The 55,284-nt window shown below is 39.6% G+C and overlaps 1 protein-coding gene, 1 long non-coding RNA gene and 1 pseudogene across 5 annotated transcripts; 2 read left to right on the plus strand and 1 right to left on the minus strand.

Moving 5' to 3' along the window:
• Positions 1–16,457: 16,457 nt before the first annotated feature.
• Positions 16,458–21,571, plus strand: LOC107815462 (transcriptional corepressor LEUNIG_HOMOLOG-like). Of its 4 annotated transcripts, none has more exons than XR_012705128.1 (5): positions 16,460–17,361; positions 19,144–19,263; positions 19,821–19,936; positions 20,068–20,250; positions 20,539–20,815. XR_012705128.1 is itself a non-coding variant. In XM_075244375.1 (5 exons), the coding sequence occupies exons 2-5, from the start codon at positions 19,229–19,231 to the stop codon at positions 21,431–21,433; spliced, it is 345 nt and encodes a 114-aa protein (XP_075100476.1). In that variant the 5' UTR covers positions 16,460–17,361; positions 19,144–19,228; the 3' UTR covers positions 21,434–21,571. The 4 variants fall into 4 exon arrangements, 1 of the variants encoding a protein (XP_075100476.1); XM_075244375.1 differs by lacking the exon at positions 20,539–20,815 and adding an exon at positions 21,416–21,571 and having other exon boundaries at positions 19,828–19,936; XR_012705129.1 differs by lacking the exon at positions 20,539–20,815 and having other exon boundaries at positions 16,458–17,361; positions 19,824–19,936; positions 20,068–20,457.
• Positions 21,133–24,036, minus strand: LOC107799027 (uncharacterized). The gene is made up of 3 exons (XR_001651050.2): positions 23,696–24,036; positions 22,364–22,427; positions 21,133–21,489 (listed from the first exon to the last, which is right to left on the minus strand). It is a non-coding gene; the product is annotated as an uncharacterized LOC107799027 (long non-coding RNA).
• Positions 24,037–27,568: 3,532 nt separating this feature from the next.
• On the plus strand, positions 27,569–29,129 carry LOC142176460 (myricetin 3-O-methyltransferase 3-like; annotated as a pseudogene).
• Positions 29,130–55,284: the final 26,155 nt, after the last annotated feature.

Genomic DNA, 55,284 nt, shown 5'->3' on the forward strand with positions numbered 1-55,284 from the left:
TCTGAAATCTAGCAATCGCATGTCTGAAAGCACCTGGAGCTGCACACGAGGTGCAGAGTGTAGTATGAGTACAACCAACTCAATAAGTAACAAGACTAACCTCTAGGCTGAAAGTAGTCTCGAGCTCCCCAGGTACAGTCCAGTATATAAATAACGGTATAGAAATCTAGGCATGCTTTCAAGTTTAACAGTTAAACTCAGTACAAGTAAGATAGATCAATACTGCATGATATGAGGGATATGACATCTCAGTAGAAAACCTCGTGTACTTCTGATCAATAATCGCTCGGTCACTCGGTACTTTTTATGGCCAATCTAGCCTAGGGATATTCCATCCCGTATATATATATATATATATATATATATATATATATATATATATATATATATATATATCTACACACACACATACACACACACACATACATTGACTGAGAGTCAGTCACTCAATATCGTATAAGGCCAATCCAGCCCTGGGTAATTTATCCCCAAATGTAAATATCTCGGACAAGATCCATGTCTAGGGAAATTCATCACAATTATAAATAAGTAAGGTAAGTCCATGCCCTGGGAAGTTCATCACATATATATAAATCATCTACACTTACTGTGGGGGGTGCAGACTCCGGATGGGCTTCTTCAGCCTATAAGGCCTGTTGTAGGCGAGCAGCCCCGATCCATATAATAATAAAGCCTATGAGGCCTACTGCATGTGGGCACTACCGTTTCATATAATAATAATATATATATAAAACCAATATGACCTACTGCAGGCGGGCAATCCTGATCCCATAACTATCCTCACAATGGATGAACATGACTGAATATGAAATATACATTTTTTTAAAACAATTAAATTCAATAGCAACACAACCCTAGGGGTCCCAAAATATCGACACGTAGCCTAAACATGATCTTTAATAAGAGTCTGAGATCAATTTCCTAACACGTGGAGAATATTAGGATAATAACATGATTCCTTAAATTTATAACTTCACAGAATTTATTTAAGTCACAATTTCTATGGTACACGCCCACACGCTCATCACCTAGAATGTGCGTCACCTTCTAACAATTTATATAACACCAAATTCGGGGATTCATACCCTCAGAACCAAGTTTAGAAATGTTACTTACCTCAAACCATGTAATTCTTTATTCCAATATGCCCTTGCCTTGCAAATCGGCCTCTGAACGCCTTTAATCTAGTCAAAATTAATTTGATTCAATCAACATAAATTATAGGATTTAATTCCATATAAAAATACTAATTTTTCCAACAAAATCTGAAATTGCACTCAAAATTTTTCCGTGGGCCCCACGTCTCGTAACCCGCAAAAAGTATAAACTATGAACGCCCATCCATCCACGAGTCCAACCAAATAAATTTCACCAAATTCCGACATCAACTCGACAATCAAATCTTCAATTAAAGTCTTGAATATTTCTACCATTTTCAACCCAATCTTCACCCATTTGAACTCAACAATCATTCCACAGGCCTTATTGGTACGTGTATGTATAAATAATAATCTCACACCCAAGAATCATACTCCCAATCACCCATCTTTATCCAAACTCAAAATTGAAGACTAGGGTTAGAAATTCTTACCTCTTTGAAGCCATATCAAGATCCTTGTGAAATCTTCAAACCTTGAACAAGAATTGATGGACAAATGACTAGGTCTTCACTTTCTCTCTCTAGGATGCTCTCACCTCTCTCTAAAATATCATATGAAACCCTTCAAAATGACCCCCAATGCCTTTTTATAAAAATGGGATCGGGTAAAACTTCCAAAACTTAAACTTGCCGAAACCGGGTCTGCATAATGGGTCGCAAAAAGGCCCTCCAGAACTGGGCAACACTGTTTCAATCTGCGGCCGTTATACGGTCTGCAGACCTATTCTGCTGTCGCATAATGCACCACAGAACTGGTCTGCAGTCACATAATGTGCAGCAAACCTTCCTCCAAACTTGCCCTACCTGTAATTCACTTTGCGGCCATTATGCGGTCTGTAAAGTGATTCTGTGACCGCATAGTGGGCCGCAGAAATGACTTTTTCCGGCAATAATTTTCTTTTACTCCCGGCTCATTGTTCAACCTAAAATGTCCAATCCGTGGCAAGCTTGCTCACCGTGAAGAATCTCTACAATTCTCAAACACGTAAGCCTAGTTCGGTACCACGAAACCTTAATTTCCTTACCAAAATTTTTCCGGGGTCGTTACACATAAGTCAACATCCGATCAGCCTTTTCAAATTTTGTTCTAAATCTTGGAACTAAGTGTTCCAAATCATTTCAAAACCTCATCGGACTCGAACCAATTACCTCGGCAAGTCAAATAACAACCATAAAGCACAATTTGAGAAGTAAATAAGGAGACGGGGTTGTAATACTCGAAACGACGGGCCCAGTCATTACACATTATTAAGGCCATTTTTCTTCTATAAATAACGAGGGTTTTGTTCATTTGTAAATATCTCTCACTTTCCTTCTTATCTCCTAAGGCATTTGAATCTTCTTTCTCTCATGTAGTATTTCACTTGTATTTTTGGAGTGAAATAAAGTTTGAGTTGATTGTGTCTCAAGACTAGGCAAAAATCAAATTTTGCTGAACCTCGTTAATTTCTGGTGTACTTTTTATTATTGTCTCATTTACTATGTATTAGCTACCTTTAGATATAGCAGTTGCGATTTAATCACTCTATCTATATTCGGCTTCTGCAATAATTGGTATCAGAGCCAAGGTTCTATCTGAGTATGCTCTGTGATTGCAGCATAGTCTGAACTTTCACATCAGAAAAGAATTACTTTTGTGTTCTGTACTGTCAGCAAATAAATAATATCTGTAACTAAAATAGGAGATAATAAAAGTGAAGAGTCTACATCGGGTGTCAGTAATACATTGTTGGTATCTTCACTTATGACAAGAATTATGTCAAATGCGAAATGTACAGTTGAAATTTTTGACGGATCAGGACATTTCGGGATATGGCATGCTGAGGTTCTTAATGTCCTTTTTCAACAAGGGCTAGATATTTCCATAGAAGAAAAGAAACCAGACAATATCGGAGAAGGAGATTGGAAGATCATCAGCCGCGTTGCTTGTGGTACCTTTCAATCTTACCTCGCAAGAGAATAGAAGTATCCATACACATAAGTAACTTCTTCAAGTAAATTGTGGAATTCATTGGAGGATAAATTCTTGAAGAAAAATAGTCAAAATAAACTTTACATAAAAAACTAGCGTGGTTACTATTGGAAGTCTTGAAACTAGCATGGATCTTCTACTTCTTGATATGGTAGATTTTGATGTCATCTTGGGTATGGATTGGCTGTCACCTTATCATACTATATTGGATTGTCGTTCCAAAACAACGACCTTAGCCATGCCGGGGTTACCTCGATTAGAGTGGAAAGGAACTTCTGGTCATTCTACCACCAGGGTTATTTCTTATATGAAGGCTCGGTGTATGGTCGAGAAGAGGTGTCTAGACTATTTGGCTCATATTTGCGATCCCAGTGCGGATGTTCCTTCTATGGACTCAGTACCAGTTGTTCGTGAATTTTCAGAAGTATTTCCTGCAGATTTACCGGGGATGCCACCCGACAGAGATATAGGCTTCTGTATTGATTTGGCTCCGGGTACTCAGCCTATTTCTATTCCACCATACCCTATGGCCCCACCGAAATTGAAAGAATTGAAGGAAAAATTATAAGATTTGCTTGATCAGGGATTCATTAGACCTAGTGTCTCACCCTGGAGTGCACCAGTTCTATTTGTTAAGAAGAAAGATGGCTCTATACGGATGTGTATAGATTATCGGCAGTTGAATAAGGCCGCTATCAAAAACAAATATCCGTTGCCAAAAATTGATGACTTATTCGATCAGCTTTAGGGTACCAAGGTATTTTCGAAGATCGATTTGAGGTCTCAGTTGAAGATTAGGGCATCTGATATCCCTAAGATAGCTTTTCGGACTCAGTATGGGCATTACGAATACCTAGTGATGTCATTTGGGCTGACAAATGCCCCAGCAGCATTTTTATGGATTTGATGAATCGGGTGTTCAAGCCTTATTTGGATTCCTTTATGGTTGTGTTCATTGATGATATCTTGATTTACTCCAGCAGTCGAGAGGAGCATGAGCAGCATCTTCGGATTGTGCTTCAGACTTTGAAGAATAATCAATTATATGCTAAATTTTTAAAATGTGAATTTTGGTTAGGCTCAGTTGCCTTTTTGGGGCATGTTATATCGGCTGAAGGCATAAAAGTGGATCCTAAGAAGATTGAGGCAGTTCAAAATCGGCCTAGACCTACTTCAGCTATAGAGATCCGGAGTTTCCTAGGATTGGCAGGATATTATCGCCGGTTTGTGGAGGGATTTTCGTCTGTAGCATCTCCATTGACCAAATTGACCCAGAAGGGTGTCCCATTCGGATGGTCAGACGAGTGTGAGTTGAGCTTTCAGAAGCTCAAGATTGCTTTGACTACGACAACAGTTTGGTACTGCCCACAGGTTCAGGATCTTATACGGTATATTCTGATGCATCTCACATTAGGCTTGTTGTAGTATTAATGCAAGATGGTAGAGTGATTGCATACGCGTCGCGACAATTGAAAGTTCACGATAAGAATTATCCTGTTCATGACTTAGAATTGGAAGCCATTGTTCATGCGCTAAAAATTTGGAGGCATTACCTTTACGGTGTCTCGTGTGAGGTATTTACTGATCATCGTAGCCTACAGTATATGTTCAAACAAAATGATCTCAATATGAGGCAGAGAAGATGGTTGGAGCTGTTGAAAGACTATGATATCACCATTTTGTATCACCCCGGAAAGGCCAATGTGGTGGCCGATGCTTTGAGTAGAAAGGCTGTGAGTATGGGCAGCCTTGTATATATTCCGGTTGGTGAGAGGCCATTAGCTACAGATGTTCAGACTTTGGCCAATCAATTTGTGAGGTTAGATGTTTCAAAACCCAGTCGGGTTCTAGCCTGCGCAGTCGCTCAGTCTTTTTTATATGAGCGCATCAGAGAGCGACAATATGATGATCCTCATCTACTTGTCCTTAAGGACACGGTGCGGCACGGTGGTGCCAAGCAGGTTGATGTGGGAGATGATGGAGTTTTGCGGATGCAGGGTCGTATTTGTGTTCCTAATATGGATGGGCTTCGTGAATTAATTCTTGAAGAGGCCCACAGTTCCCGGTATTCTTTTCATCCGAGTGCCGCCAAAATGTATCAGCATTTGCGGCAACATTATTGGTGGAGGAGAATGAAAAAGGATATAGTTGCATATATAGCTTGGTGTCTGAATTATCAGCAAGTTAAGTACGAGCATCAGAGACCTGGTGGTTTGCTTCAGAAGTTAGAAATTTCTGAGTGTAAGTGGGAGCGTATCACTATGGATTTTGTTGTTGGACTCCCACCAACTCATAGAAAGTTTGACGCAGTATGGGTCATTGGGGACAGGTTGACCAAGTCAGCGCATTTTATTCCAGTAGCAATTACCTATTCTTCAGAACGGTTAGCGGAGATTTACATCTGCGAGATTGTTCGCCTTCACGGTGTGCCTGTGTCTATCATTTCTGATCGAGGTACACAGTTCACCTCGCACTTCTTAAGGGTTATACAACGTGAGTTAGGCACGCGGGTTGAGTTGATTACAACATTTCATCCACAGATAGACGGACAGTCAGAACACGCTATTCAGATATTGGAAGATATGCTTCGCGCTTGTGTTACAGACTTTGGAGGTTCTTGGGATCAGTTCTTGCTACTTGCGGAGTTTGTCTATAATAACAGCTACCAGTCTAGCATTCGGATGGCTCCATATGAAGCATTATATGAGAGGCGTTATCGTTCCCTAGTTGGCTGGTTTGAATTGGGAGAGGCTCGGTTGTTGGGTACCGATTTGGTATAGGATGCCTTGGATAAGGTCAAGATTATTCAGGATCGACTTCACACAGCTCAGTCTAGGCAAAAGAGTTATGCCGACTATAAGGTTCATGATGTTGCATGCATGGCAGGAGAAAGAGTATTGCTCTGAGTTTCACATATGAAAGGTGTAATGAGATTCGGAAAGAAGGGCAAGTTGAGCCCTAGGTATATCAGATCCTTTGAAATTCTTGAAAGGGTGGGTGAAGTAGCCTAAAGGCTTGCACTACCACCTAGTTTATCAGCAGTTCATCCGGTATTCCATATATCCATGCTCCGGAAATATCATGGTGATCCGTCCCATGTGTTAGACTTCAGCTCAGTTCAATTGGACAAAGATTGGACTTATGAGTAGGAGACAGTAGCTATTCTAGCTCGACTTATCCTTCAGTTCGGGTATAATGGAGAGGTCAGCCGATTGAGGCAGCTACTTGAGATTCTGAGTCGGACATACAGAGCAAATATCCACATCTTTTCACCAGCTCAGGTACTTCTCTAATTCCGTTCAAGGACGAACGTTTGTTTTAGAGGTGGAGAATGTGATGACCCAAAAATGTCATCTTTAATTTAAACATTCATTTTTGTGTTTTACGAAGATATTGGGAGCTTACCTGCTATGAGTTACGTATCACCTGAATAGTTGATGTTAATGTCGTTCATTTCCTAGAAATATATTGCTTATGAGGCCACTATTAGTATTGTTTTCATGTTATGTTACGTTGATTGAATTATATATGTGTTGTTAGGATTGGTTTCTAGGATTCTCTGGCAGGTGGATATGCCCAGTTACAAAGGAAACTCTGGCGAAATATTTGGAAATTTTGGGAGTTAGTAAAATTCGGGAAATTGAAATGTGCGAAAGAAGAGATAAGTTATGTTATGTGATTGGGGGCATACTCTACTTCTCATTCGAGGACTATTAACATGATGGACACCTATTGGATATGATAATAAGTGTATGAGGCATATTATAAGTGATATGGGGTCTAAGAAAAGTCCTAAGTCTAAGCCAAGTTGGAAAATTTCATAATAGACTAAAGTTCCAAATGGGTACGCACAATACCAAATTTTTGGACGAGCATATGTACATATATATATAACGAGTAATGTGATGGACAACCTATCAAATGAACTATTTTCGAGTCTAGTTTCTAACGCTTCAAATTGTTCGTCATTTGGACACTCCTACAAGAAGTTATGACCAAATTACCAAACGCTGGCAAAATTTGTACCACCGCGCCGCCCCACATGGCGTCCGGCGCGCCACGCCTGTGGAAAATTCTAGAATGCTCCGAAATTTCATTACCAGACACTTTTTGCATAGCCGCCGGATGCCCCGCGGCGCCCCACGTGCCGCGGCTGAACAAAAATAGGTTTTTATGACCTGAACCCCATTTTATTTAACTCGATTGGGGTTCATTTTTTGGGGCAATTTCTGGTGTTTTAAAGAGAAGGGAGAGCGATTCTAGAGAGAGGAAAGGGGAGAACTAAAGATTTCACTATTCTTCCTTGAATTAAATCTTGAAATCGCATCAAAAGGTTGCTAAGGCTTCAAAGAGGTAATAATTTCTTTTCCCAATTCTTCAATTTCGAAATCCAACTAGAAATGGGTAATTAGTAAGATGATTCTTGGATGTGAGAGTATTAATTATACATGCTTGTACCAATAAGGTTTGTGGGAAGATTGTTGAGTTCAAATGGGTAAAGATTGGGTAGAAAATGGTAGAAATCTTCAAAGACTTGAATTGAGGATTTGAAAGGCAATCCGATGTCGGAATTCGATAATTTTTATATGGTTGAACTCGTATCGGAACGGGTATTCGGATTTCGTGAGTTTTTCCGGGATTCGATACGTGGGTCCCACTATCAATTTTTAAAATAAATTTTGGATTTTAATCCGAAAAATTAGTAAATTCATATGGACTTAATTCCTACTATTTGTATTGAGTATATTGAATTATTTATGACTAGATTTGAGGATTTCGGACACGAATTCGCGAGGCAAAGGTTTATTGGAATCTTGAATTTGATTGCAAAGCGAGGTGAGTGTCGTGGTTAACCTTGACACTAGGGAATAGAATACTTAAATTATTTGTTATGTGAAATGCATGTGAACGACATATAGGCGAGGTGACGAGTGTCTATACGTCGTCAAATTAGTTGTTTGTATAATTACTTGAAAAATCATAAATCGTTTTAAATCATGAATTAATTATTATATTGATTGTTTCTCTCGTATTCTTTGCTCAATATCATGCCTTGAATCCATGCTATAATTGCTACATGATTATTTGATTTATGTGACTTAATTGCCACTTGACGTTTAGCATACTAATTATTAAAATGCTTATTACATCCTTAATTTCCACAATTAATTGCTACTTGTCATCACTTATTTCTAATAAATTATAATTATTGTATGCTTATTGTCTTATAATTTCATATTAATTATTGCATTTATTGGAGTAATTTCTTTTATAAGAATTGGTAAATGAATATATTGGAGGAGCGGGTTGCACGCCGCAACAGAATTGATTGAAATGAATAAATTGGAGGAGCGGATTCCACGCCGCAACAGAATTGAATATGAATATATTATGGGATCGGGTTGCACGCCACAACGGAAACTGATTGAAATAATAATTGGTTATGACCGTTAGTTGGCTTTAACTGTTGAAAAGAGACACCTGTTTTATTTCTATTATTGTTGTTATTATTGTTATTGCGTACAGGTTAATGTATGTGACCTGTCTTAGCCTCGTCACTACTTCGTCGAGGTTAGGCTCGGTACTTACTGGGTACATTGAGTCGGTTATACTCATACTATACTCTGCACTTCTTTTGCAGATACCAGAGTTGGTCCGAGCGGCGTATAGTAGATTTGCTCAGATTTAGCTATTCGGAGGAGACTTGAGGTATAGCTGCATGCAGTTATATCTCAAGTTTCCACTGGTAGCTGTATCCGGGCAAATCTACAGTACACCGCTGGGACCAACTCCGAAATCTGTACAAGAAGTGCAGAGTGTAGTATGAGTACAACCAACCCCATGTACTCTGTAAGTGCCGAGTCTAACCTCAACGAAGTAGTGACGAGGCTAAGGTAGGTCGCTTACATTAACCTGTAGGCAATCATAATAATAACAACAAAAATAGAAATAAAACAAGTAACTCATTTTAATAGTTGAAACCAATTCGGCAGTCATAACCAATTATTATTTCAATTAATTTCCGTTGCGGCGTGCAACCCGCTCCAACAACTCCAACAATATAAACTTAAAATATAATCCGTTGTGACGTGCAACCCGATCCAACCATATAACCTTTCAATTAAATTTCATTGCGGTGTGCAACCCGCTCTAACAATATAAACTTTAAATAAATCTGTTGCGGCGTGCAACCCAATCCCCCAATATATTCATTTTTATTTCCGCTGCGGCGTGCAACCCGATCCCCCAATATATTTTAACAACTCTTAAATATAATAAAAAAATACTTCAATAAATACCACGTTCAATGAGAAACTATTAAGCATCAAGTCATACAATAATTATAATTTATTTATGAAACAAATAATGACAAGTAGCAATTAATTGTGAAAATTAGGGAGAAAATAGACAGTTTAATATTTAATATGTTAAATGTCAAGTAGCCTTTAAGATACATAAATCAAATAAACATGTCACATTTATTGCAGCAATTCAAGAATTAATACTTGACAAGGAATATGAGAGAAATAATTATTATAATAATTAATTTGTGTCTTAAAATAATTTAAGATGTTTTAAATAATTAAGCAAACAATTAATTTGACAAAGTAGAGGCACTCGTCACCTTGCCTATACATCGTTACACATGAAATTCACGTACAAATAATTCAAAGGTTCTATTCCCTCAAGTCAAGGTTAACCACGACACTTATCTCGATTTGCAACCAAATTTAAAATTCCAATAAACCTTTGCCCCGCAAATTCGTGTCTGAAATCCTCAAATCTAGTCATAAACAATTAAATATACTTAATACAAATCGTAGGAATTAATTCCGTATGAAATTACTAAATTCTGTATTAAAAATTCAAAATTCATCTAAAAAATCAATAGTGGGACTCACGTCTCGAATCCCGGAAAAGCTCATAAAATTCGAACACCCGTTCCGATACGAGTTCAACCATATAAAAATTATCCAATTTCGACACCGGATTGACCTTCAAATCGTAATTTTACATTTTTGGATGTTTTTATGAAAATCTAATTTTTCTTACATAAATTCACAGATTCATAATGTAAATGAGTATGGAATCATGAAATATAATCAAATATAGGGTAAGGAACACTTACTCCAATGTTTCCCCGCGAAAATCGCCCAAAAATCGTCTTACCCGAGCTCAAAATCGAAAATGGTAGAAAATGGGTCGAAATCCCATTTACAAAACTTAGTTCTGTTTGCTCAGGTTTTTACCCCATGCGATCGCGAAGCACATTTTTTTAGGCTGCCCCGCTTTTTCTCTTCGCGAATGCAGATGTCACGACCCAAAATTCTAACCTGTCGTGATGGCGCCTATCTCAGTACTAGGTAAGCCGACAACATCAATAACCCATGATTTCGTTTCAATTTAAAAGCGTAACGTTTAATGCAATACCAAAATCTAGCAAAATATGATACAATACTCCCAAAACCTGGTGTCACTGAGTACATGAGCATCTAATATGGGTACAAGTCTGAAAAATACGGTCTATAATAGTCTAAGACCGAAATACAGTAATACAGAGATAGGGAAGGAGAGACAAGGTCTGCGAAACACGGCAGCTACCTCTGAATCTCTGGAAAATCAGTTGTACGGAAGAATCAACACCCGCTATGTCTGGGAACACCTGGATCTACACACGAAGTGCAGGGTGTAGTATGAGTACAACCAACTCAGCAAGTAACAATAATAACTAAGGAACTGAAGATAATGACGAGCTACACAGTCATAGTTCACTTTCAGTAGTTCCAGCAAAGAATAGACATGCTTTCAAATCCGGCAGTTTAAGTTAAATCAATTTTATACAATTCAATTTCAAGTAATCCGGATATAAATTCTTTCAGATATTTTACAATAATGACAGATAGCAACCAAGTGCAACAACAAATGCAAAGCATGTACAGCCTCTCAGGCAACAGTCGTTCAGCTCAACCACTCGGCTCTCAGCCCTCAGCACTCATACTCAATGGGTACCCGCGCTCACTGGGGGTGTGTACAGACTCCGGAGGGGCTCCTACAGCCCAAGCGCTATAATCTGCATGGACAACTCACGTGCCGTAATATAAATATCTGGATCTGTACGGCCAACTCACGTGCCGCACGGACAACTCACGTGCTATAGTATAATATAAGGATCCGCACAACCAACTCACGTGCTGCACGGCCAACTCACGTGCTATAGTATAATATAAGGATCTGTACGGCCAACTCACGTGCTGCACGAACAACTCACGTGCTATAGTATCAATGTCTCACAATCAGGCCCTCGGCCTCACTCAGTTATAAATCTCTCCAGTCTCTCGGGCTCTTAATAATCATGAAATCAGCCCAAACAATAATGATATGATGTATCAATAACAATAATAGAGACTGAGATACAATGTGCAAGTAAAAATTGAGACTGAGTAAATATAGCATTTAGCAGGCAATTCAACAAGTACACGACCTCTGTAGGTCCCAACAGTACTATCACATAGCCTAAGCATGATTTCTAACATGATTTACAGTCAAATTTTATGAACACATAGAGAGCATATAGCTAACAACAAATTATTCAACTTTACAGCTTCCCGGGACGGACCAAGTCACAATCCCCTCGGTGCACGCCCACACGCCCGTCACCTAGCATGTGCGTCACCTCCAAAATAATCACATGATACCAAAATCCGAGGTTTAATACCCTCAGGACCAGATTTAAAACTGTTACTTCCTTCAAGCCGTGAAATTCTTATTCTGCAATGTCCTTTCCTCGTGAATTGGTCTCCAAATGCCTCGAATCTGGTCATAATAATTCGTGTCAATCAATAAAATTCATTGGAATTAAGTCCATAAGAAAATAAAGATTTTCCATAAAAATTTGAAAATTAGCTCAAAAGTCGCACGTGGGGCCCACATCTCGGAACCCGACAAAAGTTACAAAATTCGAAAGCTCATTCCACCACGAGTCTAACCATACTAATTTTATAAAAATCCTACATCAACTCGACCTCCAAATCATCAAATCTTATTTCAAATCTCTAAGTTCAAAACCCCCGATTTACACCTCAAAAATATGTAATCTAGTCGGATTATTCGATGATAATTCAATATTATGGAGTAGAAATGATCACAAGGGACTTACCTCAAGTTTTCCCGTGAAAACCTTGCTCAAAATCGCCCAGCCCGAGCTTGAAATGCCCAAAAATGGCAAAAGCTCGGAACCCCTCTGTTTATGTACTGCCCAGAGGTTTTCGCACCTGCGGCAACTTGGCCGCTTCTGCGCCAACCGCATGTGCGGAAAAAGTCTCGCATCTGCGCCTTTGCCCGCATCTGCGTGCCTATTTGCGCTCCTGCGCAAGCCGCTTCTGCGCGCGTCCCTCTGCATCAGCGCTCACGCAGGTGCGGAATTTCCCTCGTGCCTGCGACCACTGCCCCACAGTCCATTTGCGCATCTGCGCTTGACAGGCTCACTTCTGCGAGCCCGCACCTGCGATGGAATTTCCGCAGGTGCGATTGCAACAGAGTGCAGAAACTTCAGCTATTTCTTCTAAGTCCGAATTTGATCTGTTAACCATCCGAGACTCACCCGAGGCCCCCGGGACCTCAACCAAATGTACCAACATGTCCTAAAACATCATACGAACTTAATCGAGCCCTTAAATCACATCTAACAACACTAAAACACGAATCACACATAGATTCAAGCCTAATGAACTTTGAAATTTTCAATTTCTACAAACGACTTCGGAACCAATCAAATCACGTGCGATTGACCTCAAATTTTGCACACAAGTCATAAATGACATAACAGAGGTATTCAAATTTTAGAATTGGATTTCGACCCTGATATCAAAAAGTCAATCCCCCAGTCAAACTTCCCAAAAATTCAACTTTCGGCATTTCAAGCCTAATTCCACTATGGACCTCCAAATAATATTCCGGACACGCTCCTAAGCCCAAAATCACCATACGGAGCTATTGGAATCATCAAAATTCAAATCCAAGGTCGTTTACATATAGGTCCATATCTGGTCCATTTTTCTAACTTAAATTTTCAATTATGAGACTAAGTGTCTTATTTCAATCCGAATTCTTTCCGGACCCGAACCAACTAACCTGATAAGTCATAAATCAATTGCAATACATAATTTGAGCAGTAAATGGGGGAACGAGGTTATAATATTCAAAACGACCGGCCGGGTCGTTACATTCCCCCCCTCTTAAACAAATGTTCATCCTCGAACGGGTTTAAAATAATACCTAGAGTCTCAAATAAGTGTGGATATTTGTTCCGCATCTCCTGCTCAGTCACCCAAGTAGCTTCTCTGACTGGCTGGCCTCTCCACTGCACCTTCACTGATGCTATGTTCTTTGACCTCAGCTTTCGAACTTGTCGGCCTAAAATAGCCACCGGCTCCACATCATAAGTCAAATTATCGTCCAGTTGTACTGTACTGAAATTGAGAATGTGAGACGGATCCACGACATACTTTAGGAGCATGGATACATGGAACACTGGATGAACACCTGATAGACTAGGTGGCAAAGCAAGTTCATAAACCACCTCCCCAATTTTCTTAAGTATCTCAAAAGGTCCAATATACCGAGGGCTCAACTTTCCCTTTTTCCCGAACGTCAACACACCCTTCATGGATGAAATCTTGAGCAGAACCTTTTCCCCAACCATGTGACGAACATCACGAACCTTCCTGTCGATATAACTCTTCTGTCTAGACTGTGCCGTGCGAAGCCATTCCTTAATTACTTTAACCTTCTCTAAAGCATCCTGAACTAAGTCAGTACCCAACAGTCTAACCTCACCCGGATCAAACCAACCCACTGGAGACCGACACCGTCTCCCATATAAAGCTTCATACGGAGCCATCTGAATGCTTGACTGGTAGCTATTATTGTAAGCAAACTCCGCGAGTGGCAAAAATTGATCCCAAGACCCCCCAAAATCAATGACACAAGCACGTAGCATATCCTCCAATATCTGAATAGTGCGCTCGGACTGTCCGTCCATCTGAGGGTGAAATATTGTACTCAACTGAACCTGTGTGCCCAATTCTCGCTGCACTACCCTCCAAAACTGTGAGGTAAACTACGTACCCCGATCTGAAATAATGGACACCGGCACGCCGTGTAGGCGAATAATCTCGCGAATATAAATCCCAGCCAACCGCTCCGAAGAATAATTAGTACCAACTGGAATAAAATGCGTAGATTTGGTTAGCCGATCTACAATCACCCAAACAGCATCAAAATTTCTCAAGGTCCGGGGGAGCCCAACTACAAAGTCCATGGTAATACGCTCCCATTTCTACTCCGGAATTTCAAGTCTCTGTAGCAATCCTCCCGGTCTCTGATGCTCGTACTTTACCTTTTGACAATTTAAACACCGAGCTACGAACCCAACTATATCTTTCTTCATTCGCCTCCACCAATAATGCTGCCTCAAATCCTGATACATCTTCGCGGCACCTGGATGAATAGAGTACTGCGAACTGTGAGCTTCTTGGAGAATCAACTCACGCAAACCATCTACATTAGGCACACATAGCCTACCCTACATCCGTAATACACTGTCATCTGCAATAGTGACTTCCTTGGTATCCCGTGCTGAACCGTGTCCTTAAGGACAAGCAGATGGGGATCATCGTATTGGCGCTCTCTGATGCGATCATATAAAGAAGATCGAGAAACCATACAAGCCAAAACTCGATTCGGCTCTGATACCAACTTGTCACGACCCAAAATCTTAACCTGTCGTGATGGCGCCTATCTCAGTACTAGGCAAGCCGACAACATCAATAACCCACGATTTCGTTTCAATTTAAAAACGTAATGTTTAATAAAATACCAAAATCTAGAAAACTCTAATACAATACTCCCAAAACCTGGTGTCACTGAGTACATGAGCATCTACTATGGGTACAAGTCTGGAAAATACGGTCTATAATAGTCTAAGACCGAAATACAGTAATATAGAGATAGGGAAGGAGAGACAAGGTCTGCGAAACACGGCAGCTACCTCTGAATCTCCGAAAAATCAGTTGTATAGAAGAATCAACACCCGGTATGTCCGGGAACACCTGGATCTACACATGAAGTGCAGGGTGTAGTATGAGTACAACCAACTCAGCAAGTAACAATAATAACTAAGGAACTGAAGATAATGACGAGCTACACAGTCATAGTTCGCTTTCAGTAGTTCCAGCAAAGAATAGACATACTTTCAAATCCGGCAGTTTAAGTCAAATCAATTTTATACAGTTCAATTTCAAGTAATTCGGATATAAATTCTTTTAGATATTTCACAACAATGACAGATAGCAACCAAGTGCAACAACAAACAGAGCTGAGGATGGAATCCTCGCATTTTAATATGATTTGATATATTTAAATCGGGCTACGTGCCACGGTGGAAGTTAAATCAGGATGAGATCCTTGTGATAAAAATTTATGTGTTTAAATTCTCTCTTGTGAAATTAAATTTGTACTATATTACTTATAGGGAGTCACGCGTGCTAGGCTTATTTGATCATTCTTATATGTGTTTCTCTGTGCATAATTTGCCATATTCATGTTGTAATTATTGAGTTTTACCCTACGAGGTTGGTGCCTAGGTGACGTTAAGTGTGACTCGTTAATTCAGGTAAATAATTATGAGGTCTTCATGCCCTATGTCTCGTTGTCAGTATTGTGAAGGTTTGAAATGAGGTTTTTGTTAACATGAAGTTAAATGACGATGCTATAATCGGTTATGAACAACTATTATGACCAGAGATGTGATTATGGGCATATGCACATTGCGGTAAGTTATGTTGTTGTACCGTGCGAGTGTAGGCACGAGTTGCTGCATCCAGTTGAGGCTAATACTGTGTGTCGATATGAAAATCAGACCTTTTGAAAATGTTTGGAGTGTAAGAAATTGGTTCCAAGGTCTATAAGGGTAGACATGAGAAATAATCTTAATGGAGATAGTAGTACCGGACTTATGATAATTGGGGAGACATGGGATCACCCGCGAGTATATGTGTAAGAGTAAAATCAGCAATTTGATAACCTCAGAATAATTCTTAGCACGTTCGAGGACGAACGTTTGTTTAAGAGGTGGAGAATGTAACGACCCGACATGTCATTTTGAGAATTAGCATTCCGTTCAGCGGCTTAAGATCTCGAACAACTTCGTAATGTGTATTATAACTTGCATGTGTGGTCGAGTTTGGTTTTCGAACGATTCAGGATCAAACTTGGAAAAACAAAACACAAAAGAGAAAGAGAATACGAAAAACAGTGAAGGGCAAAAAAAAAACCTTAGAGCTAGAGGTCCAAAAAGGCTGCCAGCAAAAGCCCAAAAATCCTTCTTCTTATCTTTAGTTCAGCCATGAGAGCCACCCTCTTCCTCCATGAAACCCACCTGAAAACCTTCATTAATACCACCTCTTGAAACTTCTAAAAATGATCAGAGATTCAGCCATAAAACCTCTATTACACAGTCACAAAACATCCTTAAATTCAAGTAAATATTACCCACAGAATCACTCAAAAAATGAGCTGAAAAATACCCCAAATCTAGCCCCAAACGGCCATGAAAGTTCAGCCATAAAACCTCCATTAAACCACCACCAAAGACCAGAAAATAGCTGCGAAAATCAGCTCCAAGACACCCCAAATTCCAGCCCAGAAACCTCCCCAAAACCTGCTGAAATTAGGCCCCAAAACCACCAATTTACAGCCTCAAAACCATCAAAATTACAGCCCCGAAAACCACCCAAAAACAGCCCTAAAACCAGCCACTATACCCGCTCTCTTCAACCTTAAAAACGCAGCATCTCCACCTCAAAAATAGCTGCAAAACCATCCAAAACAACAGTCTCGAAAATCAGATCTAAGACACCACAAAACAGCCTCAAGAACACAGTAAAACCAGCTCCAAAAAATTGAAAAACCAGAGCTTAATCTCAGCTATAAATTAGTCCAAGAACCATCGCCAATCAGACCTTAAACCACCACAAAGAGAGTTGAGGTCGAGTTCGTCGTCGCTAGTTTTCGGTCATGGTCGCTGGTGTTTGGCCGTTTGTTGAATTGCAAATCTTTAAAATTCAGATTCGGCAATAAAGATTGGAGCCGTTCGAAGGTCATTTTGTACAAGAAAGATATTTTGGAATATCGACCTAACTTCGTTAAGGTAAGTATCTTGTCTAACTTTGTATGGGAGAAATTACCCCTTAGGATTTGAGATGATTGTGTCATTCGTGTCATGTAAAGGCCGTGTACGCGAGGTGACGAGTGGGTACATGACCTATATGTGGTATTTGACAGGTTTAGACCGTTAGGCTCCTTTATACAATTGATTGTAAATATCGTTTCATGATTATATCTTTTGTTGTTAAAATTGTTTGTTCGTGCTTTACTTGAAATTGTTAGCACATGTTCCATCCTTGTTGTCAAGTTCAACCTTATATGCTAATTGTTAATTGTAATCACTCGTTGAATTCATGCTTTACCTGCTACATGCCTTAATTGTCAATTGATTCTCAAAAATTGTGCCTTGGCTTATGGATTGTCATTTCCTTTCTATTTGATTTCGTGAGCTATCGTGTAGCCTTTTTCATTAGTTGTGACTTCTTTGTGTAGCCTCGTTATTCCTTTTGATTTTGTGATATACCCTAGTTGGTTGTAAATTGGTTGCCTAATTTGTGTTGCTTGAGGATCGGGTTGCACGCCGCAACAAATATGATTTATTATTGTAAGGGATCGGGTTACACGTCGCAACAGATATAATTTATTATTGTAAGGAATCGGGTTGCACGCCGCAACAAATATGATTTATTATTGTGAGGAATCGCGTTGCATGCCGCAACAGATATGATTATTATTGTGTGAGATCGTGTTGCATGCCGCAACATATATGATTAATATTGTATGGGATGGGGTTGCACGCTGCACCAAATGTACAGATATGAAATTATTGTGATATTAAGGTTAATTCTGATTGTGATTCTCATGATATATTTCATGTTAGAACGGTTACTGTGGTTTCTTAAATCACTTCATTGTATTTTGATCATTTAACTGTCAATATATTAAAAATGGAACAATATTGACTCCTTATGCGAGTCGTGCAGCCTGTGTGATATGTTAAGTTGCTGAGAATATAGCAGAGGTAAATGAAAGAATTTTCAAGTTGTTCTCCTTGTGTGTCTTTCAAAAATAAAATTCATATCTTATTCGGAGATTTACTAAATTAAATGGTGATTATATTTTTACTCTAATTGATATCTCAACCTTCTCATTATCCTATTGTCGTGTAATTTGTGTGAAAAATTATTATTTCGTTTTACTTTAATAAATCTCATATTTATCTCGTTAAAACTTGGTTGAATGTCTTATTTTGTATAAATACAATATTTTCTCGGATCTCATATACTTCTAAACTAAACTCAATTAATTTTCTATTTGTACAACCTCTCCACTATTTTATCTTATTTAAATCCTAAATTGGCTTAATGACTCATGATGCTTCGCTGTATTTAATTTGAAAATTGTATTTAATTGTGTTTAAATTATTCATTGGTCGTCTTGGTTGATATTGATACGGAAATTATACACATGGTAGCACCAGGATTTTGCCGTGCAAAAGTGATTCGGAAGGTATGGGTACAAGATGCCACGTGTGTAAGAATTGGGAGTTGTGAATCATGAGTTGAGATTTCGAGGAGTGATAGCTCGGATAATTTATGTTGAAATACATGCATCATAAATAATTTAATTGATTGATTTGTCATATGATTCCTTACTTGAACTCATTCATATGTCATTTGTACTCTCACTATATTGTTGCTTAATTACTCGATTGTTTTCTCGTTGCTATCCGTGTTCTCATTGTTGATTTGAATTGTAAATTCTCCCGTTATTGGCCTTACATTGATATTCTTTCCTTATTAGTTTTATGTTGCCTTTTGTACAGGTTTACATGTCCGGTCGGTGTCTTGACCTCGCCTCGTCACTAGTCTACCGAGATTAAGCTTGATACTTACCGTTGTGGTGTACTCATGCTACTATTCTACACATTTTTGTGCAAATTCAGGTACCTCAGAGTTGTTGATAATCTTGCTAATTGATTAGGCATTGTTGTGGAGACTTAAGGTATACCTGCTGTCGCGTTAGCAGGCCTCAGAGTCACCTTCTGATATTTTCCTGCACTGTTGATTCTATTCTAGAACAGTTGTATTTAGAGATTTTTCTAGTAAACTCTGTAGAGCTTGTGACTTGTACTACCGGTTTTGGGATTGTAGGAAATTTCTATTTCATATTTAATACTTTTTGGTTGAGTCATCTCTAATTCAGTAAGGGTTAGGCTTACCTAGTCTTTAAAACTAGGTGTCATCATGACATCCTACGGAGGAAAATTTGGGTAGTGACAACCAGCCAACGACAACAAAAAAATATATGTAAATTTCTCCAAGTGTATGAACAAAGCACAAATGCATGAAGTTTATTTCTATTTCTCCAAATGTTCAACCAAGGATACGTTGCCTTAAAGTTAACAACGTCGACAAATGCCGCACCTCGTTCGATTATCTATAGGTGATAATTTTGCATTGAACTATCTTCAATTTGTCTCCTCTTTCTATTTGTTGCAAGGAGGCAGTGCACAAGTGAGATTCCAGCCCATAACTGGTCATCAGCTGGCTGCCGCATCAGATAAGATGGTTTCAATCTTTGACGTCGAAAATGACAGGCAACTACAGTCTTTCCAGGTTCATCGTTACCTTCCCTCTTTTGGTGGATTAAATTGACTGTTACTCGATCAATTTATGTTTCTGGCACTTTTGTATTTTCTGGATATTCCAGCCGCATGCCTCACATCCCAAAGTAAATGTGTTTACAGGGACATTCTGGAGTGGTGAACTACCTTTGTTGGGATCTCAATGGTGATCTACTGGCATCAGTAAGTGAGGAGTCCGTTAAAGTTTGGTCATTGACCACCGGTGATTGCATCCATGAGAATCAGTTCCACTCTTGTGTCTTTCATCCTAGCTGTTCAGCTCTATTGGTGATTGGAGGAATGAGGGTAATTATTGCTTTCTTTTGCCAATTCTACTTCTATCATTTCTGTAAAATGTCCATTTAGTTAGCCTATTTTCATCCAGTACATCTGTTGAAAGAATACCCAAACAAATCTCCTTTAAAATTGCTCATCTCCGCTTGTGGACGTAGGTCACACTGACCGAACCACATTAAATTGGTGTCTCTTTATATGCTTTAATTGTCGTTGTTATCAACTTGCATTGTCTTTATTATTGTCATTATACCGTTGTTTGGTTAAATTCCACACTACCCGGGTTTCCGATCTTAACAGAAATAAACAAGGAGTAGCCGCAACATTGCCATAAGAGCGGTGGACATTTACTTCTGCTCCAGGTGCTTAGGGAAAAAGTCCGCACTGATGTTGTAGTCTGTATTGCTCAAAGAAATATCCATTTTTCTGTTTGTTAGTCACATTCGAGTTATGGTTTGCTTAAAGCAAGTTGAGCACACTGAGCAAATGTTTCGGTAGTACTAGGGGAAGCATAACAACTTCTGCAGCTGTTCTGGTGATTAACAACAACTAATAACATGATATAAATTTCAGCTTATGCTGTGTGCTGAAACTAAGACGATTTAGAAAAGAATTCAAGAATTACCTTCTTTTAATTAGAATTTTACGAGGTCAGCCTTTTTTAAAAATCAATTAGAGGTGATGAATAAGATCATTAAAAAGATATTAATTTAAAAAAAAAAAAAAGGGAGGTGGGGATAGGGAGAATCACAACAATTAACAAAGACGTGCTTTTAATTCTTGGAGATGAAATCTTTTCTCAGTGATGCATTTTATATCTATTTCTATCTTCACCCTTGGTGAGGCAGCATCTAAGCAAGGAATTGCTAGTTAAGTAAATTCTCTAGAGATAAATTAATACATGGTTAGCTCATAATACCTTTATTTTAATGTAGAGTTACTACAAATAAGCAAATAAACGCACATATCATGCTCTAGTCTTATTAATAATAATGAAAAATGCTGGTATATCTTGAACATTTAGTCCAGGGTTGTTTTGCACCAATAGATTAAAGCAATGACGCAATTGCCTCAATTCTTACATTTCTTCTCTCATTTCTTGCATTTCTTCTTTCAAAGTAGAGACTTCATTGTTATGCTTTTATTGGAGCTTGCTGATTTTCTCATCTTTTTTCAGAGTACTTGTTGTCACTGATCTACCATACCATCGTATTCGACCAGGCTGCTCCTTTCCAAACACTGCACTAAATGCTTCATCCGATGTAAAGAAATGAAAGTCATATTTTTAACAAAGTGTCGAATAAACATTACCAATGCCACGCGCAAAAATTGCCGAAATATTATGCAGAAATATAGAAAATGCAGAAAAACTATGCAGAAACGCAAAAAATACTGTCCCAAAATGTAGAAATTTCTGAAATGCAGCACAGAAACTCAGAAATAATGTGCATAAAATACACTTTTCAGAAAATACAGAAATACTATGCAGAAATACCGAAATGCTGCATAGGAAATGCAGAAACACTGTGCAGAATCGCAGAAATTGCCGAAACGCTGTGCAGAAATGCAGTAAAACTGTGCAGAAATGCAAAAACACTGCAGAAATGCAAACATTGCTGAAACGCTGTGCAGAAATGCAGAAAATGCAGAAAAACTTCGAAGAAACGCAAAAAACACTGTCCAGATATACAGAAATTTCTGAAACGCTGTGTAGAAATACAGAAAATGAGGAAAAATTGTGCAAAAACGCAAAAATACTGTGCAAAAATGCAAAAATTACCGAAACGCTGTGCAGAAATGCAGAAAATGCAGAAATTCTGCATAAATGCAAAAATACTGTCCAGAAATGCAGAAATTTCAGAAACTGTGCAGAAACCCAAAAATAATGTGCAAAAATTGCAGAAATGTAGAAACATTGTGCAGAAATGCTGAAACACTGCAAAAATTCAGAAAATGCCGAAATGTTGTGAAAAAATGCAGAAAGCGCCGTGCAAAGAGCAGAAAATGCAGAAACGCAGTGCAGGAATGCCGAAACTGCAGAAACACAGAAACGATGTACTGAAATGCTGAAACACAGTGCAAAAATACAAAAAATGCAAATATGCTTTTCAGAAATCCGAAATACCTGCTCAATATCTGTATGCTTGCTCAATGTTTGCTAGTCCACAAGAAGATGAAATATAAGTGCACTGCATTTCGGTAATTAGACAATGATGAGACGCCATGGAAGACAAAAATCAAGGAAGTAAAGGAAAACATGGGCTAATAACTCCTCTTCATTACCAATTGACAATTTCAAAAATAGACATCTCCAAATTAGTATTGTGTACTATCTTTAGGTATTATTCATGTTTTTTGTCCAAGACTCCTTTTTTAAATCTGTTTATCAAATATGTTTAAATTTACTGTAAAATGTCAATGACAACCTTTCAATGCCCATATAAGAGCATCTTATTTACCTGACTCAGTGAATTAAAGACACTCAATTAGCAGATAACTAGTCGAACAATCTCAGAACACAACTCCTAGCCTAAAATTTGATACTCTTTGAAGAAGAAAACCTAAATAAACATACAACATAAGTTACAACTTTATTAAATAATTGTATTGTAGCACCATCCCTGCTCCTCCTATAGAGAGTGAAGAATAGTTGATCAAACAAGTTTATGCCCGATTTATTTTCTCAAAATCTCACCTATTTTTCCCTTGATAACTAACAAATAATCAATTGATGCAAATTTGGATCAAAATCTCAAAAAGGTACAAACTTTAAGAAACCCAATTGAGAAAAATTGTATAACCCACTTTCTGTAACTAATGGAAAAAAAGAAGATTGCATAAACAACGCAGCCATAAGTGAAACAAATGATCAATTGATACAAACTGCGAGTAATATTAAGAAACCCAATTGAGAAAAATACATAACAAGAGAAAGAAACTCACTTTCTGTATAAACAATGCAGCAATAAGCGAAGCAAATTATCATGGATGCAAATTTAGATAAAGAACATCAAAAGATAGAAACTTTAAGAAACCCAATTGAGAAAAAATGCAAAATAAGAGGAACCTACTAACCTTTATGAACCAAGTGACCTTTAACAATACAACCCAAGAACAAAATGCAAGAAATTAGAACAAAAGAGTTAGTGAGTAAATGGACTATGAATTAACTGAATTTTGATGGTTCCCTTTTGCTTCTTGAAGAAGCTTAAAATTACATGGAAGGGTAACGTACTTCAATCTTCTAGGTGATGTGAATTGGGCTTCAATTAGGGGAATGTGAATTAAAAACAAATCCCACTCATGGAATAATTAGTTGATTTACCACTTGAAAACCCTAATACAAAGAACAATCGAAGCCACAAAGCCTAATAAAGAGAAATTTTGGCAAAAACCTAGAAGAATCAAAGGGATTAACGTTGTAGAGGAACATGTAAAGAAATAAAATAATTTATACCTTTTGAATGCTGAAATTTTCTCTTTCTTAGACGCATATGTTGGGTCAATGAAGAAGAAAATTTCAGGGATGCTGGATTTGGTACAGGTGGAACCAAGCGGCTTAGTGGTGGAGATGGAGATTTTGACGGGTCTATAGAGAGGGTGAAGACTTCGATGGTTCTTTCTTTTGCCCTTTCAAAATAGGGAAAAAATTTACTGAAAGAAATAATTGAGGAAAATTTTTGATGAAATCTTTTTCTTTATTTTAGAGCACACTTGTTAAGTGTTGTTTTTGTGATTAAAAAGATAGCACACTTTAAAAGCGTTGTATATAGGTGAATAAGTGTTGCCAAATATTTTATGATTTGGCAACCCTTAAAACACGTTGCCTTTACGTTTAGAAAGTACACTTTAAAAACATAGCTTAAACTTCCGTGGCCAAAAGCTCAAAATAAAGGCTACACTTTTAAAGCGTTCCCATAGACACTATTGGCAACACTTTCCCAGCGTTGTCTAAAATTAGTGTGGTCTTAGGCCAAATTTGTTGTAGTGAAGGTACCTCTATTCTCTCTCATCTTGACACCTTTGATTCCATTCTTATGGATTTGAGTAATATAGATGCTGAAATTAAAGATGAGTATCAAGCCGTGTTACTGCTTTGTCCTCTACCCCCATCTTTTAAGCATATAAGAGATACTATGCTTTATACAAAGGATAATATCTCTCATAAGGATATTAAATATATCTTAAAATCAAAAGAACAGATAGATAGTGATATTACTGGGGAAGCTAATGGAACTCAAGTGGAAGTTGACTTGTTTGTTAGGGGCAAATCCGACTCCATATCTAGATACAATAATTTAGAGTGTCGTTATTGTGATAAGAAAGATCACATTATCTCTGAAAGCTATAAAATGAAAAATAAAGAAACGCATAAAGAAATAAAAAATAAGCACAAAAATACTGACACCGCCGAAGCTAGTGTAGTAACTGATGAGATTGAGGGAACTATATTTTTAGCAACTGAAACTAGTTTCAGATTAAACAATGAGTAGATTTTAGATTCTGGTTGTTCATATCACATGTGTCCTAGCAGAAACTTATTTTCTACATATGATTCAGTTGAAGGTGGAGTTGTCCAAATGGGTAACAATGTTACTTGTAACGTTATTGGCAAAGGTACAATTCGGATCAGAATGCACGATGGTGTGGTGAGAACTCTCACCGACGTTAGATATGTTCCTGAGTTGAAGAAAAATCTATCTCTTTGGGCACTTTAGAATCCCTTGGGTGCAAATTCACTGGTGAAGGTGGAGTTTTAAAAAATTTTCAAGGGGCTCTTGTGATCATGAAACCACACAGATCTGGTTCGTTGTATACTTTATTGGGATCCACTGTTATAGGCCCTACTACAGTTTCGGTATCAGATAACTTGTCTAATTTTGATGGCATTAAATTTTGACATATGCCCATTGGAACTTTTGCGGAGAAGGTGGAGCAAACTTACTATATCAGCCAAAATTAGGCCAAGGTGGAGATTTGTAATTATGGCTAATATTTTGACTAATGGAGCCCATCTCACATAAACATAAGCATCTTTGCAAAGTGTAGACTTTGTTGGCAATATTCTTTGTGACCCAAAAATATTGCATTGTGTGGTAGACATCATTTACACAAGTTGTATCTCTTCTTTTACGCGTAAGAGGCCAAGACTTTTTTGCCTATAAAAGGGAAGGTCATTAGTTCATTTTAAACACACCAACAAGACTTGAGTCTTCATTTCTTATATCTTCCTTTTCTCCTTTATTAAGAGTGTTTTGTATGAGAGTTAGTGTTGGGAATCACTTGTGTGAACTCTTTCTTTGGAGTGAACTTGTGAGATTATTGTCTTAGGGTATTTGGGATTAATTAGAGTGTTTACTCTAATTTTGTACTCTCTTTTGTACTCTTGTTAGTATAGTAAAATTGCTCCCCTCCGCTTGTGGACGTAGGTCACACTGACCGAACCACATTAAATTGGTGTCTCTTTATATGCTTTAATTGTCGTTGTTATCAACTTGCATTATCTTTATTATTGTCATTATACCGTTGTTTGGTTAAATTCCACATTACCCGGGTTCCCGATCTTAACAGAAATAAACAAGGAGTAGCCGCAACATTGCCATAAGAGCGGTGGACATTTACTTCTGCTCCAGGTGCTTAGGGAAAAAGTCCGCACTGATGTTGTAGTCTGTATTGCTCAAAGAAATATCCATTTTTCTGTTTGTTAGTCACATTAGAGTTATGGTTTGCTTAAAGCAAGTTGAGCACACTGAGCAAATGTTTCGGTAGTACTAGGGGAAGCATAACAACTTCTGCATCTGTTCTGGTGATTAACAACAACTAATAACATGATATAAATTTCAGCTTATGCTGTGTGCGGCAAATGTGTCGAGATGCCATCCCCCGCAACATGTCCTATGCCTGAGAAGACTGATTTCGAGCCCTTCATAGTCGAACTAATGAAAACTAAGACGATTTAGAAAAGAATTCAAGAATTACCTTCTTTTAATTAGAATTTTACGAGGTCAGCCTTTTTTAAAAATCAATTAGAGGTGATGAATAAGATCATTAAAAAGATATTAATTTTTTTTAAAAAAAAAGGGAGGTGGGGATAGGGAGAATCACAACAATTAACAAAGACGTACTTTTAATTCTTGGAGATGAAATCTTTTCTCAGTGATGCATTTTATATCTATTTCTATCTTCACCCTTGGTGAGGCAGCATCTAAGCAAGGAATTGCTAGTTAAGTAAGTTCTCTAGAGATAAATTAATACATGGTTAGCTCATAATACCTTTATTTTAATGTAGAGTTACTACAAATAAGCAAATAAACGCACATATCATGCTCTAGTCTTATTAATAATAATGAAAAATAAAGACGCTCATGGTCGTGTAATAAATAGAATATTTAAGCTTGTAAAGTTGTATCAGCGTGACTGAAAATTCACATGTCAACTAAAAGGAGTAAATGTTAGTAAAGATTGGGTTTTTTAATTAGGTTATAGCAAAATTGGAGGGAAGTTCACGGTAAAATATGGAAGGGAAGGTAAAACGTGTAGACCTGAGGGTTTGGCAAGAAAAATTGTAGGGTTAGGGGCAACAGGACGGTAATGACCTCGCCTAAAGATATGATATTAAGCAAAAATCTAATGTATTTTATAATCTTTGCATTGAATGAATCAATAAATGAATAACATATCTCTTCTATACAATAAATGTATATTCTCATCAGAATTTGTGATCGATGTTTCTTTTCGAATACGTCAAATCTCTCTATAACATCGTTATATAACAGTCATTTACTATAAAAGTTAAATTTTTTATGGAATCAATTTTTATGTTATATTATATTATATGTTCTTTATAACAGCATTTCGCTATAACAGCCAAAAAAATCTGAAACAATTGAGGTTGTTATAAAGAGGTTTGATTGTACAAGATATACAAGAAAAAACTTATTCAACCAAAAATACAAGAAATATCTCATCTTTAAAAGCTAATGCTATCATCTAATCTTAGCTATTCAAGATGAGTTTAGTGCGTCGTGTCAAATTAAAACTCAATAAAAAACGAGAATCGCCGGTGCTACTTTTACATCACTCCATGTTAGCAATTAGTAGCCTATAAAAAACAAGATAAAGTTACTTCTACCTAATCAGACCCCTCCCTATATACCTTCATTAATATTAGGCTTATTAGTCAAAAGATTAGGCAGATAATTCATTAAGGGAATGGAATTGATGAAACAGAAAAGGTTAGGAAGGGAACTGGTGAAACTGGAAAAGGTTACTTTCACTCCCTATATATATATTGGATGAAGAACATGTGTTAGTAAAATTCATATACTACTCCATTTTTTGCTTAAAAAACAGACCGAACGCCTTTGAATTATTAGCTTATTGTTATCAATATAAGTAAACATGGCTTCATCCATGGATAAGATTGTTATATCCAATGAAGAGGAAAATTCAATGATGAAGGCTATGCATCTTCCTACTGGTTTAATCCTTAACATGGTTTTGAAAGCTGTCATAGAACTTCGCTTGTTTGAGATCATAGCAAAAGCAAATAGTCAATTATCCTCCTATGATATTGCATCTCAACTTCCCACAAAAAACCCTAAAGCCCCACTTGTTCTTGAAAGGATTCTAAGGTTTCTTGCAAGCCAATCTTTTCTCACTTCCAACATTTCCAAGGATGATGATGGAAAAATTCACACATCTTACAATTTGACACCTTTGAGCAAGAGTTTAATATCCGATAAAGACGGATCATCTTTTGCTTCCTTTTTACTATTGGCGACTGATCGAGTAGCTGTTAATTCCTGATACAATTTAATATTTTCTCATATTTAGTTCATTGAGTTTAACTTCTATACACTAACGTATAAGAATTTTGTACTATCAAGTCACATACTTGCTACAAGAAGACAAAATACATTGATTGTGTAAAGCTTTTGTATATTGTTAGTCTATTTAAGTTAAATCCTTGTTTCATTTGTGATTCGAGATCTATGTTGATTGGATATATTTTGACTTCTTGTTAAGGATTCATTTGAAAGATGCAATTCTAGAGGGTGAAATACCATTCAACAAGGCTCATGGAATGCATGCATTTGAATACCATGGAAAAGATAGTAGATTCAATATGGTGTTCAATAAAGCTATGCAAAACATCTCTTCCATTGAAATGAAGAGAATTCTTGAGTCTTACACTGGCTTCCAAGGAGTAAAAGAGGTCATAGATGTGGGAGGTGGACTTGGGGTATCATTAGCTTCTATAATTTCCAAGTATCCTAATATCAAGGGTATTAATTTTGACCTACCCCATGTCATCAAAGATGCTCCTAACCATGCAGGTAATTTATTGAAGAATTGTTGGGGAGCTTTGCCAGAAAATGGTAAGGTTGTGGTAATAGAACAAATACAGCCAGAATATCCAGAGACTAATCTTCTCTCTAAGCATTCATTTGGTACTGATAAGTTAATGATTACTGTGTTTAATGGAGGGAAAGAAAGAACAAAGCAAGAATTTGAAGCTTTAGCAAAAGAAGCTGGATTTTCTGCACTCAAAATTGCATGTCGTGCATATTATTGTTGGGTCGTGGAATTGTACAAATGTTAAGTTATTATACTTAGTCGGAGGCAGAGCTAGGATTTGAAGTTACTGGAATTGGGATTCTAGCCTTTTTATGTTATTGGATTATAAAGTAAGAATTTATACCTATTTAATGAATTTCTTAAGAAAAATATACGATTTGCACTAAAGCTATAGGGTTCGGCCAAACCCGTTACCAATCTCTAGCTCCGCTCCTAACTTAGTAATGGCTTTAATATTTCTGCTGTAATAAGTCTTGATAGAACAAAAAGTTGGTCTATGTATTTGCTGTATTATTATATTATGATGTTAAAAGTATAACATGATGTCCTTGAAGTTCCTAATTGAATAAAGAGAATCCTAATATCTTGGATTTGTTTTTATTATTATCTTTTACTTGTTATAGTTCAAAAGAAAATATTTTTGTTGGTTGGAGTGTAAAAATATATATCTCTTTAAAAGGTACTCACTATTTATTAAAGATTGATAAACTTTTTTTTAATTCTGTTTATTAATCAGTAGGGGAAGAGAAATGAGGGAGGGAGTTATACGAACCGGAATCAAACCTCCCCAACAAGGTGAAAGTTTGACTTGCCAACCAACTATCGATACTAAGATTCCCCTTAAAAGATTTATAATAACGTCATCAAATTGGATAATTAATTTTTTCATGAAATTTTTGAGTGTTAAAGATTGATAATAATGTCTAGATGTTGACTAAAATAATGATATGGAGTTAGAAGTTTAAATAATTGAAAGAAAAATAACTTCCGTCCAAAAGTGAGGGACTTTAATATATTGGACAACTAAAGTTAAGGGTGTACATGGACTGGGTTGGTTTGGTTTTCAACTAACATCATCATTCCTCGACTTGCATGCGCAGTCCGTACCATTTTTCGAAAAAATTTTATGTGAAAAATAGATTAAAATGTGAAATAGAGCTTTAAAACTCAATTGGATTGACTTTGGTCAATATTTTGAACAAATAGACCCAGATCAATATTTTGATAGTTTTCTTAGGTCCGTATCGTGATTTGGGACTTGGTCGTATGCCCGGAATCGAATTCGGAGGTCCCTAACTCGAATTATCGCATATTGTCGAAATTTTGAAGTTTAAAGGCTTAATGACTTTAAAGAATTGACCAATATTTGACTTTGTTGATACCGGGTTTGTATTTTGATTTCGGAATGCGGTGTAGCTCCATTACTATATTTATGATTTGTCTGTCAAAATTGGGAAAAAACAGAGTTGGTTTGATGTGATTCGGACGTCCAGTTGTTAAAATAGAAACTTTAAAGTTTTCTTGAAAATCTCATTTCTCCTATTCGTAATTCTAGGTGTTAAATTGGTGTTTCGATCGCGCGAACGAGTTCGTATGAGGTTTTTGGACTTGTGTCCATGTTTAATTTGGAGCCCCGAGGGCTCGGGTGAATTTCAAATAGGCTACGGATGGTTTGGAACTTAGAAAATCTGGTTTTTACTTAGCTTCAGCTGTCATATGGTTTTCTTCTATGCGATCGCGTGGCTACATCGGCGATCACGAAGGCTTAGTGTCACTGATGAAAATTTAAACTATGCGATCGTATAGTAAGGTCCGCGATCGCACAGTGGTAGCAGGCAAAGCACTGTGAACGCGAGGGCCAAGACGCGTTCGCGTTAGAAGGAATGAAGGCAGAAGCTGGGCATGACATTTGTGCTATGCGATCGCATAAGGCAGTACGTGATCGCGTAAGGCTGAGAAAATGTTCTCCACGATCGCATAAGCCCTTCCGCTGTAACGACCCGGCCGGTCGTTTTGAATATTATAACCTCGTTCCCCCATTTACTGCTCAAATTATGTCTTACAATTAATTTATGACTTATCGGTTTAGTTGGTTTGGTGAGGTTTTGAAATGATTTAGAGCGCTTAGTTCCAAGGTTTAGAATTTAAGTTGAAAAGGTTGACCGGATGCTAACTTTTGTGTAACGACCTCGGAGAAATTTCGCTAAGGAAATTAAGTTTTGGTGGTGCCGAGGTAGATCAATTATTACAAATTAAGTAGGAAATTAAGTTTTGGTGGCTCAGACTTTTTGGGTTGAATAATGCACCGAAGTGTAAAGGAAAATTTTGTCAGAAAATGATCTTTTCTGCGACCACTATGTGATCGCAGAATCACTCTGCGGACCGCATAATGGTCGCAAAGTGGATCGGGAGGTTCATAGATGGCCTCACTTTTCAGCTGCGATTACTCATTACTAGAGAGAGAGTGTCTAGTGCTACTTTCGACGAGGTTGTTGACATTGCTCATCAGATTGAGATGGTTCGCAGCCAGGAACGGATTGAAAGGGAGGCTAAGAGGCCTCGTGGTTCCGGTGATTTTAGCGGTGTTCCTTCAGGGGGTCAGTTTTACCGTGGTAGGGGTCATTCTTACAGACACGCTAAGGCGGGTCGTCCGGTTCATCGTGGTGCATCAGCTAGCCACGGTTCTTACAGTGCTCACTTAGGCCAGTCTTCATTTAGTGCACTACCAGCTCAGAGTTCTCATCATGCCTCGTCTTCTCAGGCTTCTACAGGTAATTCTTCGGGTTATCAAGAGCAGCAGTTCCGACAGAGGAGGGGTTGTTTCGAGTGTGGAGAATTGGGTCATTTCAAGAGAGATTGTCCTAGGCTGTTGAGTGGGGCTCCACAGCAGAGTTCTCGACCAACGGCACCAGAACAAGCAATTACACCACCCGCCTAACCAACTCGAGGTGGGGGTCAGGCAGCTAGGGGTCGCCCAAGAGGGGGAGGCCGATCAGGTGGCGGTCAGGCCCAATTCTATGCTTTTCCTGCCGGGCCAGATGCTGTTGCTTCAGATGCAGTGATCACAGGTATTGTTTCAGTGTGCCACAGGGAGGCTTCTATATTATTTGACCCTGGTTCTACTTATTCATATGTATCATCGTATTTTGCTCATTATCTGGATATGCCCTGTGAGTCCTTAGTTTCACATATTAGTGTATCTACATCGGTGGGTGATATTATTACTGTGGACCGTGTGTATCGGTCGTGTGTGGTAACTATTGGGGAACTGGAGACTAGGGTTGATCTTTTATTACTCGGTATGATTGATTTTGATGTAATCCTGGGTATGGATTGGTTGTCTCCATGTCACGCTATTCTGGACTTTCACGCAAAAATCGTGACGTTGACCATGCCGGGGTTGCCAAAGGTTGAGTAGAGGTGTTCTCTAGATTTTGTTCCTAGAAAGATAATTTCTTATTTGAAAGCCCAATGTATGGTTGGGAAGGGGTGTTTGTCATACTTGGCTTTTGTGAGAGATGTTGATGTAGATACTCCTACTATTAATTCAGTACCGGTAGTGAGAGACTTTTCGGATGTATTTCCTATAGACCTGCCGGGTATGCCGCCCGACAGGGATATTGATTTCGGTATCGACTTGGCGCAGGGCACTCAACCCATTTCTATTCCTCCGTATCGTACGACACCAACTGAGTTAAAAGAATTGAAAGAGCAACTTCAGGAGCTCCTTGAAAAGGGGTTTATTAGGCCTAGTGTGTCACCTTGGGGTGCACCGATTCTGTTTGTGAAAACAAAAGATGGTACTATGCGGATGTGCATTGATTATAGGCAGTTGAACAAAGTTACAATCAAGAATAAATATCCATTGTCGCGTATTGATGATTTATTTGACCAGCTTCAGGGAGCGAGGGTGTTCTCCAAAATTGATTTGAGGTCTGGGTATCACCAATTAAACATTCGGGATTCGGATATTCTAAAGACGGCATTCAGGACACGTTATGGCCACTATGAATTTCTTGTGATGTCTTTTGGGCTAACCAATGCCCCAACAGTATTTATGCATTTGATGAATTGTGTATTTCAGCCTATATCTTGATTTATTTGTCGTAGTATTCATTTATGATATTATGGTGTACTCACGTAGCCAGGAGGAGCATGCACAATACTTGGGTATTGTATTACAGAGGATGAGAGAGGAGAAACTTTATGCCAAATTCTCTAAGTATGAGTTCTGGCTTAGTTCGATGGCATTCTTGGGACATATAGTGTCCAGTGAAAGTATTAAGGTGGATCCGAAGAAAATAGAGGCAGTTCAGAATTGGCCCAGACCATCCTCAGTTACTGAGATTCAGAGTTTTCTCGGCTTCGCCGGTTATTATCGTCGTTTCGTGGAGGATTTCTTGTCTGTTGCATTGCCTATGACTAAATTGACCCAGAAAGGTGCTCCGTTCAGGTGGTCGGATGAATGTGAAGAGATCTTTCAGAAGCTCAAGACAGCTTTGACTACAGCTCTAGTATTGGTGTTGCCTACAGGTTCAGAGTCTTATACTGTGTATTGTGACGCGTCGCGGATTGGTCTCGTCGCAGTACTTATGCAACACGGTAGGGTGATTGCCTATGCGTCCAGACAGTTAAAGGTACATGAGAAGAATTATCCAGTCCACGATCTTGAGTTAGCAACTATTGTTCATGCCTTGAAAATTTGGCGGCATTACTTGTACGGTGTCCAGTGTGAGGTATATACCGATCATCAGAGCCTACAATATTTATTTAAACAGAAGGATCTTAACTTGCGGCAGCGAAGGTGGTTTGAGGTCAATCGGACGTGATTTGATAGGTTCCGAAGTCGTTTGTAGAAATTGGACATTTCAAAGTTCATTAGGCTTGAATCTATGTGTGATTCGTGTTTTAGTATTGTTGGATGTGATCTGAAGGCTCGACTAAGTTCGTATGATGTTTTAGGACTTGTTAGTACATTTGGTTGAGGTCCCGGCAACCTTGGGTGAGTCTCGGATAGTTAACGGATCAAATTCAGACTTAGAAATAGCTGAAGTTTCTACCCTCTGTTGCAATCGCACCTGCGGAAATTCCATCGCAGGTGCGAGCTCGCAGAAGCGAGCCTTTCAAGCGCAGATGCGCAAATGGACTGTGGGGCAGTGGTTGCAGGTACAAGGGAAATTCCGCACCTGTGTGAGCGCTGATGCGGAGGGACATGCGCAGAAGCGGCTTGCGCAGGAGCGCAAATAGGCACGCAGATGCGGGCAAAGGCGCAGATGCGGGACTTTTTCTGCACATGCGGTTGGCGCAGAAGCGGCCAAGTTGCTGCAGGTGCGAAAACCTCTGGGCAGTACATAAACAGAGGGGTTCCGAGCTTTTGCCATTTTTGGGCATTTCAAGCTCAGGTTGGGCAATTTTGGGCAAGGTTTACACGGGAAAACTTGAGGTAAGTCCCTTGTGATCATTTCTACTCCATAATATTGAATTATCATCGAATAATCCGACTAGATTACATATTTTTGAGATGTAAATCGGGGGTTTTGAACTTAGGGATTTGAAATAATATTTGATGATTTGGAGGTCGAGTTGATGTCGGATTTTGGTAAAATTAGTATGGTTAGACTCGCGGTGAAATGAGCTTTCGGATTTTGTAACTTTTGTCAGGTTCCAAGATGTGGGCCCCACGGGCAATTTTTGAGCTAATTTTTGGATTTTTATGGTAAATCATTATTTTCTTATGGAATTAATTTAATGAATTTTATTGACTGAAATGAATTATTTATGACCAGATTCGAGGCGTTTGGAGACCAATTCACAAGGAAAGGACATTGCAGAATAAGAATTTCACGGCTTGAAGTAAGTAACATTTTTAAATCTGGTCCTGAGGGTATTAAACCCTAGATTTTGGTATCATGTCATTATTTTGGAGGTGACGCACATGCTAGGTGACGGGCGTGTGGGCGTGCACCGAGGGGATTGTGACTTGGTCTGTCCCGGGAAAGTGTAAAGTTGAATAATTTATTGTTAGCTATATGGTCTCTATGTGTTGATAAAATTTGACTATAAATCATGTTAGAAATCATACTTAGAGCTTTATGATAGTACTGTTGGGACCCACAGAGGTCGTGTACTTGTTGAATTGTCTGCTAAATGCTATATTTACTCCGTCTCAGTTTTTACTTGCACATTTTATCTCAGTCTCTGTTATTATTATTGATACATCATATCATTATTGTTTGGGCTAATTTCATGATTATTAAGAGCCCGAGAGACTGGAGAGAATTATGACTGAGTGAGGCCGAGGGCCTGATTGTGAGATATTGATACTATAGCACGTGAGTTGTCCGTGCAGCACGTGAGTTGGCCGTACAGATCCTTATATTATACTATAGCACGTGAGTTGGCCATGCGGCACGTGAGTTGGCCGTGCGGATCCAGATATTTATATTATGGCACGTGAGTTATCCGTGCAGCACGTGATTTGTCCGTGCAGATTATAGTGCTTGGGCTGTAGGAGCCCCTCCGGAGTGTGTACACGCCCCCAGTAAGCGCCGGTACCCATTGAGTGTGAGTGCTGAGGGCTGAGAGCCGAGTGGTTGAGCTGAGTGACTATTGCCTGAGAGACTGTACTTGCTTGGTCTCCTCAGTTTCCTTTTCCTTACCCCGAATAGGTTCTAACATCTTGGCAATTTCCACCACTTGCTGAAATGAAGTATCAGCTTGTAGCCCCCGAGTCATACAGAATCTAAGATCATAACTGAGCCCTTCAATAAATCTGTAAACTCACTCTCTTGCTGTAGGAATCAAAGTAGGAGTATGACGGGCTAACTCTTTGAATTTGATGGCATATTTTGACACCGTCATGGTGTCCTGACGCAACCATTCAAACTTTGTGCGCCACACATTCCGTAGAGTCTGGGGAACAAACTCCCTAAAAAATATTTCTAAAAATTGAGCCCAAGTAGGTGGTGTTGCATCGGCTGGTCTGTCCTCTTCATAGACTTGCCACAAACACCGGTGGAGAATTGTCCCTCCAAAGGCCAATTTCTTCCTTTGCTATGCTGACCCAACAATGCCGAGCTCACCCATTTCTTCACATATTCCTCGATTCTTCCTTGGGGTAATACTTTCCTCTATTTGTACACAACGATCCCAAAAGTAAATCTCCGTACAGACAAATCTTGGCACGAACCACGTAGCCCATAAACTCATCAACCACCGTACTTCCGCTGAGGCACCCTATACTGCCGCAACCGACATGCTCACGCTGAGTAGAACTTCTGCAAATTTGAAGTTGTTTCCCTAACTCCTTTGGTACTGAAGTATAGGATTGGTAAGGACGCAGGCATACCACAAGTCCCAACATTATCACCTGCAAAATCTCAAGCCTTAAACATGTGCAATATTTTTTTGGGGAACCTTTCAGTATCACATATATGCATCTTAGGATAGAACTGATATAACACATGACCCCGCAATATGTTCATCTACAGTGGACTCCCCCACTTGGCGTGATGCCATAGGACACAACGTCCAATGTTCCATAATACTAATCTTCACAGCTCATAGTCATTAACCAGATTCCAGAATCTGCCGCACTCCCACGTAAATCACTGAGTGATCTTTCAATACATATGCGTCTTCAATCGGGACCACATGTTAAGGCGATGTTTAAGCATCCCTGGCTCCCTTGTAGTCCATCTGCAGCATCACAAACCGTCAGCACACAGCTGATACCGAGTGCGCAATGTTATACACGGGTGGATGTAAATGAATATAAGATATATGCTTTAAGCATGAATCAGTATACGATAAGGAATAAAAGAAGTGAAATTTACTAATAGTTTCCGTAGCCTCTCGAAGATAAGTACAGACGTCTCCGTACCGATCCGTAAAACTCTACTAAACCTGCTTATGACTTGTAACACCCGTGAACCTAGAGCTCTGATACCAACTTGTCACGACCCAAATTTCCCTCCGTAGGATATCTTGATGGCACCTAGTTTTAGGGATTAGGTAAACCTAACACTTACTGAATTAGTGGTGACTCAACCAACAAGTATTAGATATGAAATAGAAATTTCTTATAATTCCAAAACCGGTAGTACAAGTCACAAGCTCTACAGAGTTTACTAGAAAAATCTCTAAATACAATTGTTCCAGAATAGAATCAACAGTGCAGGAAAATATCAGAAGGTGACTCTGAGGCCCGCGAATGCGATATCAGGTATATCTTAAGTCTCCACAACAATGTCCAAAAGAGAGTACAAAATTAGAGTAATTACTTTAATGAATTCACAAAAATATAGTCAATTTCAATACCAATCACACAAGAATTTAAAGGAGATTTGTTGGGTATTCTTTCAACAGTTGTACTGGATGAAAATGGGCTAACTAAATCTACATTTTACAGAAATGATAGAAGTAGAACTGGCAAAAGAAAGAAATAATTACCCTCATTCCTCCAATTACCAATAGAGCTCAATAGCTAGGATGAAAGACACAAGAGTGGAACTGATTCTCATTGGTACTTAGCTCATGGATGCAATCACCGGTGGTCAATGACCAAACGTTAACGGACTCCTCACTTACTGATGCCAGTAGATCACCATTGATATCCCAACAAAGGTAGTTCACCACTCCAGAATGTCCCTATAAACACATTTACTTTGGGATGACTGGAAGATCCAGAAAATACAAAAGTGCCAGAAACATAAATTGATCGAGTAACAGTCAATTTAATCCACCCAAAGTGGGAAGGTAACGATGAACCTGGAAAGACTGTAGTTGCCTGTCATTTTTGACGTCAAAGATTGAAACCACCTTATCTGATGCGGCAGCCAGCTGATGACCAGTTATGGGTTGGAATCTCACTTGTGCACTGCCTCCTTGCTTTAAATAGAAAGAGGAGACAAATTGAAGATAGTTCAATGCAAAATTATCACCTACACTTAATTCGAACGAGGTCGAATATAACCTATACTTAGTTATGGCTGAGGGCCAGTGTTACATCCCATGTTTTCGTACGTGAAAGTACGCCATAAGTAAATTGATGAAAGCTCGGAAATGAGATTATTTTGAAGTTACAAGTATTATGCTATTTCAAACAAGTGATAAGTAAATTCGTGAAGGTGAGAGGGTAAACGAATCGAAGAAAATGAGTTTCGTCGAAGGTTGTCATTTTGAGATAAAATACGGTCCGAGCAAAAATCCGAAATTCACTCATACCCGGCCCCCGGGCCCACGTCTCAAAATTTGACAAAATTTACAAAACTAGAAAGCCCATTCACTCACGAGTCCGTACATATGAAATTTATCAAAATCTGACATCATTTGGTCCCTCAAATCCCCAAATTACTCTCTCCAAAATCCTAAGCCATAGTCACTCATTTTCACTCCAAAATCCTACTAATTAATGATGAACAAGCCAAAGATTCACGAAATTAATACCATTATAGGTTAGAAATACTTACCCCAACGTTGTTCCTTGAAAACCTTCAAAATATTGCCTCTCCCGAGTTTCGCAGATGCAAAAATTGAAAAATGAAGACTAAACCACGAGTTGGGGCTTTTCTGCCCAACACGATCGCACCTGCGTCCCCTTCAACCGCTTCTGCGATGCCGCACCTGCGAAATTTCCAACTCAGGTATGGAACTCACTTAAGAGCCCAGGTTCCGCATCTGCCGCCAAAAACTTGTTGCGACCAAACACACTCACGCAAGTATACGCGGTCGTCAAGTAATAAAGTGACTCAAAGTCGGATGTCGAACCCACGAGGACTTATGATTAGCTATTAACTAAATTAGCCTATCTTAATTATCTAAATAAGAATTAAATCTAAAAATATTTTATTCTAACTAATTAAATAAGAAAAATATAAATAATAAACTTTGAACAGAGGAAGAGCAGATTTTAATGATATCAATGTAATGAAAACGATCTAGGGTTATGGTCTATCTAACAATCCTATTGTATTCTTCAATTGAATTGACCGACTAATTTATCTAGCTTATTGGTTGACAGGGTTAATATTGCTCATAAGAATCTGTCGAGTTCTTACTCGCCTATTCAAGCTAACCTAACGCCTATATGTCTATGGAGTTAGAATCAACAAGAACGCATTTATAATTCCTGTAAATCAACCAAGCAAGGTAATTAGGTATATGTCTATCCTAACCACGAATCCGTTCCCCGATGCCCGAGTTCAAGAACTTGCCCTACTCAATCCTATATGCAATATAGAATTCCCACTTTCGAGTTCAATTCTAGATTCGTAGATAATATTCAATTGGTGATCAAGCAATTAAATAATTAAGCGCAAGATTGAATAAATAAACTAATATGATAAATCAAGAAGTCAAAATCAATATCCGAATAACAATAGTCATGAAAGAACCACAACCCTAGAACGTGAAGTTTAGCTCCACATAGACATGGTAGCCAAACAACAAATCATATAAAGAAACATAAAAATTACTAAGTTTGGTGGGAGAAAGATGAAACTTGATGAATTCCGGCCTCCACAGCTTTGTCGTGGCTTTTCCCCCTTCCCAATATGTTAGATCACCTAAAAGAGGCGTTTTTAGCTTATATATTGCGTACAAAAGTCGTGGGCCAAAGCTCTCCCATTCCTAGTCCAATTCGGCTTCAGGGATTGATGCTAAGGTGGATGCGACGCATCCACCTTGTCCTCCATTTCAATTTTTGCCTGCGAAGGCGGATGCGACGCATCCACCTTGTCCTCTATTTCTCAGCTTCGCATGCGATGGTGGACGCGACGCATCCAGCTTCACTTCTACTTCCAAGTTTCGCACGCGATGGCGGACGCGATGGCACAACTTCACTGCTAAGGTTGCATGCAGGATGATGTTTTCCTAGGTTGGATGCGACGCATCCAACCCTTCTTCCTCTAGCTAAACCACCTTTTCTTCATATTTTGCACTCCGAACACCTTAAATTGTCACACATAACTTAATTAGTCATCAAACCAATAATTACACCATGTTGGGTGTTTTAAAGATTAAATAACATCAAAAAGTGGTTAAAGCATGGGTAAAGTAACATTAACACATATCGAAATATGCCAAACATCACTACCCCACACTTAAACCTTTGTTCGTCCTCGAACAAACCATCATATAGTAGACGAAACAAAATTAAACTCTTATCGTTCAAAGCACACTGCACCTATGACCGTGGTTATTTGCTACAATTAGGCTCTAGACTATGCATCAACACACTTCCCTTTTCTTATGCCCTTCTTTAAACATATTCGAACAAAGACAACATGCTCACAACAATCCTAACCTCAAAAACCGACTCAATGTCACAATGCACTCATGGCTTGAACAACCAACATCATAGAGAAGTCTAATAACGTTACCTATCCCTCGTGAAACCATGTGCCCTCACAACAAAAGCAAAGAGAGTAGAATCAATCCACACATTCGAATCTCATGCTCACAAAGAAAATCGCTCACTCTCACAAAAAGAAGTCGCATGCATGCAGTTGGTACCATAGGCTTGCCCTTAATGTAAATCTCTACTAATGTAGGCTCGCTCGATCTAAAATCAATTAGGACTTTTTTTTCATGGTTGTAATGTGGGCTAAGGGACGGGTAGGATATATTTTAGGAATAGTGACTCAACTTCCTAAGCACTTTAACACATCATCAAATAACTTAAGCGCAAATTCTTCAACACCACTTCAATTTCACAAATAATATCACCCCAACAATATTTCCTCTTTCTTTAAGCACTACTTTAATTCATACCCACTAGCAAGAATAAGACAACAATTTATTCCTCTATATTTTTCTTTCTTTTTCTTTTTTTTTTTCTCTTTTTTTTTTCGCTAGTGGCGTATTATTTTACAAAATAAGTGCACCCTTCTTTCTTTCATTGGTTCCACTCAAAAGTCACCCCACACTTAGTCCCTTCTTACTTCTTTTAGCGCTCATCTAACAATTAAAGTGCTTTAAGAGGTAAAAGGATCAAAACAATGTCAATTAAGAATAAAAAGGGTATAGGCTTGTAATGTGGGTACCAAATAAAAGGTCTACAGGCTCAAAAGGGTTAACTAGGGATAGATTTTATTTGTGATAAGCAATAAGCTCAAAAAGATCAAAGAAAGCCTAAAATCATTTTTCAAACCGAGCATCACCTAAAATTTCGCTTCAACTCACATACCGGGCAAGTTCTAGACACAAGTACATTACATGGACTACACAAAAACCTCACCACACATGGCACATGACTCGCTAAGGACGGTCACATTCCGACTCTCAAACAATGCAAGTATTCACGGAGCAACGAGATATTAAGCATTAAACGCAAAGTGAACACAAGTCAAGAAAAATGAGAAATAGGCTGCAACAAAACATGCTATCCGTTTTAACAAGGCATCATCAATAATTTCAGAGTGAGAAGGGAAGATATTACATATGTAAAAGCTTAAATATGCCAGTATCAACCAAGTCAAGGTCACCTAGGTTCATCATTCTTCCTCCTTTTATTCCCTACATTCCTACTCTACTCTAAAAAGAAAACAAAATTACCCGGTTCAAACTACATCCCATGGAAAAGAACCGAGGCACAAAGAAAAACCACAGGGGATTATTACTATCTACAAAGATACTTTTTTTTTTTTTTTTTTGAATAAATAAACTAATAGATAAACTGATAGTTACTCCATATAGATGAATTTACTGCTATTTTATGCCATTAATCCAGTGAATATATTAGTACATTCATCCATACATCAAACATAAATCACCCCCACCCCACACTTAGGATTGTGCGTTGTCCCCAACGCACACAAACAAGGTAAAGTAGGGTGAGAAGGACTCCCTGAAGTCAAGGTGGAGGAGCATCTGCATCCATAGCATTCCTATCATCAACAACTGGTGCTGATTCTGTATCAGGTGTTACAGCGACCTCAATAGGCCTGTTGAGTGGAGCCTCGGTGACTATGGGAGGAACAGGAGTGGATGGTCCGGCAGTGGATGATGCAATCAGCTGGGAGATGTCTGTACCTGCACATTGAACCAGAGCTCTGAGGAGTAATGATATCTCCTTCATCATCGTGGCCTGCTCGGTCTGAACTAGGCTTAGATCCGCACGAGTCTGTCTCAACTCATCCCTGGTGGCACTCAACTCGACACGAGTCGCTATCAGCTCAGCCCTGTTCTCTTGCATATCTGCTTGCATATGCTCAAATAATTGTTGGACGGTGAGCTTAGAAGACCTTCCCTTGTTCGGCTCTAGAACATGAGTGACATCATATGGTCCTGGAGCTTTAGCCTCAATGTCATCATTCTCCTTGTCCCATAGTACTCCCCTCTCTGTTAAAAAAACCGTTAGGGTATTAGCAAAGAACAGCCTCTACTTGTAATTCATCCTGGTTCGCTGCATTTGATCATGCATGATGGCTCCGAAGTTGAGTGGTATCCCCTCTAATAAAGCATATAATACGAGTGCGCGGTAACGAGGGACATCAGTTTTATGTTGGCATGGCAGCAGTCGGTTACAAATGAAATTTAGAGCCACACGTGCTAACGCACTCATGAATTCCTTTGCTATAGAGTGGTACTCCATACTCCCATGCTTCCATTCTGCATCCTTCCTGGTAGGGCATAGGACAGACTTAATGTGTGCATAATCTGGTATTTTGCATATGGCGTCAAACCTGTCAGTGAGTGTGTGTGGCACCCTTAAGAAGTTATTCAGAGCTTCAGCTGACACATTAATATCTATCCCTCTTACTCGCACAATGTTTCCCCGTGCGTGACGCCAATTGGCGTAGAGCTCTCTAACAATGGTGAGGTTGGCTTTGCCATGACCTTTCAGAATGGGTCCCCATTTTTGCACCTCTCGAATTGACTGGAGAAACTCTGAGTACTTTGTCTTAAGTGGTCCGATGTTTATCGGCTTTTCCGGAATGTACTTCTTTGAAACCAATATCTTCTTATAGGCTCGGAATGCCTTCTCATTAACAAAGTATTTCTCCCAATCAACTCGGTCTATGGGTTCACCTTCGTCTTCATCACTCATGTTGATCTGTAGGTGGTCATTGTCCGAATCGGAATCGGATTCAGATTCTGTAGTAATCTTCTCCTTCCCTTTATCAGTTGGAGCACTCATTCTCGAAGCTTTTCTTTGGTATGTCGCAGGCTCTCGTATCTCTATTCCTTTGCTTGGTGTAATACCCTTCTTCACTGTCCTCCGGACCAATGTTTCCTCCTCCTCTTGCTCTGAATCATCACTTAACTGCCTAGGCAGTAGTTCCATTTCCTTCTCCGTCCGCTTCCTCTTTTTCTGTGGATTTGGACCGCCCGCTGCCCTTCCGGTAGGCTTTTTGGGCGGTTGTTTGTTACCATCTTTGTCTTGTTGCTTGGATGGTTTACTCGCTGCTGTCATTTTATGAATCTAAGTACCTGCAATGCAAAGAATTCAACAATTAGCAGATGAAACAGCGAAGTTCAGCCTGAAAGCAATTGCGACAGCTTGCAGACTTCAATTTATTTGTAAAGTCATGCCATTCACTCTTCATGGAATTGTAGCTCATGACTTTCAGCAAGTATGTGATAACTTTCTTCAAAAACTCAATTTCACATAGCCCCTCACTCGACCCCACACTTATTCTCAAGCATACACCAATGTTGCTCGGTTACTCAGACTTCACCGACGCCTAAATTTTTCTCAGGGACAATTCGTCGAACATGTGGTATGCAACAAGTGTGCCTAGTTCATTCTATCAGTTGAGCAGTGCAACTACCCTCCCAAAGTTGGACGAGATGAAGGGAATTATAGTTTATCATCTCTCAACCATTACAACTACCAAGAACGACAGCCCTAAAAATCTTGAAATTGCAAAACCTACTTGTTGCTACCATTGAAGGAGGGAGGAGAGACGAATTTGGAGAGAAGCCAACGGAAGAACGAAGAGGATGATGCGTACCTGTCGCGTTTGATCTTATTGCGATACAATTTCGATGAGAGAATTCTGTTCTGCGTTCGTAGGCGTCGCCAAAACGAGACGAGTGGATGCGTCGCAAGAAACGTTTTTGTTCGAATAGGTTATCTTAAGATGTGTTAAAATATATATTACTTACCTGTGCGTGCGAGCTTTGACGCGACGCATCCCCTTGTCTTCCTTTAAAAATTTTCGGACGCGATACGGGCGCGATAGGCAGACTTCACTGCCTTGAGCAATTGGCCCGTCAATTTTTTTGCTGAGGGGGACGCGACGCATCCGCCTCGTTTTCCTTCAAAAAATTTTCGGACGCGATACGGGCGCGATAGGCAGACTTCACTGCCTTGAGCAATTGGCCCGTCAATTTTTTTTGCTGAGGGGGACGCGACGCATCCGCCTCGTTTTCTTGAATAAAATCTATGTCCTACGAAAAGAAGGGAGACAAAAAAAACTAACTAACTTGGGTGGCCTCCCAAGAAGCGCCTGATTTAACGTCGCGGCACGACGCAACATGTTCTTCATGCCTCCACTAAGTCCATTGTGGTCTTGTGACATGCAATGTCACCACCCCAATAGTGTTTTACTCTTTGGCCATTTACCAAGAATGTCGTATTGGACCCCTTTTCACACAATTCTATCGCACCATGAGGTTTCACACTAACCACTTCAAACGGACCCGACCATCGAGATTTAAGCTTTCCTGGAAAAAGCTTTAGCCTTGAATTAAACAGTAGAATTTGTTGACCTGGTTCAAACTCACGATGTTGGATATGCTTATCATGCCATCTTTTTGTCTTCTCTTTATACAATTTGGCATTTTCATACGCATGCAATCGAAACTCATCAAGCTCGTCGATTTGTAGCAATCTCTTTTCACCGGCCAAGTCCATCTCCATATTTAGCTTTTTAATCGCCCAATAAGCTTTGTGTTCAAGCTCGACGGGCAGATGGCAGGCCTTCCCATAAACCAACCTGTACGGAGAAGTGCCTATTGGGGTCTTGTACGCAGTGCGATATGCCCATAATGCGTCATCCAGCTTCCCGGCCCAGTCCTTTCTATTCATACTTACTGTCTTTTCCAAAATCTGCTTGACCTCTCTGTTGGAAACTTCTACTTGACCACTCGTTTGGGGATGATAGGCAGTAGAAACTTTGTGCTTGACTCCGTATTTTGCAAGAATATTATTCAGCAGTTTGTTACAAAAGTGAGTTCCCCCGTCGCTTATCAACACTCTTGGGGTCCCAAAACGTGTGAAGATGTGCTTCTTTACAAAGCCTACCACAACTTTTGCGTCGTTAGTAGGAAGAGCTATGGCCTCTACCCACTTAGAAACATAGTCGACCGCCACCAAGATGTATCTGTGTCCGTTAGAATATGGGAATGGTCCCATAAAATCAATCCCCCAAACATCAAAAAGTTCTACCGCCAGTATATTTTGCAAGGGCATCTCGTGCTTCCTCGTGATAGTTCCAGTTCTTTGGCATCTATCACAATTTTTAACGAAGGCATGTGCATCCTTAAACAATTTTGGCCAATAAAAACCTGATTGTAGCACTTTTTGGGCGGTTCTATCCCCGCCGTGATGACCTCCATATGGTGACGCATGGCAGTCATGTAGTATAGCCTTCATCTCTTCCTCAGGAACACACCTTCTCACCAACTGATCTGCACACTGCCTATATAGGAATGGCTCATCCCACACGTAGAACCTTACATCATGTAGGAATCTTCTTCTATTGTCAGCTGTCCACTCTAGTGGCGTTACCCCACTTGCGATAAAATTCACATAATCTGCATACCATGGGGCTTCACCTGAGGTGATTGCCAATATTTGCTCATCCGGAAATGTTTCTTTAATTGACCCTCCTTCAGCTACATGGTTCCGGCTCTCTAATCTGGATAAATGATCGGCCACTTGATTTTCTGTCCCTTTTCGATCTCGGATCTCTAAGTCAAATTCTTGCAAGAGGAGGACCCAACGAATCAGCCTCGGCTTGGCGTCTTTCTTTTCAAATAGGTATCTGATAGCTGAATGATCTGTGTAGACGATGACTTTGGTTCCCACTAGATAGGATCTGAACTTGTCAAACGCCCACACCACTGCAAGCAACTCCTTTTCAGTCACTATATAATTCATCTGAGCTGGATTCATAGTTTTGCTTGCATAATAAATGGAGTGAAAGATTTTATCCCTCCTTTGCCCCAACACCGCTCCAATTGCTATGTCACTTGCATCGCACATCAACTCAAATGGTTGTGCCCAATCGGGGCCAATGATAATTGGTGCAGTCACCAATCTTCCCTTCAGCTCCTCAAATGCTTTCAGACATGCATTATCAAACTTGAAGGTAACGTCTTTCTCTAGAAGCCTGCACAAAGGGGAAGAAATTTTCGAAAAATCTTTAATGAAACGACGATAAAAACCTGCATGACCCAAGAAACTGCGAATGCCTTTTATGGATGTCGGCGGGGGCAATTTTTCGATCGTCTCCACCTTTGCTTTATCCACCTGTAGACCATCTTTTGAAACCTTGTGCCCCAAAACTATACCTTCACGTACCATGAAATGGCACTTTTCCCAGTTTAGCACCAAGTTCGTCTCTTCACACCTAGCTAGCACTTTATCAAGGTTCATCAAACAACTATCAAAAGAACATCCAAACACAGAAAAATCGTCCATGAATACTTCTACATATCTTTCAACCATGTCAGTGAAAATAGCCATCATACACCTTTGAAAAGTCGCAGGTGCATTACAAAGACCGAAGGGCATTCTCTTGAACGCATACGTGCCATAAGGACATGTAAATGTAGTTTTCTCTTGGTCTTCTGGGGCTATAGCAATCTGATTATACCCCGAATAACCGTCCAGGAAACAGTAGTATTCCTGGTCAGCTAATCTATCAAGCATTTGGTCAATAAAAGGCAGGGGAAAGTGGTCTTTCCGGGTGGCATTGTTTAGTTTTCTGTAATCTATGCAAATTCTCCATCCAGTTACAGTTCTTGTCGGAATTAAGTCATTATTTTCATTAACTACTACGGTTATCCCCCCTTTCTTCGGCACACATTGAACGGGGCTTACCCATTTACTATCAGAGATTGGAAATACAATACCTGCATCAAGCCACTTAATCACTTCTTTCCTTACCACTTCTTTCATGATTGGATTTAGTCGGCGTTGGTGTTCTACACTCGGCTTGTGTCCGTCCTCCATGAGGATTTTGTGCATGCAGAAAGCTGGACTAATGCCTTTAATGTCAGACATTGTCCACCCAATTGCTCGCTTGTGCTCACGTAGCACCCTTAATAGCTTTTCTTCCTGTAATTTAGACAAGTGAGCAGAAATAATAACAGGTAAAGTGTCAGAACTTCCCAAATAAGCATATTGAAGGTGAGGGGGTAGGGGTTTAAGTTCCAAATTTGGAGCTTTTTCAATTGACGGCTTTGGTGGGGGGCCACTTGGCCTATTCAGGGGCTCAGACGGGATTATTCCTTGCATGTAACCACATGATGTATCTAGGATTCCCTTTATCTCCTCAACCTCATCATCCATCTCCAAGCTATCAAATAGCATGATTGCTTTTTCTAAACAGTCGCCTAGATATACACTCGTGTTAAGAAGTTTCTCATCCACCTCCACCACAGATATCATAGAGAGCTCCTCATAGTGGCGGGGGAGTTGGATTGCTTTGTAGACATTGAAGACTGCCTCCTCGTTGTCCACTCTCATAATCATTTTCCCTTCTCTCACTTTAATTATTGCATCGCCAGTAGCCAAGAGAGGTCGTCCCAATATGATTGGAACTTGTTCATCAGCCTCGAAGTCTAGAATAATGAAGTCGGCTGGGAAGATGAATTTTCCAATTTGCAGCAGCACATCTTCAATCACTCCTTCAGGGTAGGCTATGGACCTATCAGCTAATTGCAACATCACGGTGGTTGGTCTCGGAGCTCCCAGACCTAATTGCTTAAACAAGGATAACGGCATCAGATTTATGCTTGCACCCAAATCACACAGAGCACGTCCCACGTTAATATTACCGATTTGTACTGGAATAGTGAAGCTGCCAGGGTCCTTAAGCTTTTGGGGAAGCTTGTTTTGGACCCTTGATGTGCACTCCTCAGTAAGTGCAACCGTCTCGAACTCAGTCAATTTCCTCTTATGAGCCACTATGTCTTTTATGTACTTAGCGTACTTTGGAATTTCACGAAGTACATCCACTAATGGAATATTTAATTGAACCTGACTCAACATGGAGAGAAATTTATTGAACATGCGATCGTCATTCCTTTTCTGCAATCTTTGGGGGAAAGGTGGTGGTGGCCTTGTAACCTCCATTCGCTCTGAACTTGCATCATCTTCCTTTGACTCTTGTGTTGCCTTAGGTGTCAACTCCCCCCAGGTATAGGTTTTTCTTTTATCTTCCTTGGCGCTTCCTCTAGTTCCCTCCCGTTTCTAAGTGTAACTGCATTAATTTGAGGGTTCTTCTCTGTATCACTGGGAAGTGAGCCTGTAGGTCTAGTATTTTGGTTTGCTGCTAACTGCCCCATTTGCCTCTCAAGATTTCTGAAATCGGTCCTGAGCTGTTGATTGTCTAGTAACAACTTTTTCAGCAAGTCATTCGTATTTTCTTCCATTTGTTGGGGTGGCTTCTGAGGTTGAGTAAAATTCCCTTGAGGCCTATACTGATTCTGTTGACTCCCGCCCCATGAGAAGTTAGGATGATTCCTCCAGTTTGGGTTGTAAGTGTTCCCATATTGCGCATGTTGATTCATAGGACCTCTGTTTTGTTGTCCCACATAGTATATAGATTCAGGATTCGTGGGGCACATGTCAATCATATGACTGTCTCCGCATAGTTCGCAACAAATAGACATCTGCTGTACATGTTGCATTTGTTGTGTTGTCATTCTATTCATCTGATTTGCCAATTTTGCTATATCGGCTCTCATGGCGGAAAAGTCATCAAGCTCAATCAAACCGGCGGCCTTCTGTTTAATTACCCTTCGTGAATCCCCCTCTCCTTGCCAATTATGGTCATTAGCAGTGAAATTATTTAGCAGGAGTTGTATTTCACTATACGGTCTTGCCATGCAACTACCCCCACAAGCTGAGTCAAGATTCATCTTTGATGCTTCATCTAACCCATCAACAAAAGTGTGACCCAATACCTCATCAGTTTGACAATGATGCGGGCAGTCTCTGAGTAGTTTCTTGTATCTTTCCCAAGCTTGACGAAGTGTCTCGCCATCCCGTTGTTGGAACCCAAGAATTTGGCTCCTCAACGACTTTGTCTTCTTAGTTGGGAAAAACTTGATCAGGAATTTCCTTGCTAGATCATCCCAAGTGTGGATAGAGTTCGCGGGCTCCTTTTGCAACCATTCTTTAGCTTCCCCCAACAGTGAAAAAGGGAATAGTGTCAGCCTGACATAGTCCTTGGAGACGTTCGGATAATTGTAAGTGTCCGTGATTTCCAAGAAGTTCTGAATATGCCTCTGCGGGTCCTCATGAGATAGACCCACATATTGTCCTGTGGACTGAATCAGCTGTACCATGTACTGTTTGAGTTCAAAATGCCCAGTGATATCAGGCTTCACAATAGCCTGAGTCATATTCGCAAGATTGGGCCTTGCGGCTTCGATTACCGGACGCTCTTCATTGCCTGCCATATCTATTGGCTGTGGTTGGATTGCGATGTCCAAATCTCTTTCTATTCTCGTTCTAGCTTCGTGTTCCCTTCTCACTCTATGTAATGTTCGTTCGATTTCTGGATCAAGAGGAATGAGGTTGTTTGCACTTCTACTCCTCTGCATTCGAGAGTAAACCCTGCGTTGACACAAACCAGGCAAACTGAAAATTAAAACTTGAAAACAAATATCTAATAAAAGCTTAACTTAGTCACGTAGCTAATTTCTAAGTCCCCGGCAACGGCGCCAAAAACTTGTTGCGACCAAACACACTCACGCAAGTATACGCGGTCGTCAAGTAATAAAGTGACTCAAAGTCGGATGTCGAACCCACGAGGACTTATGATTAGCTATTAACTAAATTAGCCTATCTTAATTATCTAAATAAGAATTAAATCTAAAAATATTTTATTCTAACTAATTAAATAAGAAAAATATAAATAATAAACTTTGAACAGAGGAAGAGCAGATTTTAATGATATCAATGTAATGAAAACGATCTAGGGTTATGGTCTATCTAACAATCCTATTGTATTCTTCAATTGAATTGACCGACTAATTTATCTAGCTTATTGGTTGACAGGGTTAATATTGCTCATAAGAATCTGTCGAGTTCTTACTCGCCTATTCAAGCTAACCTAACGCCTATATGTCTATGGAGTTAGAATCAACAAGAACGCATTTATAATTCCTGTAAATCAACCAAGCAAGGTAATTAGGTATATGTCTATCCTAACCACGAATCCGTTCCCCGATGCCCGAGTTCAAGAACTTGCCCTACTCAATCCTATATGCAATATAGAATTCCCACTTTCGAGTTCAATTCTAGATTCGTAGATAATATTCAATTGGTGATCAAGCAATTAAATAATTAAGCGCAAGATTGAATAAATAAACTAATATGATAAATCAAGAAGTCAAAATCAATATCCGAATAACAATAGTCATGAAAGAACCACAACCCTAGAACGTGAAGTTTAGCTCCACATAGACATGGTAGCCAAACAACAAATCATATAAAGAAACATAAAAATTACTAAGTTTGGTGGGAGAAAGATGAAACTTGATGAATTCCGGCCTCCACAGCTTTGTCGTGGCTTTTTCCCCCTTCCCAATATGTTAGATCACCTAAAAGAGGCGTTTTTAGCTTATATATTGCGTACAAAAGTCGTGGGCCAAAGCTCTCCCATTCCTAGTCCAATTCGGCTTCAGGGATTGATGCTAAGGTGGATGCGACGCATCCACCTTGTCCTCCATTTCAATTTTTGCCTGCGAAGGCGGATGCGACGCATCCACCTTGTCCTCTATTTCTCAGCTTCGTATGCGATGGTGGACGCGACGCATCCAGCTTCACTTCTACTTCCCAGTTTCGCACGCGATGGCGGACGCGATGGCACAACTTCACTGCTAAGGTTGCATGCAGGATGATGTTTTCCTAGGTTGGATGCGACGCATCCAACCCTTCTTCCTCTAGCTAAACCACCTTTTCTTCATATTTTGCACTCCGAACACCTTAAATCGTCACACATAACTTAATTAGTCATCAAACCAATAATTACACCATGTTGGGTGTTTTAAAGATTAAATAACATCAAAAAGTGGTTAAAGCATGGGTAAAGTAACATTAACACATATCGAAATATGCCAAACATCACCAATTCTCGCGCCGGCGGAAGCGCACTAGCTCATTTCCTTCCGCTTCTGCGAAGTCTGCCCAAAATCCTCCTCTCCGTATCTGCGCCCCAGTCCTCGCACCTGCGGGCTCGCATATGCGGCAGAGTTCTCGCACCTGCGCATCCTACCTAGCCCTAGCACTGTCCACAACTGCGAACTCCCACACGCATCCGCGACCTCACACCTGCGGCTCTCCCCTCCGCAGGTGCGAAAATATTAGTAGCAGCAGCTTCAGCTGCATTTACCAACTTCAATCAATCTGTTAACCACCCAGAATCACCCCGAGGCCCTCGGGACCTCAATCAAAAATACTAACAAGTCATATATCAACATACAAACTTAGTCGAACCTTCGAATCACTCAAAACAACATCAAAACACCAAATTACCCTCGGATTCAAGCCTAAGAACTTCTAAACTTCCAAATTCGACAACCGATGCCGAAACAAACCAAACCACGTCCGAATGACCTCATATTTTGCACACACGTCACAAATGATACCACGAACCTACTCCATCTTTCGAAATTCTATTCCCACCCCGATATCAAATTTTTTACTGCCGACCGAAAATTGCCAAATTTTTAATTTTGCCAATTCAAGCCAAATTCCACTACGAACCTCCAAATCACATTCCGGACGCACTCCTAAGTCCAAAATTACCTAACGGAGCTAAAGAAACCATAAAAATTTAAATCCGAGATCGTTTACACATAGATTAATATCCGGTTGACTTTTCCAACTTTAACTTCTAAATAGGAGATTAAGTATCTCATTCCACTCCGAACCCACTCCGGACCCAAACCAACTAACCCGATATAACATAATACAGCTGAATAACACATAAGGAAGCAAAAATGGGAGAAACGGGGCTATAACTCCCGAAACGACCGGCCGGGTCGTTACATCCCCCCCTCTTAAACAACTATTCGTCCTCGAACGGGTCTAGAAACATACCTAAAGTTTCGAATAGGCATGGATATCTGCTTCACATCTCCCGCTCGGTCTCCCAGGTGGCCTCCCCCATAGGCTGACCTCTCCAATGCACCTTCATCAAAGCTATATCCTTTGACCTCAACTTCCGAATCTGCCGATCCAAAATGGCCAACGGCTCCACATCATAAGTTATATCACCCTCCAATTGAACCGTGCTGAATTCCAAAACATGGGACGGATCTCCAATATAAGTGTCTGATTCCACTCTGAACCTACTCCGGACCCGAACCAACTAACCCGTTATAACATAATACAGTTGAATAACACATAAGGAAGCAGAAATGGGGGAAACGGGGTTATAACTCTCGAAACGACTGGTCGGGTCATTACACTAGTTTTGTTCTTCGCGAACGCGAAGGTGTTCACACATTCACGAAGAAGGATTTGTTGTTTGCTGATTTTGTGCTACGCGTTCGTGACTGGGGCCTCACGTTCGTGTAAGGTAAGAAGGTGAGACTATGCATTTGCGATCGGGGCATCGCGTTTGCGAATGAGAAAATGGGCTGGTGAAAATTTTTTCCTTCGCATTCGCGAGGGGGAAACCGTGTTCGTGAAGGTTAGCCTGGTAAAGCATCGTGTTCGCGAGCTGTGACTCTCATTCGCGAAGGTCCGTTTTTGGGCTAGAGCTAGTATTGCTTCGCGAACACGAGGGACTTGCCGCGTTTGCGAAGAAGGAATACCTGGACAGAATGTTTATATTCTGAAAATGTGATTCCGTCCCATTTTCTATTTTTAACGATTTGTGGCTCTGGAAGAGGCGATGTTCGGGAAACAATAGGGTAGGTGTTTTTAACTCAATTTTGGTCAAATTACCCGAATCATTGCTATTTTTAGCATTTAATTGGTGTTTTAAATTGGGAAGATTGTGAAAACCCTTAAGTTTAGATTGAAGACTTGAGGGTCGAGTTGACGTCGAAATTTGGTAAAATTGGTATGGTTGGACTCATGTTGAATGTGCATTCATATTTTGTAACTTTTGTCAGATGTGGGCCCCGGGCGATTTTTGAGTTAAATTTCGGATTTTGTTGGAAAATTAGTATTTTCATATAGAATTAATTCCTATAAATTGTATAGACTGAACCAAATTAATTGTGACTAGATTCGAGGAGTTCAGAGGCCGATTCGCAAGGCAAAGGCATAACAGAATAAAGAATTACACGGTTTGAGATAAGTAATAGTTCTAAATTTGATCCTGAGGGTATGAAACCCCGAATTTTATGATATGTGATTGGTTTTGAGGTGACGCACATGCTAGGTGACGGGCGTGTGGGCGTGCATCGTAAGAATTGTGACTTGAAAGATTTCATGAAACCGTGTAGTTGAATAATCTGTTGTTATCAGCTCATTTTTCCATGTATTAGAGAAATCGAACTATAAATCATGTTTAAACCATGTGTTGATATTGTGGGGACCCACAGAGGTCGTGTACATGTTCAATTATATGCTAAATTGCTATTTTTCACTCAGTCACGATTTTACTTGCGTATTACATCTCAGTCTCTATTGTTCATTATTGATGCATCATATCATTGCTGTTTGGGCTGCTTATCATGATTTCTGAGAGCCCGAGGGACTGAAGAGGTTGATGACTGAGTGAGGCCGAGGGCTTGATTGTGAGGATATTTATGGGATCGGGCTACACGCCGCAACATGTTTCATTGATTTATGCCATGATTAGCTTGTTATAGCGCTTGGGCTGAAGGAGCTCTTCCGGAGTCTGTACACACCCTTAGTGATTGCATGTACCTACTGAGTGCGAGTGTCGAGTGTCGAGTGTCGAGTGCTGAGTGCTGAGTGATTGAGAGGAATGAGTGACTGTAAGGAAAGAGGGATTGTGAGGTTGGAGTGAATGGGAGGACTGAGTGACTGTTGCTCTAAGAAGATGTATTGATTTCATTATTGTTACACTTCAGTTATCATATATTACTGTTTTGGAAATTTCTGAGAGATATTATCTTCTGTTTCAGTTGAACTTGATATGAAATTACTGTCTGTGTCTTAAATGTTGATCTTGAAAGCATGCCTACCTTCTTACGTTGGAAATTATTGTAATTGGACTTAGTTGTGAAGCTCGTCACTACTTTTAGTTCTTTATTTAGTATTGTTACTTACTGAATTAGTTGTACTCATACTTCACTCTGCACTTCGTGTGCAGATCCAGGTATTCCCGGATACAGTGGGTGTTGATTTCTTTGCGCAGTTGATCTTCTGGAGATTCCACTGTAGCTGCCGATGTTTTACAGACCTTGCCTCTCCTTCCCTATCTGAGAGATATTTCTTGCTAGTAAAGACCACAGATTCAGTAGAAGATTATGCCAAGTTGTACATTCAAGAAATTGTCTGATTGCGCGGGACTCCGTTGTCCATCATTTTAGACCGTGGTGCTCAGTTTAAGAAAAACTTTCAAAAGTCCTTTCAGAAAGGATTAGGCACAAGTTTTCCATCCTCAGAAAGATGTCCAGGCAGAGCGCATTATTTAGACACTTGAGGATATATCCTTGATTTTAAAGGTAATTGGGATGATCACATACCTCTCATTGAGTTTTCTAATAATAAAACCTACCATTCTAGTATCAAGATGGCACCGTGCGAGACTCTGTATAGGCGAAGGTGTAGATCGCCAATTGGTTGGTTCAAACTTGGTGAAGCAGAGTTGTTGGGACCAAATTTGGTCTATCAGACTATAGAGAAAGTCAAGTTGATTCAAGAGCATTTGAAGACGACTCAGAGCCGCTAAAAATCATATTCGGACGTGCGGCATAGAGACATAGAGTTTCAAGTTGATAATTGGGTGTTTATGAAAGTTTTGCCTATGAAGGTGTTATAACATTTGGGAAGAAACGAAAGCTTAGTCCCAGATATATCGAGCCGTATAGGATCCTACTAAGGATCGGTCAAGTAGCTTATGAGTTAGAGTTGCCACCAGAATTGGCGGTTGTACACCCAATATTTCACGTGTCATGTTATAACATTCAAATTTCCAGTATTCAGCTACTCATGTAAATTTAGTACTCAGATACTCATGTCAGTCCAGTATGCAGATATTCATGCCAACTTAGTACTTAGATATTGATTTCAGTTCAATACTCAAATATTCATGCCAGTTCAATATTCATATATCCATGTTAGTTCAGTATTCACGTATCCTTGGCAGACCAGTACTCACCTATATATTTCATGTTATGCACATTATGATGCCTTGTAAGGCTTGTGTTATGCTATGATAGCTGGCGGGTGTTTTGGAGAAATGTTGAAGGTAACTAACCTTTTCATTCAAACCTTATATTATAATCTCCACGTCCTTCAATATTCAGTTAATGCAGTAGTCATTCAGTTCAGTATCTTAGCAGTTTTGT

The sequence above is a fragment of the Nicotiana tabacum genome, chromosome 22 (genome assembly GCF_000715075.1).
Source record: "Nicotiana tabacum cultivar K326 chromosome 22, ASM71507v2, whole genome shotgun sequence".
Classification (NCBI taxonomy): Eukaryota; Viridiplantae; Streptophyta; class Magnoliopsida; order Solanales; family Solanaceae; genus Nicotiana; species Nicotiana tabacum.

Bases quoted from the DNA above. Each gene is read 5' to 3' on its own strand.
- LOC107815462 (XM_075244375.1), top strand. From the start codon at position 19,229: ATGCTACTATTCTACACATTTTTGTGCAAATTCAG. The intron at 19,264-19,827 runs GTACCTCAGAGT...GCAAGGAGGCAG, and splicing joins ACATTTTTGTGCAAATTCAG to TGCACAAGTGAGATTCCAGC. The intron at 19,937-20,067 runs GTTCATCGTTAC...ATGTGTTTACAG, and splicing joins GGCAACTACAGTCTTTCCAG to GGACATTCTGGAGTGGTGAA.